General features: G+C 26.8%; 1 protein-coding gene across 1 annotated transcript; it reads right to left on the bottom strand.

The window, feature by feature from the left end:
* Positions 1-1,977: 1,977 nt before the first annotated feature.
* LOC111032379 (kinesin-like protein KIF12) lies at positions 1,978-45,827 on the bottom strand. Its single transcript, XM_022312678.1, has 16 exons — positions 45,787-45,827; positions 40,089-40,181; positions 39,916-39,994; positions 36,717-36,938; positions 32,965-33,108; positions 32,469-32,610; positions 32,092-32,186; positions 29,769-29,913; positions 28,792-28,910; positions 27,285-27,389; positions 21,503-21,620; positions 19,680-19,893; positions 18,197-18,299; positions 8,951-9,033; positions 8,800-8,889; positions 1,978-3,779 (listed from the first exon to the last, which is right to left on the bottom strand). The coding sequence occupies exons 1-16, from the start codon at positions 45,825-45,827 to the stop codon at positions 3,347-3,349; spliced, it is 2,226 nt and encodes a 741-aa protein (XP_022168370.1). The 3' UTR covers positions 1,978-3,346.
* Positions 45,828-72,089: the final 26,262 nt, after the last annotated feature.

Consider the following 72,089-nt stretch of genomic DNA (forward strand, 5'->3'; position numbering starts at 1 on the left):
GGAACTATTATCTAAATTATGTATTTAAGAAGTACTTATTTTTTAGTGGTGTTTGTGTGGTCGTATCTGTTATTTTGAATTATGTTATAATGCATGCTTTCATGGTTATCCATAATATTTGTTTATTTTTTTGCTCATTCGCAAATGCTTAAAATGCAAAGTCTCTATAAAAAATGAAGTTTTATGTTTTAATCCAACTGAATTCTATGCAAATCTGATTTGAGGAATAGAATAATTAGCAATTATAATAAGCACATATATAAGTATTTAAAAAAAATTGCCTCTTTTTAATATATTAGGTACTAATATAGGTATTTAATTGATAGTATACGTTCTTAGTTTCTATTACCTATCTACAAGTGCTTTGCAAGAATACATGACCCAGTTTTACAAACGGTTTATTCTTTAAAATTATTTTTCGAAGGTCCCAAGTTTTGTAAATATACTCGCCAACGACGCGTAGTAACTCATATAATATATGAGTTTAGTTTCTAAGTGCAAGATGCGTTCTTCTTTTTGTTCCCAAATTCTCTGGGAATATTTAATATATTTATCATAATAAAATATATAAATCTTATACTTTTTTCGAAAATTGTATTTTTATATACATATAAGGACAACTGATAAGGCTTGTAAACGACGACAATAAATTTCAAAATTTATTATATTATCAGATTATCTATTGAGTTTTACAGTTATAATGAGCTTAAACTTTAAAATGTTAAAATTGCTATTCGCTAATACTCGTATATATAATATGAGTCGATAGCCGCGTCCACACGAACAATGTTATTTAATAATAGTTTAAACCGTTCAGTAGTTGGTTTAGATTTTTTCCAACGAACTCTAAGGATCTATTATAATATTAGATTAGTTTAGGAAAATTCAGAAAGCTATAATACCGACGAATAACGATGATATTCAACTTCCCCAATGTTTGAAGTTATTATATGTAAAATATACAACGGCACTCCATATACTATTGTCAGATATAGTATGATAACTTTGGAGTAGGTGTGAGTTTTATTATTATTTGACATTTTGGGTTTTACTATTAATTGTTTTATAATTGTTGCCTGTTGGTCGTTTCATTGATTAATTTTATTTCAATTTTGACGTAAAACCAAACCAAATAAGTAATTTTTTTCTGTATTCTTACTACCGTTTAACTTCACATTTGGTTTGAGTACCTATTTACATTTAATGCACACTTTCGACTCTACTTTATAGTTTATATTATGTTATTTTTTGGTTTCGGTGTCTTTCCAGTATTGAGTCCATTTTTCGGTAGTTCATCAAATATTTTTTTTATTCATTTCAATACCTAATAATTAAGGTCATGTATAATAATTATATATGGATAGGGAATTTGGTAAGTTAGGAATTTAGGATATGTTAAATTTTCAACCTACTATCTGCATCACTGATGTAGAGAATAATAATACCGGTATTTCATAATTTATAGGCGTTATGATAATTTTTTTTTAACATATTTCAATTGTAAAATAATTAAAATTACCTTTTAAAATTTTACCCATGGTTATACACCTGATTCCACCACCAGAAGTGACGTTGAAAAAACACTTAACGCTGTAGTACACCAGTTAAAAAATAATATAATAATAAAACAACAACTGTACAAAAAAGTTTTGTTTACAGAAGAACGATTTGTATTATAAATAACATTGTACATAATAATTTGATGAGATATATACTATACTTAGGTATGTAAAGTATATTAATACATACTATTTTATATAGGAATGTAAAGAGAGGAAGATGCGGGTTATTCTAAAATATGAATGCTTTTAGTAGGCACCTATGTAGTATAATAATTAACAGTAAACAATAGAAAACGCGACGTGTTAAAAAATATATACATTTAATATTAAATATAAGGTTTGGTCAGGGCCCAGGGGAGGTGCATAGCTCTCGAGAGCATCTGGATGAAATTACTTATAATTAAAAATCAAGATAATATTACTTTTGATTAAGATTGAAAAAAATTCGGATACAATGTTACATATTAAATAATAGGTAATACAGGTGTCAGGAGTTAGGAATCAGGTAGTTGTATAAGTTGTATTATTATTATTTATTAAAGTATAACATGCGACTTGATAGGGAACTATCATAATACATGCTGTTATTATAGTATACAATAAAGCATGGAATAAGAGCAAAGTAGAAAATTCAAGCGTCCTATTATCCTATACAAGTAAAATTAGTACTACATATTATATTAATATATTGGTTTTAGATTTTTGGATAAATCGATAGAATATTCTATGATAACAATCGGCCAATGTAGCGGCAAATTATACGAAAGTAAATTTAAAAAAAATGTTGGTATACCTATACATTTTTTCCTTTTTGTTATACGTTTTGAACATTATTTTTTGATTATATTTTTATAATCGTATTATTACCATATGGGTTTGACTAATGTTATTGTAAGTACGAAATGTAATAATATAAATTTGACAAACGAGGTAAAAATGCTGGAAATGCACTTGAAGTTTTGACAAACAAAAACCGAGCCAAGGATATACTTGTCATTCTATGCGTAACCCGTATGGCCTACACAGTTCACACTACAAACATACTATCGTAATTTGTCACAAATATTGGAGCATTTCTAACTAATTCTAAAAAGTGATCATATCGGTATAGAATTGTTAGAATGAAATCGTAACTGAGCTCAGTACAAAGTGGACGGTGAACAGATAATAATATACCTACTTAACATTGATACCAATGTACTCGTATAATATGGTAGGTATGAATACGATTTTTAGGGTTGCACAAGCTCACGATTTATTATAACTCGTTAAGTCGAGACAATATAGAAAAACGTACTTAATGTTACAACTTACAAGTAATATTTCTAACATTTTTTTTTACTTTGCGAAGTTAGAAAATTAATCGATAAAAAATACAATTTTACTCTTTATATAATACTTGGTATAACAAAAATAGGTAAAATATACCTACTTAAATAGATGCTATAAGGTCTAACCAATAAAAATAACTTTGATATTTTTTCAAGCTCAAAGCCTAATTTAATATGAGTGCTTACGAGGAATGGATATGGAGAGGGCGGTTGACCTTCGGCAAACTTCACTTCACTCATCAAATAAGAGGAATATAGAGTTGTAGGTACATTTGTGCTTTGGTCTTTGTACTTTAATGCCTTAATACCTGAATATCCTTATACATGGTTTTAAGTTGAGATAAATATTGTTTCGGAAAATTTTTATTACGATCAATTATATTCGATCAATTATTTACGATGGAATGATGGGACCCCCGTTGAAGTCCACGCAATTCCTGCGGCGCCTTTCTCTCAACCGGACGCGGCGGCCGTTTTGATGGCGGCGGCGGCAGCCCGAGTATTACCAGCATTGTACCTGAATCCGTTGTACGTCTGTGGTGTCACCGGACTTCCGAACGGGTCGCGGCCTCTAGGATGGGTGTCCCGCCGCGTCCGCACGCCACTTCCGACGCTGTCCCGCCTCGCTCGCACTTCACTTTCGATGCCGTCGCCGGGACCTGCGATGTCAGGCAGAGAAAATCGGCCGCCGGCGCTCCGTCGGTCAACCGCACTGCCGATGTCGTCACCTCCACCGCTGTCTCTGGCCGCCTGCGGTATGTCAAACGCTTGCCGACTGACGATGGACGCGAGCGTCGAGGCAGCCGAGTTGAGCCCGTCGTCGAATATGTTGTAAGACCCGGCAACCATAGTCGAAGACTGTACGCGGTCAACCGTTGGCGGTGGTCTTTGATAATACGCACAAACAAAAACATTACAAGCTTTATGTTAATGATAAAATAGACTTTACTAACGTTATTTTATCATGCATTAGATATAATATAGCCAATGGTGCTGATGATCGTTCCTCTGATTTTCGTCACTTAAGCTGTAAAGATCGGAATCGCGATTTGAAGTTATATAACTCTATAGATCCCCCTTCACTCAGTATGTTTTGCAAATCATGACAGTAATTTTTTTCTGATTGTGATTGTTATTGTTTTTATTCTTTATTTTGTAAACAATTATATGATGGACATTATACACCATTGGGCAATCGCATTATGGATCGCAATTCACGTATGACTCGTATGAGGATATACTTAAAAACCACTATTGTTTTGTAATGCGAAGTGAGGTTAAATGGCTTATACGGGGCCACTCCTCGACTATCCATTAGGACAGGAAATGGTGCAGAGTAGAGTGGACGAGTTTCAATCAAAATGACTACGGAAATATGAAATACATAATATTACGTTAAAATTAATGCATTTAGCAAAATAAAAATTAATCTAACTCTGACGGCTGACTATCAGCTAAGTAATTAAAAATAATTTAATCCTTATCAGTTATCACTGTCAATCGGTTTAATAGATAGTATAATATTGCTGGCAATATTTTAACGGATCAAAATGATGGAATTGTTTTGTTCGTGTTTATTTGTCACGAAATAATAGTAATAATTTAATCCAGTAAATTATCAATTGTTTTTTCATTTACATTTGTATCCGACTTCACGATAGTGTTTTTATTGTGTTAATTTATATCCCAGCTCGATTTGAACATACCGGTAATTTATAAATTGGGCTTAACTCGTTTTGGCGAACATTCGAACTTTTTACTTTAATTTGTATTTTTGTACAGTCATGTGAAAATATACATTACATACATCGTATGCAACTATACAAATTATACAATATACATTGTGTGTAGAGTACCCTAGTACGTATTTGTTCTACGGATTATAGTTTGGTTTATGTTACTATATCATTGAAAATAAGTGCAGATTTAAATTCTTATAAAAGCGCAAACCTGAAATAAAAAAATTGAATTATTGCTTAGTTTAACCGGTAAATCGGATTATTATAGACATATAGACAGGTGTGTATACGTTTTGAAGCACAGTAGGATGGTCATGTAGGGGTTAAGTCTGGTGTTGAATATAGGACTATTGAAATTAATTATGTCAGGGTTCAGATAAATTCTTGTCGCCAGCTTCAAATGTATGTATAAAAATATTTGTAATTTTGTAACAAAAAAAAAATAAGTTTCGTCTATTACAGTATTACCCAATGGCTTAATACTGATGGCCATATTTATAAATTTGCATTCATTTTTTTAACATTTTAGGGTTACTTTGATTTTCCTAAAAAAATAAAATATCAAATTATATAAAATTGTATTCACAACATGGCCATTCGATACAATATTTAGTAATAATACTTTGAAAAAACCGGGTAAGTGAATGTCGCTCTGCTGTACATTAGGTGTCTAGGAGGACGCTGTAATGGATGGTATTAAATTTGAATTCAATGATATCATATATTTGTATACGAAAACCGATTCTGAGCGGAGACTTTATGTCAGTCTAGGATATTTTATATTGTCTTTACTTATTATAAATATAGTAGCCGGTAGTTCAATTCATATTATTCTTAAATTATCAGTGAAGCTGGAAAAATATTAAATATAATTATGTAAAATTGGGCTGTTATGGAACCGAATTACAACAAAATGATTATTTTGTTGTAATTTCATTATTTGTGTAAATATGCAATCTTATCCAAATTTGAACTTAAAATATCTGTAAAAAAATAACTTTATTCATATATTTTTAGATTCTTTAGTTAGGGAAAAAACTGTTTAAGTGGAACCTTGTTTTAAATGTTGAATCCTTAGCTATAAAAATTGAAAATTTTATACATTTTTAACTACAAAATCATTTTCAATTTGATATATATTATCGAAATTTGAACTTTAAATGCTTATAAAAAAATTTGTGCCTATATATTTTTAATATTTTTTAACTTCTATTGTTACAAGTGATCAAGAGTCTTGTATTAAATTTTCATGCTTTTTGACCCTCCAAATAAAATTTTATTGATATTCATAGAAAAAAAAAAAATTGAAAGTGTCCGTTTACAACTTAAAACGAGTCAAAATATTTTGAAAATTCGATCAAGTATATGAATTGATGAAATTAACATTTGGTGTATATTTCAAATGTCTAGAGTAGTTACAACAAAATAAGAAAATCGATACAAAAGAAATCGAGTGAATATCCAATGTTGTAAACATTTCAACTATAAACGTTCATAAAAATTAAATTTGACTTTCTGGCAGACATTTTTTTGTTTTGATAAAAGTAGAAAAACTTAGAAGGAATTTTGTATTAAATTTTTAAAACTTAGATATGAATAGAAACATTTTTATGAATTTCTAACTAAATATAATTTGCTAATTTTCGTGATTTTACGATTTTCATCAAAATTCTAAGTTTAAACGTTCATAAAAAATTATTGTGGATTTACGCTCAACTTTTTTCTGAATTTTCATTAATAACAACTTACAAGGAACCTTGTTTTACATTTTCAAGTCTTTTGAAAGAACGAAAACTTTTTTATCGACTTGAGTTAAAAAAAACAAATAATAACTGAATATGTAATATGCCTATAAATAGTTTAACACAAATCAAAATATTTTGGAAATTGTATGGTGTACAGAAAATGCTTACACAAATATTCATTGAAAATTTCATGTATCTACGGTTATTTTTGTTAGAGTTACACTAAAAACCAAAATCGATTTTTTCGAACAATGGTTTTACGTAAAAATTCCCATTTTTCCTGTTGCTTTTGAAAACTATTGGGAGTTTTTTAATTTTGATCTCCCGAATGCACCAACTAGATTCACTTTCCTACCAGAAAAGCTGCTATTTAAGAAAATCGAAGCACTTTTACTGCTCGAAACCGTGATGACAGACACAAAAAAAAAATGTAAATAAATAAATAAATATAATCATTGTAAAATCAATACATTCATCGCTCTGCTCAGAATCTAAAATGTATTTTTAATAGTGATGATTATTGATTATAAATTATAATAAAATATGAGTCAAATAAATATAATGAAAATAATGCATATCTTAAAGGGCTTTTGATTGTTGGAATAATTTTAAAGGTTAGGTAATTAAAAAAACTGGTATCCGGCCAAAATAGCGAAACAATTACCGCGAATGTAAAAATCGCGAATTGATAATAGCGTAAATAAAAATAGCGAATTGTAAAAAAGAGCGAAAATACATATTAGCGAAGAAAGAAACATCTGTCTGATAAAAATTTGAATAAAATTTATTTCGATTAAAAATTATAATATCGTTAAATTCTAATAATAAGTATTTATAGTAGTAATAATAATATATAATTTGTAACTAATGCATGAATTCTTTTATTACAGTCCTTGTACTTTTTTTTTCTTTGGTGGTTCTCCAGCATTATACTGCTCTAATTTTAAGTTTCGTTATTATGCATGATCGCTTATTTTAAAATTCGCTGTTTTTATTTACGCTATTATCAATTTGCGATTTTTACATTCGCGGTAAATTGTTTCGCTATTTTGGCCTAGACCCAAAAAAAATTTATTTTGTAAAACAGTATTCGTTATCAGTATGACAATAACATTCATAGATTTACTAAAATAATAAGATTTAATATGTGTTTTTCGTTGTGCGTGTATCAGTTTGTGGTTATTGTATACGTGTAATGCATTGGTAATTATTTAGTATTGGTAAAGCAATTTGTAAACTATGTACTCGATATTACACTATCACGTATTCACGTAGGTACAAAAGGGCCAAAATCAAATTAAAATATTTTTAATTTATAACCATCTGTGTTTGTCGTTCAATTTGGCTGTAGATAAGTATAAATAATTAATGGTCGGTCATTTGAAGTGTTGCTATTTATTTATATACGGTTTTATTGCCAATTTAATATAGTTCTTTTAACCCTATAATTTTAGTCCAATGCCAATTTACTTAAGTACATAATATATTTCGAAAACGCTAGGTCGGTTGTATGTGTATGGAAATGCAGGTAGCTAGTAGACATATAGACTTCCGTACATATTTTATGCACACAAATTATCTGAAAATACTTTTCGTTAAATTGTAACTTACTTTATTGCGTGTTCGATATGAACCTTATTCAAGTAAATCGTAGCTGGTGGATTTCCTATCATTGTTTCTCCTTTAAAAATATGTCAGTACATTATTCTAATATTGCGTTTCGTCCCAATTTATTGAAATATATAATCAACTATTATAATTGTATACACACGGTGTAAGTACTTATGAATATTGTGCCAAAATGAAATGACCTATAAATTGCTTACAACCGACGATGTTACATTAATAGTTACACCAACCGTACATATATATCCTATTTACTTGTCAAACCTCGTTAACAAGCGATGTTAAGTATCGGTTATCAATAAACTATATGGACTTTTGACGCTATAAACATTATTAATGTGTATTAACCTAACCCCCAAACACAATTTTTGCAACAATTGTTCTTTGAGCCTAGTTATAATTTATAAAACTAGCATTTTAAACAATGGCATCACATACGAGTTCTACTATGCTTGCAACCTTAGAAGCCGTTAGTTGGTTTTATTGAAAACTTGTCTACTTTAGTTTTAGAAAGTTTTGCAAGACTAATTAAATGAGACGGGTAAATTTTGAAGTTTTCAATGAAAACTTATTTACTGGAATTCCTGTGGGGATTCCAGTTGATATGTTAATTTTATATGAAACAGTCCAGACAATTATTTAGCTACTTTACTTTGAATAATATGATATAAGACTTTTTTATGTTCGTCATTACGCGTATAAATGTGAAACTATCATACATCATGATCAAGTAGACGAATAAATATTTTCGCTACGATCACATGGATTTTTATGTAATAATTAATTTTTTTTTCACCTTCTAGTTGAAGTTGGTTTTGACGGTGCTTTACAACTATCAGATGATGTTTTTCTTCGGTTCTTGAAAGAGCCCACGAAATTACTTTTACTAAAAAATAATAAACGTAGGTTATGTTATTTTTAAAATAACGAACACTTTAAAATCATACGTATTTCCGATCCCTTTTTTGTCTATTTCTCTTTGATAGGTCATAGGTAAATCTATTATTTCTCTTCCCAATTTATTATTTTCCTGAAACATAATATTTATATTTAATTTAAAATTTAAATTAATAACAATATATGTTTGACAAAATTTGTTCTATATTATGTATGAAATCATAACAATAGCAGTTTTATGAAATTATGTGGGATAATTTACACGTTTATGTACTAGAGGTATATATAATTTCTTTATTCGTATCTGTTTTTTTCTTCTACAGCTCAACGATCCATTAAGGATAAGCTCTATCATTCATGAGTTATTCAATATGAGCTTTGTTAGTGTCATTTATATGAAATATAAATATAAGACTCACATAACTATGTAAGTATTATAAGTTTATTGTCATTCATCAGTTTTTAAAGAAGTACAGTTCTTAACTCTTAAGGAAACGTGACATTTTTACTTAAAAAAAAGAAATTATGTGAATGAAAATTTAATTTTAAAATGTTAAATACTGAAAAACTAGATTGGATACAGAATACAGATGACAGGCCTTGAGCACTCGTTTTGCTACATTTTTCACGGAAGAGGAGTGTATAATAAAGTGGTATATTATTTATTTTAAATTTGAAAACTATACCTAAAGTACACCATTGTATTTGCAAAACGATTCAAAGCAAAGCTTGGTTAAAACGTTTTTGATGAAGTGCTTTCACCACTGTTTTATGGTTGTCGTTAGTTTTTTATAAATTTGTAAAGAATATTGTAAAAGTTAAAAAATATATCTCTTCTAAATACCAACAACACTTGTTTAAAATTAAATACATTGTTAATATAATATTGAAATTAAAATTATTTTTGTTAAATCCACATTTTTTTAGAAATAAGATAAATTATGTATATTTTTTTCTCCAAATTATTACTGTATTTTATGGTCAAGTTTTATTATTTTTTGCAAGATCACCGAATAAAGCAGTTAAATATTACAGTTTGTTTAACATTTTGAAATGTAGAATTCATAGCTTGTGGTTTAATGTTTTAATTAAACCGAATTTTTAGTTTTTTATGACTACCTATATAAATTATTTTTTTAAGATTAATTTAAAATTAATTTTTATCTTTAAGGATAATCATTTTACATTATAATAATATACAAGGTTACTGTTATTACTATACGTTTATAAAGTGTACATTCAAAGTATTTTAATCAACTATTATGTTTTGTATTTTTTTAGTATGTTCTATTGGGGTATAGGCTGTAAAAATATAATTATAGAGCCATATATTATACATAGGTCATATACTCTCAAGTCCCGCTGTATCAAGCTATTTCAGAATAATTTTTCAGTTACCATGATTTAGTTGGATTATTTAATATTTTAGAACTTATAGAAATAACCATTCAGATTGCACCAATATGAAAACAATCTGAGTACAATTATGGTAATAATAATAAAAAACCTGAATATTTTGTATATTAGATTTATAAATAAATAATCTAGATTTTTATATATTTATAGAGATTACCAAAGAGACAGATAAAAAAAAATTGTTTTCCTAGTATACTAAATAATATTATATACCTACCTGTCCTACCTGTTACAGATATTTCAATCTACAATAATAGATATATTTTAGATAGAACATGACCTCTATTGATTTAAATATCTTGCGTTTTTTTTGTTTAATGTTCATTTTTATCTTTTTCTATACATTTTTTTTTTTTTATAGAATTTATCAAGAAAATAACGAATATGGGTGCTCCATAAAATCATTTTTTGTAATATAATAATAAATCATTGCTTTTAAATTAATATAAAAAAGAAAGTTATGTGCAATATACACCAACATTCTGAGCTGAGGTGAATGCCAAAACCTAATATTCTTATTCATTCAGAAATTATTCAAGATTTTGACAGATGTATACGTTGGTTGTTGATGAGTGTTATTTCATTTATTTTTTAATAAACCTAACTTAAAGGGTGGTTTCTGTTAGAAAATTGGATGTTGTTTGTACTTTGGGAGGTGGTGAGGAGAAAGGTCAACAAAAGATGACCAGTACTCTTATAAATTAACTGAAAAACCTAATAACAAATTAGAGCAAATGGGAATTTTTACACAAAAAGAGATTAAGGCATCATTTTAAAAACATCAATTTTGTTTTTTTTGTTGCATAATTCCAAAATTAATAATCAAGTAGGGACCTGAAAATAGACGTAAGTTGATCAAATATGTTGGGGAGAGGGGAGGAAGCTCCACTAAGAATTTTCAATGTGGTAATTTGTTGGGGGCTCCCTACCTTTTTAAGGATTTATGTTAATCACAATCATTTAATAAAAATTGCGCCCATGTATCTTTTTTAATTTTTAAATTGCTATAATAACTAGTTACGAGAAACCTTGTAATACATCTATAAATAGAAATAAACTGAAAAAATTGAAAAATGAAAATGTTTATATAGTTCAAAATGTGACAAAATATTTTGGAAATATTTCCTTACTGGTAGTACTGTACTTGTACGTACTGTGCAGAAAATACTAATACAAGTATTTGAGGGAAATGTTATTCGTTTACAAATTACAACAAAATATCAAAAGTTGATAGAAGAGAAATAGATAGTTTAAGTGTGAATATCCAATGTCTAAAAATTTCAAACGCTCATAAAAAATGAATGTGATTTTCTAGTAAACTTTTTTTTTTTGCTATTGGTAGAAAAACTCATGAGGAATTTTGTATTACATTTTTACATCTTAGATATAAAAGAAACATTTTCATGAATTTTAACACACAATAATACTCAAATTTTTGTGATTTATATGAAGTTCGTCAAAATTGTAACTTGAAATACTCATAAAAACTCTTGTGACGGTATATTTTCCATATTTTTTAAATTGTATATAAACAACTTATGGGTAACCTTGTATTCAATTTTCTATTCTACAATACGCCTATGGACTTGCCATTTTCACCAAATATTTAGGCTCATTTTGTGCTAATCATAGACTCATTAAAGTATTGGCATTTTCGAATGCAATAATTTATCATTGAATTAAAAGACCTACTTACTGACGTGGTACACTCGAAACCTACTCTACTTAAGGTTTGAAGTGGGAAAAAATTCCAAAGGAGACTAGTGTCTCCATATATAATTTCATGTATAATGTCTAATGTACAAAATCCTAATTTGTTAAAGGGGGCTCTAACTGAGTCCTCCTGCGTTTCCCTCACTTTAACTCCTGACTCTGCTATGCAGTAGAGGCACTTCCTCGGGTTTTTAGTACTATCATCATTTACCTAAGTGTTTTAAATTGTCTTAATATTTTTACTGACGATTCAAATAACATTGAAAAAATCTAAACTCAATTTTATATGTATTTTAAATTTATATGATTGATTTTTTAGAAAACTTTTTCTTTATCAGTCACTACCTAAATGGCAAAATCTATTCTTTATTAGTAGGTATACAAAGTATGATTATATTATATTGTCGGGTCCCATTTTGTAATTTCCCATTATTTTAAACTATTATAAAATAATACCTACTGTAGAACATTAATGTATAGATTGTTTTTGTACTTTTTTAATTAAAAAAATTATATTATATTGTATTAAATTAAGGTATTTTTAATTTTATTTATGCAAATGTACATATATGTTTAATGTACAGTAATGGATATCTAAAAAGTAATAAACTTATGTCCTTACTTATTATATTATTTTTGTGTCAATATTGTTTTGTGGCCACACGGATATGTTTTATTTATTTTTTGTTTTTGTTTATTAAAAGGTTATTTGATTGTATCTATTGTTCATAGCTTATTCTTTATATTTACTTGTATAGATATTATCATAACTTTAAATGTCAATGTTTTTTATTTTATTTATGTTTATTGTTCAGATCGAAGGCAGGTCGTATACTGACCATTAAAACCTCAATAATCACCTCCATCTTTGTTTCTTAGGTACTGAAAAGCTGGACCTATTCCTACCTATAAATTAAGGCTGTGACCTATACTTCTATTTAAAAATAACAAACAATTTCCTAACTACAATAGACATCATACAATTTAAAATACCAAACCAATTAAATAAAAAAATAATAAATACTAATTTTAAATCTTACATAAAGTCCAATTTGAATGGTTGTGTAATGTGTATTTTATTAATATATTTTTCACTGTCCCTATACGTGGCCACATAGGTAGGTAATGCATAATTAAAAAATATTTACGAACAATAAACAATGTATACTTTCATACATAAATGATTCTACAATATATTATAATAATAATGATATATTTTATGTAGCTAGTAGATAGCTAGGTAAAAATGGTCTAATGAGTCTTGCATTTAAAAATTTAAAATTTTGTGGACCAAATGCACTAATTTCCATTAACAGATTTTCATTATCAGAATATTTATTATTGAGTTCAATATTTGTTTTATCTATAAAAAGTGAATACATTTTAACTTTAAAATCTGTTTCAGAATTTAACGTTTTATTTTCTAAAATTAATTCAACTCAATTTTGTTTATTATTTTTTGTTAATTTTATGTTTTAGGCTCCAGGATACTTAATGTTTTATTTAATTGCAATCAATTTAGGTTCATTGTAGAACTTAGTTTGATAAGTGATAACTCTGATCATTTATTAAGCCACAAAAATATTTGTTTAAGACAATTAATTAATTAATTAACAAAATTGATTTAACTGTATCAGAATTTATGGGTATTGTAAACTTGTAACTATTTAAGTACCTGCTAAGTAAACTTGAGAAAGTAGGTAAGTCATTGGAAAAAAACAATAAGTATGTAAATTTAGTCTTTACTTTTAAGTAAGCCATATAGCTTCTGATGAATATAATTGTATGTAATAATAAGTTACAACACAATTTCTAAGGTAGCTTTTATCGCTTTATATAATTACATGTATGAATTTGAGAGAACTATTTTTAAAATTTAGCAGACAATACGTTACTAAAAGTTTTAGAGTTAGATAGGTTTAGCCAAATAGATATCTGATGGATATAGCTCACAAAAATTTAAAGATTGGAATTTATATTGATGGTTTACCCACCTATTGTAAAAAGTTTCAAAAGTCAGATATGACCAATTTTAGTTTCTATTTTAAATGTTAAGGAATTGGATATCAGGTAATGTTTTCCTATTGGTATTTCCCATTGTGTTACCAAAAGCTTCAATCAATTGAAGACATTTTGTATCCATTTGTGTGTATATGGAATATTATTTAATGTACTAAAGATTGGTAATTAAAAAGGTTAGGCAAAAAAGGTAAATATTTACAAAATCAAATATCTTTTCTTGGAATAGATTCAAAATTGAAAACCAGTGAATCTTATTGCAAATAATTTGATGATGAGTATCAAAAGGGAATAGGTAGTCCATTAACTGAAATTACCAATTAATATAATTGAAGTATAGTATGCCTTGACTATATGCATAATGTTTGCCTTGGAGTAACAAAAAGATTGATTCATTAAATTTCAAATTGCACTGTTTTTTACTGCATTTATACGATAGGTATATCTGCAGTCTTCTTAGCTAGTATGAGTTGAAATTACATCAAACATATTATATATAGGTTTACAGTTTTTGTTTACCAACACGGTACCGTATTCAAGAGCAACATTTTTTCGCTCTCTCTTGGAATTGATTTTAAGACTTCCATAGATCAAGGCATCAAGCCCTGTGACCCCCTTTGTTATCACGCCCTTGAATATGAATATAGTATTGTTTAGACTTAGACTATGAGTAATAAGCAATAATTATGATATACAGAGTGATCCAACAAATGTGAAATATGCCCACCCCCTTTTTTCTTTAATAATGAAGTTTTTCAAAATCTGATTTTTGGAATCTTTAAATATACTCAAAGACCATATTTTCATATGCTTGAGATTTTTGTGCCACTTAAGGAGTGTCTTGTGGCGATATGAACCTTTGTTTTTCAAATGAGAACCCCACTTTTTTTCTTTAAATTATTTAACGGATAATTTTTATGTGAATTTTTATGTATCGAAATCAAAATTTGAACCACAAATTTGAATCTAAATTTCCTAGTTATTGGACAATTTCGTACTAAGGAAAATAGTTCATAATAGGGATATGCTAATACAGTTCTATACGTGGAATAAGAAAAATAACTAAACAAATCAAGAAGGATTTTACTTGTTATTTACCTAAGTGTTTGACTAAATAAATATAAAATGACGTATTATTTTATATTATGTGTATAGACTATAGATAACAACGTATACTGTGTAAGCATATCATTTTTACCTATTATAAACTATATTATCCTTAGCACAAAATGTGTAATAACTAGAAAATTATTCGTTGGAATTTTGATTTCAATACATCAAAATTCTCAAAAAAATTATTCGCTAAATAATTTACAGTAAAAAAGTAGGGTTCCCATTTGAAAAAAACAAAAGTTTGTATCGCCACAGGACACTCCTTAAGTGGTACAAAAAATCTCAAGAATATGAAAATATGGTCTTTGAGTATATTTAAGGATTCCGAAAATCAGATTTTGTAAAACTTCATTATTAAAGAAAAAAGGGGGAGGGGGTGAGCATACTTGTTGGATCACCCTGTATATAACTATTTATTAATTTTGATCTTTAAATACCACTAATTAGATCACTATCGTGAAGCAATAGGGTAACCGATAGATTGTAACGCCTAGGATTATTGGGCCCTTATAATTAGCAGGTAGATTTCAAATAATAACGTCAGGGTTCGATACATCCATCTATGGGAGTTTATTTTTGTATATATTTTTTCTTTATATTTTATAATTTTATATATTATACATTTATGCTGAAAATAACATCTATGTAACATCAAGTATTGGTAAGATAGTGTTAGTTACCTACTAGGACGTTTTTTATAACATCAGATTGTAGTTGTTACGATGTTATTGGATTGTTTGAAAACACGTTACAATTGAGTTAATGAAACATAAATGTGACGTTATAAAATGTGTACATTAGCGGTACCGTTGATGTTGATGTAACTCAAAAGCAACAACAAAGGCAATGTTACATGTTGATTTGAAACTTCCCTTCAGTGTTTCTGTAACAAAATATTGCACAGTAGATACCTGTAGGTATCTTTTTTTACAATCATTCCAAGTAACATTTATGTATTTAAAACTTAATGAAAGTAATATCTAACAATCGAAAATAGTTGGTGGTGATTAAAAACAGATAAGAATTGCGTACGAAGAATGTTGTCATTTGTGTTAACGCTTTTTAATTAAGGAAAAGAAAATTTGTTTTTAATAGTTATAGTTAAAACAAAATTGCAGTTTTTGGAGTTAATTAAACTTAAGTTGATTCTACGGCGTTTGCATTGAATGTGTATGTAATTGATAATTATGTTTTGAGGACTGAAGTTCACATTTATAATTTATTCACAATATTGGAGTTATTAAAATTAAAAACGTTGTATTCAACCGCGTTGAGTTTATGTTCAGAAATTAAACTGTATGGTTATTGAACTATTAATTTAATTTTTGTTATGTTGGGTAATTTGTTGTTTCCAATTTTACTGCTTTTTCTTTCATTATTGTTAGTATTTTGATTACGCACGTTCCTGCAATACTTATTTAAAAGCCATAATATTTATCTATAATAGTACTCATATAATAATATTATTATAGTAAACAGTTTTTCACCAATGTCGCATGTCTTCGAACGAAGTAAGCGAGGTCGTGCACGGAGACAACCTAACCTAACCTATTTATTGGTTTTTTTGGAAAATGGGCTCCACGTTCGCCCATGAGTTATGTAATATTTGCAAAATATTAACAATACCTACTTGAGTACTAGATTTAGTTAGTTATCCGAAAAATTACTTCAGTCAGCTTAGCTATAGGTAATATAAGGCTATCCGTTGCCTATGGCGAATTTAAATTACGCGAGCATCGCCATAAAGCTAGATATACTATGGCTATTTTGGGATAACCTCAGGGGTTTTGGTGCTGGCATTTTCAGATTTGCCATAAAACTATAGTGACACCCACGAGGCGGACGTACAACTGACTGTGGTTGGTTAAATTATGCTCGGGACAATCCAACTCGATCGTGTGGCCAACCCGCAATGACTGTCAAACGGTCCCTTGTCGACCACTTTTTGTCGCTTCATACCAGAATTATATTACCTATATAGTTTCCATGGATCCATATTTTCGAAACTTTTTGTTTTCCACGGAAAATCGTATTTTTGTTACGATGAGTTATTATATCTCTTTTAAATTTGATGCCGTAATAGGCATGACACCGTACCACATTTTCCTGGTGATGAGTTGAACAAACAGACAACACTAGAGCGGAATACGATAATTAAGAACTATAATTTTATAGAGTTATATACATACTTATATTAGTAAAGTTGTACATAATTTTAATCTGTTCCTAAAATAACAAATTTATACTAGATAAGTTATTTTCTTAGATGTGTTTCTAGTGGATTCAATTCTGTAAGATAACACTATAAACATATTTGTTTATTTATCCGTACCTGTAGTCTTATATTTGTTGGGAAATTAAAAACAGACTAAAGACTATCCATGAAAGTATAAGAACTTGTATCTCCGTAATATTTTTTATAAAATTCAATACAACACATTATTTTTGAAAAGACCTACATTTTCCCCTCGCTGATGCAAGTAAACTTGTATAACATTTTGACATTCGAGGATCAAACGTTTGTAAACGCATATCTCGTATCCCTAGAGATTTGATTGTGGTAATAAAATTTGACTGAAACCTTTGAACATACAATATTCATATGGATATTTTAAAAATATGAATAAATTATAAGTCGCACTACAATGAAATGTTATTCATACAATAAACAAAGTATAAAGTAAGATATGTCTTTATCGGGTTTTCACATGTTATTTTTGATACTGAAATAGCATTACCTAAAAAAAAAACCGTACTTGTAGAAATTCAGTATTTATACACTTAAATTATTCTTATATTTTATTAGTATTACTACATTATTCTCGTAGTTCGTACATATTTTTAGTTATAGTAGGTATATTATTTAGTATTCACGTTATTTTGTCCGATTATTTTAATTTATATTAAAATATGTATTGTGTACATTATATGTAAATACAAAATAATATAAATATTGAAACATGTCGATGGAAATGTGGACGTAACGTAAATAATATTTAAATCAATTGAATATATTACAATTTAATTCAACTTACCATTTGTATAATTTGTGTGTTCGTAGAACTGTTTGTTGAGGAAGTTTCTATTTTGTCAACATATTGGCCACGCGCTGGAATTATTGGAGACCTTATACATGCCCTGAAAATATCTTTGTTCTAACATTTTAATAAGTATGGGATTGTGCTGCATGTCATCGAAGCTGTGAATAGTGATATTTATGCACATTGTAATAGCATTTCCGATTGAAGTTTAGAATAGAAATAAAGCATTACTATGCTTATAGATTTTTATTTTCGTAGTTATTAAGAACTTTTATGAATTGTATTCAAATTTAATTTCAATGCTGATAGTTATTTTTTTTTGTAAATTTCTATAATGATTTTTAGAACAAAAGGGGAGTACCTCAATAAAAGTATCATTTTTGCATTTTTATGCCATAGATGTCGTTGAAACTGCAATTTTTTGTTATATTTGTTTATTTAGTTTAATTTAATCCATATATATGATGTATGGATACTCAGCTCTATCGCAAAGGCTCGTGCTTATTATTATTAATAAGAACAATAATAATAATAATAATAATAACACATTACTTAAAATAAAACATAAATATGTAACATAGAGTGACCATATACGTAACTTTTTTCAGCATTGAGTCCCGTTGTCCTGACACAATGTAACGGTATGCATTTTCGCATTCGCACAAAGAGTATAAATCAATTTTACAAATCAATTTTTTCTAGTTATACTCGAATCTTTAAAATAACTGATTTTAGAACATTGTACGATTACGAGTTATTGTTTTGATGTGTAGTTCTAGTTACATGGGTTGCTGTATAGATTGATTTAGTTGGTTTCATAATGTTATCCATTTAATTCTTTAATTTTGATCTGTATATGTGTTGATAATTAATGTGGTGTATGGTGTTAGTGTGTTACCAAGAGATTAAGGAATAATTAAATAAAATGGTAGCAGTGACGTATTTAAAACTAAAATATTAATTTAGTTTTTAAATTACACAAGGGATAATTTTCTTGGACGTTTCGTTAATTTTTAATATGTGCATGTCATGTATACATATTAATGTAGCTACGAACTACGAAGGGTTTATGGTAGCTTGCGTTTATTATTATTTTAAATTATTTAACACATTATTCGTTCGACTGACAAGCACCAAGTAGATACATCCACGTTATTATTATGTTCATTTCTCTTCTATGGAAATGAAATACAATTTTCATTTTTTATCGAAAACCCGAGTGTGTTTTTTTTTTTAATCATGTTATCAACGGACTAATATAGTTTCGAAGAGTTTAAAATACATAGAGAGAAGTTCAATAAAACTGTGCTGTAGAAACCGAAGACAAAAAAACATAACAGTGTAGACATAACAGTGTAAGAACAAAGAATTAATCAAGCAAGAGACACACGTACAACATTTTATTGCTATGAGACGAAAATAAGAAAGAAAAATAGAGACAAAATCACAAAATCGGTTATTTTTTCAAAGTATTTACGAGTTGACGTCTTCGAGTTTCTTCAGCAGTCGTTCGTTCTCCCTACAAACAATTTCGTGGTCTCTCTGTAATAGGTCCCTGGAGTTGAATAGCTCGGCGTTTTCTCTGCGTAGCGCCTCGTTTTCATTCGCGTAATGTTTGACCAGATCCACAAGCTCCTTGGGGTCCATTTGTATTAACCGGTCCATGTCCATATTGGGCGGCATTTTGACATCTACGACGAATAAAAGTAACGGTTAGGTCAGGTCTGGTCTGCAAGTGTTATTATTATTGTTATTATCGCCATGTATACAATTGCATTAACGTGTAAAAACTAAGTGATAGAAAACGAATATGAAATCATATAATATTCTAAATAGATAGCGTTTTTATAAAAGTGATTGTTCTGACGGAATGGTAAGAAAAATAAAACAAAGGAGGTATCCTTAAATTACGTATCCCTTTATAATCATGAAAATAATATCGAAAATGCCTGTAATAATGTGTTCTGGACGGATACGCTGTCACCAGATATATGTAGCTATTTGGCGTAATATTGTTAATCTCTGATAATATTGTTTGACACGTCGAACGCAGAAGCTGTATGTGACGTCCGTATTTTATTTACAAAAGGAAATAATCTCAGACAAGTAGTACAATTTTGCGTTGTAAACTCCGTAATAAATTCGTTGACTCCAATCGATTTGTCAAAGAAATAATAAATAATTTTTAATTTTATTCAAGTGGAGAGACATTTGAAGATCTACCTAAAGCTGATATACTTGAGAAAAACTAATATTCATTTAAATCTCATAAGTTTTATTTCTGTATGTTAATAAATAGTAATAATAAAATGTCCGTCGACCCTTCCATACACCATTATAATAAATATTGTAAAAAATATATTTCATCACTAAATGGATTGTAAAATTTATAATATTTAAGGCTATCGACGATAATTCCACTTTATATTTACTGTTTAAGACCACCCGTCTCTACATCTTCTAAATAATTTACCATCATAACTAGTAATTGCCTAACAATGATGTATCATCAATTTTGTTGCTTTTGGAACTAATTAACCATAGTCAAATGTATGTAATGATGTATACAAAAAAATGATATATTGTACGCGTAACAATGTTATTATATATTAATATAATATTATACTAACAAGGGTGTATTATGTTTTATTCGATATTTAGATAATTATTATAGTTGTTTAGTATTGTTCTAATTTTCTCTGAATATGAATAATACAGTTTTAAAATTAAGACCAAGAATGTAAATTGAATTGTTTCATCTGTTCAGGAGTCATGGGAAGCTTTAAAATTTAAAGCTGAACTCTGAACGATGTCATAATATATCGTTGCATAACGTGAATTATGAATGATTTCATTGGTTTTTTAAAGTTCGTGTATGATCAACAAGCTCATGTGTAGAAATTGAATAAAATTATATATATTTTTTTTTTTTTGAGGGGGGGGGGGTCTAACAACTTAAAGTACCTAAATGCCATAAAAAATTGTCTCCTGTCGCTTTTGAAGGGGCATTTAAAGAATATGAAAATGTACATATAAGTATATAACATAGTATTACAAATAACATTTTATCTCAACTATATTAAAATTATTTTCCAATAATTTTTAGGGTGACTAGGATGATTATCTTTTTGGTGGAGGCTAATCTCTCATTAATCCCAACAGCAGTACTAGCATGACGTTAAGTATTTGCATAATCGCATTGTTTATTTGTTCGTGATAACTGGTAATCATTAAAATGGTATATTTTTTAATATTTTTATCCCCCCCAAAAAAAACGGTGTCCGTGCACACTCAACTTACTCGAAATACTTGCCGACGACGTCTTGTTAATATCCAAAGCCTTCCGCAAATGATCGTTTTCGTTCTGCAGCGCCTCCACCTCACGCCGCAAACTGACGATTAATGCTTCTCTGGGGTCCTGTAGTACAAACAAGTAGCTGTAATGACACTCATACAGCCATCATCAGAATATATACGTGATAATCATCGTCGTATAAACTGAGAATTAGCTTTTGTTTGGTTTTTATTTTTACTGCTTATTAGTTGTTATGTCACTGACGTGCTCGGAAATAACGCGACACCTAAATTAGGATTTATCAGGCCAATGTTTGCAGGGAAGTTGAGCAGAACAAGTATAATTGTGTATGTGTAGGTAGGATAAGAATGGCGTACCCGGAAAGGAAAATTGAAATATCACATTATATAGGTTTGGTATATAGGTCTAGACGGTCTAGTTTTCTGAACGAATTTAAAACTTTATTGAACCCTTTGACTCCTTTAAAAAAAAAATTCACATCAGATTCCCATAATTGATAACAATATTGACATCTCACCTCATTTTACAAACCTCGTTATAAAATGATGTCATTATCGTTATTTCAGTTATGTAATATGGATAATATATTTATGTATAATGTACAATATTGTACATAGTACATATATGTATATATTATTATTATATGATTATTACTGCCTAAAGGCACTCGTGCAACTGGCTAGCTAGATTAATCTAATTATTTTAATTGTTGAGTTTAGTATTTTTACACTAAAGTTAAGAAAGAACAATTATTTTTTTAAATATTAAGCGATGTCTCGCCATTATAAAAAGTTGATTAAAAGGTATTGCATGGATAAGAAATAAAATGAATACATTATTTAAGTTTAAAAATTAGGTACGGTAATTTCGTAGCATTTTTCATCGATTATGATTTATGAGTTTTTTTTTAAATGTTCATTTCAATTTATTAGCTATTATATCTATAAACTTTGAACTCATCAAAATGGGTTCACGACATCATTTTATGATGTCTATAAAATATTCAAGTGTTGAAATAACCAAAAACGTGAATAAATCAAAATGTCTACAATTTTATATCAAAAGTGAAAATGTTCAAATATATTATTAATGTCCAAAGTGGGGAACTCATATTTTATATAAGAGTACATTGGACTATATTTTTAAAAATATTCTTATAACATCACCTGAAATGTTTTAATTTGATTTTGATGGATAGCATATATTATCGTACACCTAAGATACAATTTTAACTAAATAATTCTGCATTAAAACAAATTTTTTAAATTAAATATTTTAGATCTATTGAAATGTTTGGTTTGGATTCATAGATTTCATAAAATGTGTAAGATATTTTTCAAATACTATCCTACTAATATTTTATCATTTTAAAATTCAAATATTATGCGTGTTACCTGTAGTAATATACATTTTATATTTTATAAAAAAATCTATTTTTTTTAATTTTCAATATATTATGTTCAAGCAAATATTAATGAACATTTAAAATTTTTTCTATTAGTGCATAATATACAATTCAACAATTATATGTTAAATCAATAATGTGCAATGCCAATTGGCGTAGTTAGTTAAATTGAATTATAATATATTTCATATTATTATAGAGATTAATTAAACTAATGTACCCATAATTTATTGTGAACACGTAGGACAAACATTTATAATTATAAAACCTATAGTATATTTGTTTTATTTAGATGGGCACCTACATTATTTTGACCCATTCTGTAGGAAGGACGCTTTTTACTGATGTGCAGGTGTTCGTTAACATTCATTGAACGAAAATAAATACATGACAATAGGGGCGCAATATTAGGAAAACAGCCAGAAATGAAAATGAACATGTTTTATCTGAAGAACTTGTTTATAATATTGTTTTTTTTTTAGTTTCAATAAAAACAGTATTTTTGATGATTAAAAACAAGTATTGAGTTCATATAAAAAATAACTATTGTCGATATGACTATATACTCTATGACCATACAATATGTATTAAAAAGCAATATTTGCATAGGTAAATATTAAAAATTATACCATGCACAATATTAAAATATATGTTATATCATTTATTCCCAATAAACAACCTATGTTAAATTTATAGATAAAAATGTATTTCTATGGAAATTTATATTCGTAAACACCTGGATTAGAGCAACGAAGTGTGTCAATATAAGTAATAGCTAATAACTAATAATTAAAATGCTAATATATGTTTTATAATATAAATATTAATGTTAAATAATAAATTATATTTTGTTTTTGTAAATTGTGCTGATTTGTTACAACACAAATAAGATTGAATAATTTAATGAAATAAACAAAGATAGCTATTTAATTTTGTCTGAATAAGTATCACCTATGTGTTTGTCTAATTTCCAAATTATTTAGTGTGAAAATAATATGTAATAGAAACTTGAAATAGTTAGTGGTATCAGTGTATCACGATTTTCAAGTAAAGTTGAATCATTTATTAAAGAGGATAAAATTACAGTTTATGAAAGTATATAAAAGTTTGTGTAACAAAAATTGGTAAATGGAAAATTAGATATACTAATGAAATTTATTTCTATGAAACGTCAGAATAATGAAAGCTTTAAATGTGTAACAAAATAGTCGAAATATTGATCCACTGCCGTTTGTATGTCATACTTAAACGAAATTAATAGTTATATTCGAAAGTTATAATATAACAACAAGTGGGTATAAAAGTATTTTAACGGAAAGTGTCACAAAAACAATTTATCATGATAGGTGTATTAATAATTTACGATTTGACTTATTATAAAACAAAATGAAAATGTTCAATCAGAATTAATATTTTTACTCGTGACAATCGAATATTATAATTATATTGATAATTTCAAATTAAATTGATTGTGTGAGTTTATTACATAGTATATATAGCACAAACTATGTTGAAGTTTGTAAAAAGGGTATGTACTATATTTGTATACATAATATTATGTTCTATACGTGGTGTTGTAAACGATATTTCACTAAAATTATCTCTTATCAATTATTCATAACTAACAAGTATCACTATTGAGCATTTAATTATATTTTACATGCAATTAATTACCTGCGCCAATTTATGTCTGTTATTAAATGTACTCTGAATGTATGGAAATACGTGTAAGATGAATAAGTGTATAATCCATTTCGTTGTATCAACATTTTATTATTTAAATAATTCGCATTATATTTCATCGTACAATGATAATTTGTTACAGCCTTACAGGTTAAAGTTTAATAAAACAATTTTACCACCGTTCGTATTAAGTTATTTGACGAAACTTGGATGAAAGAAAACGGCAACATTGATTAATTCGGTATCATTTAAGCCTACCTACGTATTTCTGAAGTATAATGGACTTTTTCGGTTTCGACGAACAATATTTATCAATGTCTGTATTAAGTGTTGTAGACATTCAATGGACACTTTATCATATGAAATACTTCTCTATACATATTTTTTCGATAGAAATGTTGTACACATTACAATGATTTGCTCGGCTACTGATAGAAGTTAATTGGAAGAGAGAAAAAAGGTGGCTTTGAATTTAATTAAAATGTCAAATAAGGATAAAATTTAATGAAATCTCCGTATCTTAAACCTGGGTAACTCGTAAACATTTTAATATAGTATATTCTATTATTCACCGATACATCACATTATCTAAATCTATCCACTTCGAATGGAAGGAGAGTGGAGTAACCTATCTTTTTGTGCAAACTTATTGACGGCAGTGTTTGTTCAGTTGTTTAAATTGAATTTTAGAGTCCCAGGCATTAGATTCCGTCAATATCTACTTACCATTTCGTATTCTTGCCGGTTAGGCTAATTCTACGAATTATGAAATTGACGAACGAAGATCCATCATTCTACGCTGACCAGTGATTTTTATACTTTTTATTCTAATTTTTTAGCTTTAAAGTTTCTATTTCTAATAACTATTTGCCTACTGTGTTGCACATAATTCTTTCATTATCTATTACTATATCACTTTGTTAATGTTACTATTTTAAAAACACCGAGCTTGCTACGTATACAAGTAAACATGATTAAATAAATAAATAAAGAATAAAATGAGATCCTTTTGATAAAATCGTATCGCTTGTCAGTTACTCGTAATATGTTTTCGTTTTAAGTTTCAAAGTTGTCGATAATTTTAGTTTAGAATTTTATTACATTTGGGTTATCGAAATTCGATTGTAATTTATTCGATGACGTCGTTAGAAAAAAGAGACATTAAATACCCTTTTTTAAAACTATATTTAACTTCGAATATTAAGATAATATATGAAATGTATTTGTTACGTACTTATACCCGATAATAAATTAAGTAGTTTGTTTTTATTGTGTGGTGAGCAAATGTTATTTATTATACCTATTAGTTTTATGCGATAATATCAAAAAAGTTGTACCATACATTTATTTTGACAGTTAGAATACAATAAAATTGTTTGCATTTTACGATTTTTTTTGAAAAAAATTCTATTCAATAGTAGGTACATGGAAACTTATTTTTTGGCATTTGTTACATTTCGATGTAAAATGGTGTGTTGTGGGTATTGAATATTAATATTATACATCTTATAAGCCAATAGTTACCTAGTTTTTATAATATTCTTGATGGATTAGTGACATGTATTATCATATAAAAAAGGACTACTGCTATAGGTATATTTTGAAAAATGTACCTACAAGAAAAGCGAAGAATTTATTATGTTTCGTTTTGGGTAGAATATAGAAGTTTCAAAATGTTTTGTTTTTTTCTATTACCATGTCTCACGTCAATATGTGTTGTACTTTTAACTAAATTATGTTGTTTTAATCATAGTTGAAAATATTGTTATTTGGTGTCAATATATTATGCGTTTAAACCATACAATTTATTATTTGTGCGGCCATTTTTTTATTATAATATTAAAGTTTAAACTCATTATTGTTTAGTATAAGTTTATACGATTCACTGACAGCCATTTCAAATATTTCGTTTGTTAATGTAACAATAAATATTATTTTTAAAATTTATTTATCATAGGGAGCTTTAGTGGTTTTTTATTTAAATGATATTAAGCTTTTTAAAGTTTAGTATTCTTGTAGATTACCTTTTAAGGTATATCAAAAATATAATTGAAGAATATTTGTTTAATGCTGTGACGTGAATTAAAACAAATAGAGATCTTTATGCATAAGTACATGGTATTTTTAGTCAGACATTTTTTTATTTTCTCTTTATGTGACTTGAAAATGAATTATTGATAAATTTATGTAATATGAATTGTAATTGGACGGATCTGGACACATATTTGCTGACATATTAATTTTATTTGCTATTAATTTGTCCCTCGATTTTCAAAAAATACGCTAATGAGTAATGCTCTATGCCTTTGTTAACTACTCATTTTAAATATAATATTATAGAAGATTACAAAAGAACAAATTATAATTTTAGTAATCAAATATCAACAACAAAAAAAAAAATAATAATAATAATAATAATAATTGTTCATTTAATTTAAGAATGAAAAATTAAAATATGATAAAATCATACATTAATTTTAAAATACTGCTTTTATATCTTCAACTATCCAGATATTAGTTGAATACAATAATTCAATTTGTAAACTAATAATAATTGTCAAAGAAAACGTTAAAGCGTCCGTGAAATATTACTATCGAAATGAAGAATCACGAATACATTAAAATTGAGTGTTTATAGTTTGATATAAATTAACGAAACCATTAAAAATTATATTTACCATAACTATCACTGGTTTGGTTTTGATTTTTTTTGCACGAGCTGCATACCTTAACGTGCTTATTGTTTCACTAGCATTTGATCGTGCCGGTGATATGCATGCTATCTGTTCAGTCAAACATAAATTATAAGAATTTAAATAATTATTCATATGGAGTATAAATGTATAATATCGGTTAATTTTATCATTAGTAAAACGAATAAAATATAATTACATATAATATAATATGTATTCACGTACACTTATACAAACGATTTCCCCCAGCATGCTCAGCTCCATTTTTTCTTTGATATGAATTTATTCAAATTCTGATTTATGGAATTTGTTAAGTATACTCAAGTACCATTTTTTCAAACAGTTTTTCAAGTTTTTTATACCAGTATAGTACTGTGGTCTATTGGTGATTTAATAAACTTAGTTTTTTTCCAATAAAAACCAATGGTTTTTACTGCAAATTGTTAAGCAGTGGATTTTTCTTTAGGAAATTTGAACAAGTAGTTTCTGAATCATTAAAATTTTAATAACTGTTGATACTATGTCCTCAAAAATAGTTTGATGATAATATAAAATAAACGTAATGTTTAATCTGGTACATATATACTTATTATACTTAGTCAATTTGTATACCATTTTAAAATGTTAACAGATTAATAAATAATTAACTACTATAATTTTTTTGATAATCATAGACCATAATCCATATCTTTGAAGCCTATTAACCTTTGTGTACTAAGGATAATCTAAAATACTATTTGTTCAAATTTTGATTTAGATAGATACATCAACATGTTCAGTAAAGTCGTCTGCTGAATAATTTATAGAAAAAATAAAATGCGATGCACATTTGAAAAAATAAGTTGTTTTCGCTACAAGACACTTTTTAAATAGTATAAAAATCTAAGTATTTGAAAATATGTTCTTTAAGTATAATGAAAAATTCTCAATATATAATTTGAATAGATGTATAAATGGAAGAAAAATGGGGATGATTATATGCCTGGAAATAATTCAGTGCGACAATATGTCTTATAGTGGTAAAAACTTTTTCAGATGCTATCCGTCCTTATTTGTTGTGAATCGTCAAGCAGATGGTTTTTATTGAATTGTTGATTTATATGAATTGTGTTGTAAAGATTAGTTTCAGAGTTATTAAACTTAGTATTCTAAAGATATAAGGATAAAAAGGTTAGTAACTCTCCTTAAATCATACGACAAGTAGATATGGTTTTTAAAAATTCAGTATTTGAATAAATGCATAATTAAAGGAAAATACGGTGGCTAACCACCCTATTTGTATAATATGTAAATTCATACATAATATGTATTATTTGTATTATTTTATGTAACGAAGTTTGGATTTGTTATTTATTTTTGAACATTGAAGCAAAAAGAAAATGGATTCAATTGTACGACCGTGTCGAATACAAGTATTTATGTATGAGATTTTTATTTTAAATTCTATCTACAGTTATAATATTGTCATTAAAGTTAATAATAATTTACCTACCATTAACGTGACACCTGTGCCGGCTAAACTATCAGACAGGAGTTTGGTAAGTTTACTGTCTCGGTACGGTATGTGGCCTTTCCGCTTCTTAGGATCACTCAGAGATGCTATGCAGTATCCTGAGTGAGAAAAAAAAGAAAGCTCATTAACACGAACGAAGTCTACTTTTCATTTTTCTTGACCATAATATATTCCCCCGCCCTTACTGTGGCGGGGGCCAACTTTTCCGTTTGACACGTTGTGTTGCACTGATAGGTATATACTACCTACACATGATTGTAAGTAAGTATAGGTAAGGGTGTTATCGATCGAAAGGGTAATGTTTTCTATTTTTATTTTTGCGGAATGATGACCCCAAGAAAATATCTTTATTATTTATTCAACGGCTACCAAAAGGTTGACCTCGACTGCTTAGCCAACAATTCTGTCGTGACATATCGATTAAAAAGTTGAAGACCCTGATTATTACCAAAAATAATTTTATTTAATAATTTTGAGCGAAAACAATGCCAGAATGGTGGTGAAAATAGTGTAGTATTATAGCAATTAGAAAGTCACACAACATAACACTTTGACCGTATTTTAACTATGTGTTAATAGCGATTATCAGATGGACACATTTTTTCTACGTTGAACCACTTTATTCTAATATGTACTGCAACCAACAGAAGGCGAATTAATATTATAATATAATAAATACTTTTTAATTAGTAGTTAAAGTAGTTAACCTACCTGTCTAGTTTATTGTTGATCAGCCTCACCATTATATATTGCAATACATTATGTAATTAGTTTTTGGAGTCATTACAGAGACAATTTGGATTCCGAATTGGCCTAGATATAGTTATGACTAGTTTGTGCATAAATTGTACACAGCACTTTACCCATAAACTAATTGCATAATATATTGATCATTAATGGCGGGGTGCATCAACCATAAGCTACATACAAATATATATATATAAATTATGTACTACCTAGAACCATTAAGCTTTTGTTGATATTATTTGCTTCTTCTAAAGTTTTTCCTTCACTCATGGTTTTCTTAGTCATTTCACTGCCAGCCAAATCAACAAAATTAATTTTGCCTTGTTTTGTGATAAAAACGCCGTCTTCAGATATCTAAAAGTAATCAGTAAAAATATTAAATATAATGAATACATATAATACTGCATATTATGCTTACTGTAAATTAAAACAAATTTATATTAATTTCAATAATAAGTCGTTTTAAACCATAGGAAATTTTTTTTTTTATTGTGTATTGCTGGACAAAATTGAGTAATGTAAACATATAGTACTTAATACTTATATTATTCGTAATTTTTCAATTTTTCAAATTTAAAATGATACAATTAATAATGTAATAACGTCGTGTAATAAAATCGTAAAATTAATACCAGACTAAGAATCCTAATGTATTTTGTAGTTAAATTAAAAATAAACAACAACTAAGTAAGACAATATATATAAATATAAAATGTAGGTACTTATTTATATGTATCATTTTTTACCATGAAAAATACCATTGTAATCCAGTTTTTTATATAAGTATACATTTTTTAATACGAAATAAAAAATAACAGGCAGATAGTTCAATGCAGTAAATTATATATATTAGATTTGACTAAAAATTAGATTTCTAACGATGTAGTTATAATCAGTGCTCTTAGTTATGTTCACATAAATTAATTTTACTAATCCATCTAGTCACTTTCGACTAAAATAATTTATTTTAGCGTATGTGAAGATTATGTGATAAATAATGCAATATTTACAAAATTCCAGGTAATTATTATGTAGTATATATATGGTAATAATGGTACTATGGGCTTACTGAATGTGTTTATTTATTGAAACCACAGCTATTTTGGTAGAAATAATGTATTAACCCACACAGCAAAATTATATTTTGAAAATGTTGCGAGAAAAATGTAAATATTGCTAAAAATTTTAAGATTATAACATACTGTCACATTATGTTTTGGTAGCGAATACCACCTTTTCATAATATGCAAAGGTAATGTTGTCAACACATTTTTAGTAAAACTTTTCAATAGCTACAATTTTCAACATATTTTATGAAATCGTCTGTGACAGTGTTTGATTATCAATGTTGCAAATATATTGTTGTAATTTTTTGCCAAAATAATGTAGAGTGTATATTTTGAACACATTTTAAGACATTCTTTGTGACATTGTTTGATTGCAAAAATATTATACCGTAAGTGTTTCAAACATGTTTTAAGAACTCTAGCTCACAATATTTTATTGTGAACGTTTTCAAAATATATTTGGGAAAACATAGTTATACAATTAGTAAAAAAAAAACTTCTTATATTTTGATATAATTTATAAATATATTTTATATTTATCGATAAATCTTATTGCCACTGTCTATATTGTTTTTGAAAATAATTTTTTCATCGGATATTAGTGATTGGGCCATCCAATTTTTTAGTGGCTAACTTCTACTGTACTTACAACTCAAGTATATAAACTATACATACGAGTATAATAATGATAATATTAATAATAATACTATTGGTTCAATTTTTTTAGTTTTAATAGGAAAATGATATCGCACGTTTGAGAAGAATAAAAAGTACCTATTAGTTACGTTCATTAGATTTTGAAAATATTTTATTAATAAATATAAAATATACTTTTTTTCAAAGATCCCTTTAAATTACAACGCATATCCTTAAGGCAAATTATGTTATGTGTTGCAATTGCATTGATGCTTTAAAAGTTAATTTCTTAAATAAATAAAATATTAATATAGCTGAGGGAGGAGTAGATATGGGATCTAAGTCATTCAATGATTAAACTCAATCCCTATTAGGATATAAACAATAAACGTTAATGAATTTGGCCTATGATTTTTAATCACTGGAAGAGTTACTATAACTGTGTAATGTCTTTTTAGCTATTTTATTCTCTGATACATCAGATTTTTTTTGTAGTTATTTATAGACTACACAATTTTTTCATTATATGGTTTTAAATTTTCGTATGAATAATGTCATATGAGCATAAAATTAATATTTGTATACATTTAAATTAAAATGTTGACTTTATTTTAATACAAGCAAATAAACAATTATTAGCCCAATGTCAATGTATTATTTGTACTTGTAAATAATTATTAAAATTAATAATCCAAATGTAGAAAATAAACTCTGAAAGTACTTAAAATTAATTAATAAAAACCAAGGGATAATGAATCGGCAATTATATTCTAAAAATGTGTTAAAATAATTTAAAAGCAAATAGCTATAAATGTATACTTATACTCACTTGTTGTTCAGATGTTATATACACTGTCAACATCGTGTGACTCCTACTGGAGCATTCGTTCATATTATGGCTTCCTACTGTTCTGTTTTTCATGCCTAAAGTAAATAAAAACATTTTCTGCAGTTTAAAAATTCAATAATAACTTTTCCAATTTCATTTAAAATATAAAAAATTTCAAAATACCATACAACGTATAAAAAAATAAAAAAATATATATGTACTTATATTTTTTAATTTAATAATATAATAGGCCGCATAAGTTAACTTTTGAATTTCGTAGTAACGTCTTATATAATTATGTACTTAATTGATTGGTATTATTATTGCATTTGAAAAACAAGGACAATTTTTTCATACATTTATGATACACTACACACCTTCTTCCAGCACAGCTTGTAGGTCATCTAATTCTTCACAGTCCACCATAAACAAATTATCAACATAAAAGTTACGGGCTTTCCTGGACCATCTCACTTCTAATGGCTTTCTGACAGTTCCTGGATTCAATAAATCTATCACCTTTATAATTTATTTTCAACATTAGATTAAATTAAAACACTTGTCCGTTCAGTGAGTGGTATTAATATAATATTTTGTCTGGGTCATTAAACTTATTTTTATTGTATACAAATTGTATAAAATGTTTTTTTTTAAGTTCAATGACTGGACATGTCCAAGACGAATATAATATATCAATACATAATAGGTATATCGAAGTTGAGTTGAATGTTTCATTCAAACCCAACACAAATGATTGCAAAAATGTTTGAGTTCAACGAACTCCTATCGATTTGCATATACAAATGTGTTGAAGTGTTAAATTATCCAACAAAATAATTGAGTAGGTATATATTATATGATTTGGTAAATTACTTTTTCATTGTAAATTTCTAGAAATGAAGCTTTGAGTACAAAATGAAGATCTTGTCGTTGTTGTACCAATCGAAATAGGTACATAAATGATCGAAATACTAGACCATGATCCGCGGAAAAAGGTTCAATGCGCTTGTTGAAAAACTAAAAATAATCAAATTAATTTTAGTTAGCAAATTGTATTATTACAAAATGTAGATTATTATTTCAAAAACAGAACTTGATAAGTACTGTATAGTGTATATATATTTTAATTATATGTTTATATGGTCCTATACTTGGAATTTGTATGTCATGGATAGTTGGGGTATTTCAGCAAAAGTAATTCATAATATTGTAAATTATATTTTAGTTTAATGAAATAGTTTATAGTAATTATGATCAACAAAGAATATCAAATTTGAAATATGTATGATAAAAAAGCTGGATATACCTGCTCTTTCATACTCATACATTATTGTATTATAATTACATTCTTTTATTATTTAGTGCTTTTAAACTCAAATCATTTATTTAGTGAACATATCCATTATCAAGTATCAGTTATTAATATTGTAAAATAAAAATAAAAATGTACCTATTATCAATTAATAATAGCACCAAAGTTAACCATTGAAATAAATAAAAAATTGCTATAGTTTTTAAAATTTAGATAATTTGTAAAATTAATATACATGAGTAATATGAATAAATTTGTATTTTTAAATTTACTATATAGTTATAATAATTGAGAAGTGGGTAACGAGAAAAAACATAACATTGAATACAATTAAAAATAAGTACGAGAGTAATATTTTATTCGGAATTAAAATCATTTTAAAACCTAAAATATTGCTGATGGGAATGGAGCCAAATTAAACTAATACAATTCTCAATGAGTATAATTTTGAATGTGAATATGATTGCGGATGATTTACGGTGGTTTATGTTTGTCATATTAAAATAATATATATCACTTGGACACAAGTCTGTAATTTATCACTGTAAGTTGTTTGGGTTTACAGAATATCCACACAACGGACAACTTTTAAGCGTTTACATTTTTGTATGGCAGATGGACACGTCGCACGTCGTATTCAAAACAAAACATAATTTTCGGTAACTACTAGCTACAGTGCTATTGAACTGATGGATTACTTTTTCTAGGAATACATTTATATCAGATTTTAGAAAATATTGTGTTATACTTTTGATGAAATTTAGTACGCCTACCTATGCATTTTATAATGCAAGAGAATTTTCGTAACATTACCTAATATAAACATAATTCAATGTCGGTTAAATACATTAGATATAAATATTGAGGGTGATTCGCCAAACAAGTTCAACCAGCTTCTTTTTGTAATAATACAGATATTTAAAACCTGATTTTTAGAATTTTAAATAAATTCAAATAGGTACTCAGATTTGTATACCATTTAATAAGTGTCCTGCAGTGAAGAAAAATCCTGTACGTATTTTACCGGTAACCACCCCTTTTTTACTTTAAACTATTCAGTAGACAACTTTTTTGAAAATGTCCTTATATCTAAATTAAATTCGAACGAGTAGTTTCCGATTTATTAAACATTCGAATTTAAATTCCACAAACAAAACGTATACAAAAATATGGCTGTATAAGTGATATATATATATTTATGTATAGGTGGTATAAGTGGTTTTTAAATTTGCATTATTGAAGAAAAAAGGGATTGAGCATGCTTGGTGAATGACCCTGTAGGCCTTAATAATATTAAATGATTTAAATATTCTATATTTTAAATGTTTTATAGTTTTTTTAGGAGTTGTATACACTTATAAATAAAATATATATGAAAATTGCACTGTATTATAGCTATAAATAAAATTAAAACTGAAAAACTCGGTCTGATCTATAGTAAGTTTTAAGTGTATCTCATAATAAAGTAGGTAACCTGTTTTAGGTGTATTGCACTTGAAAGCCATGATAAATTATTGTGTTCATTAAAATAATTTTGAGGAATGTTTTGTGAAACTAAATTAATGTAGTTAGTTTTGTATTTATTGTGTTTAAGTCTAAAATTAGGTACATCATAAAAGAAGAAACAGTGGAAAATCACATAACTTAGTATGTAAAAATCGACATCTAAAATGTCTATAAATAACTCTAGATTAAAAAATAATACTGAACATTTTTACACCGTCAATACTAAATTACTCAATACTATTTGTTGGGAATTTCAGAATTTCGGAATTTTAGTTTTTTTTATTTTTAGTAATATGAAAGAATAACAAGATAATACAGGACTCGAAAAAGTCGTGTTTTTACTGTTTTTCTATGATTTTTCGATATTTTCATAACGAAATTTTTAAAAGTGTTAAAAATTGAAAAATTACCTCTCAAAAGAACAATTTAGGTAAAACGTATTATCTACTAGGGATGGATACATTAAACTGACCTAATCAGTATATTTGATTGACTTGATACATTATTTTTATATGAAAAAACTTCACTGTAAAACAATCATTTCCGCCCACTGCTCAATATCTAACATGAACATAATATGAATAATTTTCCCATTGTGTTTTATCAGTAAATAAATATTGGTTAATAATTATTTTGTCTATTGTTGCTTTTATTCTTTGCATTTTAAATGAATAAATATGTCGATGAGCAAGACATATAACAGTGTAAACTTTAAACGGAGTAGCTTGAAAAAAAAATACAATATACACCTTAAGCCACATAATATTAACATAATATATAATTAATTTGTTTCCTATGTAATTTTGTGTGTGGGGCAGAAGATATTATAAACATGGACACACACACACACACACACACACACACACACACACACACACACACACACATCGCCACTACTATCATCACTACATGCGGTCACGCGTGTGTATGATAGGTATGGGTTGCCTACGGGCTGTGGGTCATGTAGTTTCGTAAGATATTCACTTAATGTATTATCAGAGATAATATGCAGAATATTGAAATCAAAGTGCGCGTTTGGGTATTAAATAGCGGACACGGACACGATGAGGTGTTGTGGGCAGGTAGCAATTTCCCGTGATGGTAGAGAGGAAATTGAACAGACCGCTGTGGTGAAAAACGACAACGACGACGACGACGACGACCTTGCCAAGTGAATACCAACATGCCCAAACACCGTCAGAGTACCGAGGGATGTATTAAAATTATATTATCATATACAATATACATATATTATCATACATAATATACGCATATATTTAAACATACAAAGAGATGACCCGAGTTTTTCTTTTTCGGAGGAGGACGACGTGAAACGTTTCGCTATAAATAAAATAGGTACCGAATACATCCATCACCTGATCAGCATTTTTCGTTCAACACTTGGAAAGCAAACAAACAAGCTGTCTTCTCCACTCCTATATAGTCGATCCACCTTTTTATTAATTGATTTTTATTGATTTTTAGCAACTTAATATAAACCATGTTACCAAAAATACCCTCAGAGAAATTACTGCATTTTTAGATCCCAAGCTAGTCATCAATCCTTATTACAAGTTATTGAGATTAAAAACTATATTATTTTTCATTAACTTATATTTTTATTATATTTTATTATAATAACATACAACGACTTTTAATTAATCAGTTTAGTATTATTTTTTCAAACCAAAAGATTATAACATAATTATAGATCATATTAACGAAATATGATATCCATAAGATTATAAATTCTATGAAATGTATACATAAATTTGTGTTTTTGATAATAATAATATTGCAAACTCACCATTCCTGGTGGCCCCGTAAGTGTGTGAGTCTTACCACTTCCGGTTTGTCCGTAACAAAAGCAAGTGGTGTTGAAACCTTCAGCGGCCATCTCGATGAGCTTCTTGATGCCTGAATATTGAAATATGTCTTCTTGCGTGGCCGCCGGTTCAAATACGACATTAAAAGAGAACAGTTTAGATTTGGGCCCATTTGATCCACCGATTGTTTGAAATCCTTCCACCTAAAATATCACACATTAACATGAATATTATGACATATTTAAAATAAAAATATTAATAAATCATAATGTTTAAACAACAGTAAATAATTAATTGGATAACACGATTAGTGTTTAGATACATTACACAGCTTGCATATCGCATTATACCAATCGTTTAAAAATATTTAGTACAACTTTATTAGACTTAAGTTTTTAATAAATATTTTTAGATTAAAAGTGAACGAAGGTGCAAGATTTTTCAATTCCACAAAAACACTATTTAATTGTTAGTTGTGTTCCGTTTGTTTGTGCATATTGAAATTTATTCTAACTTATTTGTATGTGGCTTATTTAAAGAATTTCATGACAATATCTATAATAATATGTTGAACAATTATTATTTTGTAATCTGACACATTTTTTAAAATAATATTGATTACATATTCTTTTTGTAAGTATAATGGTTTTTGTATTTTATGGCATTGATGTTTTTGGAAAAACAGCATGAAAATAGTTCTTATTATTATGACATGAACATATGACAAAAGTCAATATTTATCACTCTTAAAATAAAAAAAGCTTGAATATTGAATATAATATTATTATTAGTATTTCATGTTAGTTTCAATTGTGTATGTGTACATAAGATATTTTAATATGAACTATCTTTGTAGTTAGGTGAAAATATGCATATTGTTTAAGTATAGAATGGATGTTTTTGACAAACATTTCTCTTTATTTAAAATAAAATTTTATTTTATTTTATGGAAACTTTTAGCAATAATAACATATATTTATCATAATTGCATAGGTGACAATTTGTATTCCCTCCATAATTTATTTCCATAGTTTCAACTTTCAGTTCTAAAACAAAAGTATTTAATTTTAAAATTAATTGTCGAAGAGAACATTTTTCTGAAAATGAAGTATACAAAGATTTGAGAAATCGAGAATAAAGAGTCAGCCCACTTAGATTTTTAAAAACATCTTAATGACTATCATGAAACTAAAACTAAATAATAATAATAATTATGGTTTTTGCAATACAATAAGTTATAAGCGACAGTATAAATGCTTATTTGCGAACTGTAAATTGCAATGTTTGTAATAACTAACTCATACATATATAATCCTTAATTTTATAACGTAATATTTAAATAAACCATAACATGATTTAAGAATACCTTAAAAATAGTAATATTCGTTACAGTTATGTAATGTCTATTACGTCATAATGTGTTTATGTATCTTAAGTAATAAATATTTATTTATTTAAATGTTGTATTTTATTACTTTACAACGATTATCAAGGATTGTTAAAGAAAAAAGTATTAATAATAAACTTGATAATTTAATATCTTTTTAGTACCCTACCTAAGTAAAAATTACTATTACAAAATGCAACAGTTTAGTATTATAGTTTATTCTATAATTTATTGATACATCTGTAGTATTTAAAAAAAAATTCTGGATTAAAATACAAAATGTTGTTAAGTGTTAATTTTTTTCACTTAAAAGTGAAGTAGACAAAAAACTTTAGTATTTTCATCCACTAATTAAGAACATGGGACACATTTTTAATGTCCTTGACTTACAAATCATTAATATTCTAATAATAAATCATAGTTAACTCGTTAAATACAAAACTAAAAAAACAAGTTATAAAAAGTTCTAACTCAGAAAAAATCACTATTTTTCCTAATTATAACATGATTTTTTTTTTATTGGTCTTTATTTCGCTTCGAAGATTTGGCAATTAGTGTTTCCTATATTTACATTATTGTAATTGCATATTAAAATTATTAAAATGTTAGAAATAATGTTAATAAACATTTTATCAAAAACAAAAGTTTTAAATTTGAAATTAGAGAAAAAAGAAGAATCATATAATACATCAAATATGAATATTGAATAATACACATGATAAGTACAAATAGTTTTTATTCATTTGACAACAATGATTATACATATAGTTTATTTATTATAATATACTTGTCATTGTAAGTGTTATAAGTTAATATTTCTATGGAAAGTCAAATTAATATAATTAAAAATATTTTACTACTTGAAAAACTATTAGTAAATTAAACTTAAAAAGAATTAGTATGACAGCCTTATGCAATAACTGAAAATGACGATTATTATGTTTGAATAAACAAATATTATTTATGCAAATTATCAATCAATTGATTCATTTTAAATAATATACAAAATTGAAATATGACTTAGGCTTTTACTATGCAATCGAGTGTAAAAATAATGTAAAAAAACAAATACATTTGTTTCAAATAAAGCTGTAGATAACTAAAAAATTACTATAAATAGTTGGTATTATTATTAAATTACATTTTATGTAATTAAAAAAATATAATATAACATTTTAATTATACAAATAATCAGTTGTATTGTAAATATGTAACTATACTGTACTCCAAGGTTAAATATGTTCCATTGCTTGTATTTCTTATTACATAAGCACAAGGCCGAAATATTCATATTCATAAAAATTGTGGATAAGTAGAAAGTTTATTGTTTAATAAAATATTTTACAATTTTAACAATATATTATATTTTTATTGCGATAAATATATGGATGAAAATAGATAAATATAATATTAATTATATTGACATTGTCATTTACCTTAAATTGTTTTCTTTATCTATATTTGTCAATAAAATAAAAATTATTATAAAAATCACAAAAATTATAATGCCATAATATTTATATCCAATTTATACATTCATTAAATTTGATATTATTACGAACAAACTACTCACGGGCGCTGTTAAATTGCATACTCAACACGCCGTGTGACTTTTGCATTCAATAATATAAAATATAATTATTATCAAGAGCGTATAGTAATCTCAATATTAATGATATGATGTTACATAGATAAAATTTAATTTAATTTTTCTACAGATACTGTATGTTTATTCTCATTCATTCAATACTTTTAAGTATGTCTGTTAAAAATATATAAGTTTTATAACTCACCAAAATTCGTCCATTTCCCGGAAATGTTACAATTGATGGTTCACTTGCTCTATTTTCTTTGGTGCTTAATGGTCGAGATCTGATATACAGAAATTATTGAATATTGATAAAATTATTGATGTGAACAATTTTTTCATTAATGGATAAAAAAAAATTAACTTTATTTGACTCACCTTACTATGACGTATATACCATTTTCTTGATCAGAGATATCGTTGTACGATCTGTTTAACGACCCAGTTGATTCGTTTAAGGATGAAAGAGAACTAAAATAAAAAACAATGTTCATTCAATGATACATTTTCAAGGTTTAAAATTGAACACGATAGTTTTACAAGCATCAAGGTAAGTATATTTGTTCATGTTGTATTATTCTTAAGTCATTCGAGTTATTATATGATGACAATGTAATTGATAGTTAAAATAACTTTCACAAATATATTTAAAGATCCTCGAAATTAATTGAATGCTATTGGTTTACCTTAACACACTTCTGTACATAGTATCTCATTCTATACCATCAAACATGTGATAAATTATTGTTTGTTGTACATATTGATTTTTTACTAAATGAACATTGGAGACCAATATTTCAACACGTTTTATTACCTAATAAAGTAGGTACTTTTGCATTGCATTTAAAATAATACTTATGTAGAAAAATAAAGCTACAATCTGAGTTATTGTAATCATATTTACATGAAACCCAGAACTTAATAAACTTTACCTGGCTTTTTTATTTGTATTCTTTAAAAGCAAAATAATTTTGTATTCAGGCTATTTAAAAAAAAAAGTTGCATGCTTTAACTCAATCTAACTATATAACTTTCAAATCAGAACAATTAAAATGTTTGAAAAGTATTTACTATTCTATTAATCTTTTCTTTTCTTTGTATTTTGAGTTTTAAAAATATTTGTAGGTATAATATATGAGTTAAAATTCTTTTGTCTTAATGGTTTTCAGAGTTCTGTGCTTATAAAAAAATGCATTGAAGATTTCACACCCTTTTGTGATCATTTATTGAAGAGTTAAAATTTTCAATTACGAATCGTATGGTTGTAACTAAATTTAATTTAAATTAGATGTATTATAACGAATTTTTCTTGGCTTATATAATGTACCTAAAATAATTAAAAATTTTTTTAAAGATATTTATTAATTATTATGCTTGGTTCTTGGTTATTCAATTTTTTGTGTGCATTAGGTTACATTAATTAATTTATTGGATAAGCTAATTAGCCAAACAATTAATTATTTATTTACTATTATAAAATACAGAATAAAATAAAATGTGGGAAATATTTTTAATGTGCTTGGTTATTTAGGTAATCGTACTTAGTATCCATACCTATATACCGAGTAAAAAATATTTTCACAAATAAAGCTGTCATGTTTGTTAATAAAAAACTTCAGAAGTTTTTTACGATTGTAATTTAAAACTATATAAATATCAAATAGGTACAAGTATTCACAAAGTTTCATAATATTTTGAATTATTCTTCATAATATGTTGAGTATTTGATCATTAGGTGCATAATCGTAATTAGCTTTCATTGCACATTAAGCAAAACAACATTTTGTCTCTTCGCCATTATCACTAGGTACATTTCGTATAAAATTGTGCTCCTAATCGCAAAAGGTACAGTTCATCATAGATTTGCTGGATGTATACTAAGGCATAACTAACCTATATTTAAATTATAATATTATTTTTCTGAATCGTTTGTAGGCAACGTTGGGTTAGGTATCGTTCATATTGTATGATAAGTTTATCGACGTTCTTTTTACGCTGAAAGTATAAGTATTTTAGATGGGTTTTTTGCGTTGTCGACGTTCACCTATGTGGCCAACCTCTAGCTATGGCACAATTTTCAGTTACTATTTGAAATTCAGATGAAATAACCCCTTGGGGGACTGCATACACACATGTAGGTTTAGGTTTAATGGTATATTGTTATTTCTTATGGTTATTTTGTTAAATTTTATTTTATTGATCTAAAGCCTGCCAACCATGACCATTAGCTGTTTGTAGAGGGAAACGATTGATTTGACACACATATTTGTATGTGTGGCAGAGATATGTTGCTTAAAACCCGAGTAGTCACCGATTCGAACGACTAGTACGTAAGCTCAGAGCGTGGCCGCAGATTGAGCAAACGACCTTGCCTCGCCAAGCCACACTTATGGTGATTTTAGTTGCTTATAAATGCAATATTAAAAGTCTAATGTAATAATAAATTTAGTGTAGTTATATATCGTTCTAACTTACCTACTTATTATAACCCAAACAATTATTTGAATGTTGCAAAAATACAAAACAATATTTAATCAATTAATTAGTATCAATTATTTTAATTAAGCAACCAAGATAATAAAATAATGTATTACTGAACAAAACGGATTGTTAGACAATAATTGTGCATTGTACATTTATAACTTTCAAAAACAAATACAAATAATTTTTTTCCTCGGTTAAAAGAAGCATGTAGAAACTTTTTGATTAAATTTGTGGTAGGTAAACCTAAAAATGTTTTGAATAAAAATCGTTTTACCTACCTACAAATGTCAAATGTAATGAAAAATTCAAAATTGCATATATAAACTATTTTTAATATCTAAAGTACCTACTTAGTATTTTCATAGTATCATTTTTAGTACATAGATTTGTATCATTAATTTATGATTTGAGTTTAGTAAATACTTTATCATATTTTATTGTGTTGTTTTTTCTTTTTCATAATTATATTGAATTATTAATCTTATAATAGTTTTAATTTTATCCACTAAAACTACTATACAATATTTTAAATATGTGAATTATTGTCATACCTCCAACTTTCTAAATAAAAGCCATATACCTAAATATTAAATTATATCTACAAATTTATGATTATTTTGATACTTAAACTTGCCACAAATTAAAATATATAACACATCTATTGTTTTAAGATTTCTATTGTATTATCCCATTAAACACATAAATGACTATAATATAATAATTATTAGAAATAGATGTACAGATATTTAAATATCTTTATTTTTTCAATTTCAGAGATCATTTTAGATTCTAAGCGATGATATTAGTTTTACAATTATGTTTTTTTCGCTCGTCATTGCTTTTTTGAGCAGTAAAAATATTCAATTTTCAATTTTGAGGTTTATTTTTGGTAAGAAATTTGATTTTAAAGGTATTTTAAGAGTACCTAAATGGTTAATGGTTAAATGGTATTTTAATACTTTAAAAAATAATATGTTAAACTAAAAACGATTTATTTAATAACGGAATATTTACACAATACCATCTTCAAAAAAAAATTCATTTCGTTTTTTGGCTGTAAATCAAAAATAAATAACTGTAGAGTAGATACTCGAATTGTTTACCAAATATTTAGGTATAATATAAAAATTTATTTTAATTCTTTGTGCTTTTTAAAAACATTTGAAATTGTCGACTTATTTTAGTTTTTTCATTTGATTTATGATGATAAGATTTTTCTTTGCAAAAAACATAAAGGTTTAATACATATTTAGTTTTCTAAAGATAGAGAATGGTCCCAATGTTAAACTGTTTGAAGTTCGAATGTTGACGTAAGACATGATGGTTTAATCCTTCTTATGGTACGTACTAATTAAGAATTGACTTTCATGTAATAACAATAGCAGAATATAGAAATTATTATATGTTGTATGCGATCAGAAATTTTTGTGGAACATTTTGAAAATTGTATTAACATACCTACTGTATAAAAAATAATTTACAAATTGTACCTAATACAAATAAATTATATAATACTCTTAAAATAGTGATTGAGATGTCGTTACCACTCAGAATTGTTTTCACTATGAATTATGATTTATCATTGAATTCAAATTTAACACATCCATTACAGTGACCTACTTAATTATTTATGAGGTCTACTTGAAATTAACTGCGAAGCAGACCATCATCTCAGGTTTTAAAAAAAATATTTTTTCGATTTATGTTGATATATTCAGTTAAATATACCTCTGTATTTTAAAATTAATCGTTTCATGGATTTGTTATAATTAAAATATACAGACATTTAAGATAAATAGACATAAATATAATATATTTTAATATTTTAACGATTTTTGAATATAGGTTATGATAATGGTTGTTATGTGAGAAATGTTTTAGTTTCTGAATCTAATAATATTATATTAATAATAATAATTTGAAATTGGATACATTTTAGGATTTTAGGATTTTTTGTATTCAATTTTTAAAACGGTTTTTAATGTTAAAAGTCATCAACGTTGTAGTTTAAAAGATTATTTATAAAAATATAGTCTGTTATTAGCTTAGTGTCAGAAATATACTGCGAATATTATCATTGTAGTCGTAATTATTTTTAATGAGATTATCAAATTATTTTATAATTAAAAAGTCTACCTTTCAATTTATTTAATAATAATGAGAATTTTTTGTATCTATTCTTAAATTACTGTATTATTGAACATAATGATGATCAACATCGCTTATAAGAAAATATGATGACATATTAATTCCAAAAATCAAATATAATGCCTTTTATACACTCAACTGTCGCTAACTTCACCATAACAATAACATGATGTGAAATGAGATTAGTTCGATTTATTTTTCAAAATGTGCTTGTAATACTAATTCACTAGAATGTAGGTATTTATTATTAATAATGCATTTTATAGAACTTATAATTTATATGTATTATTATTTATAATTTGCATAATCGTTATAAAAATAAGGTTGACCCCATATAATAGAATACTAAAAAAATTGGAAAGGCTAAATTCCTATTCAAAATATGTCAATTAAGGTTGTATGTGAACTAAGTTATGCTGGTGATGACGTTTAATTTGCATAATATGTTATACCATATTATAGTGTATATCACATTAGATTATTTTGGTTATAATTTGGTTTTGTAGATAGGTTTTTTAAAAGTTATATAAAATTAACCAGAGAGAGTTAAACGTGGTTGCTTAATAATTCGGGAAAAAGTCTGCTGCAGAAAAACATTCTGGATATTGGGTTTATTAAAATTTGATAGATCACATTTATTAAAATCTACTTATAGAAAAAATATTATTGGCAATTTGCAATTTTGAAAATTATTATAACAACACAAAATTATGAATGAGAAGTAGTATTAATTAGAAAGTCAGTACCTTAATCCAGTTTATGGTGTAAAGCAAATATTTTAGTTTTTTGTAAAATTTAACATACTAACATGTGATAATAGGTCTTTTTTACCGCTGTATACAATTTATCATCATAATGTATTATACGTATTAAAAAAGTACATTAAGACATTTGCTGTACCTACATCATAAACTTGCAGGGTTACTGACTTTCCAATTAATTTTTTTTGATTACAATTATTATATTATGAAGAATGAGTAGGATTTTCTTTCTATTAATTTATGGTATGCATGATAATTAAAATACTTTTAAGAATACTTTTAATTTTAATAATATAGCTATAAGATTATTTTATTAGGTTGGAAGTTAGTTAATATGCATTGAAATATGTTTACATAAAGTTAATTAAAATTTAAAAATAGATTTTTTTAAATTTATACATTTTGATTGATCAATCTTTATGGGACCTAATATATATATTATATAGGTTAGTAAAAATACCTAACCTATATATTATATTAACTGTGCTATAATACCTTGTAGGATAAACATTATTTAATAGTTTGAAATTAAATTAAAATATTTAAATAACGAAGTATACTTAGCGATATTAAAGTTTTATGAGCCTTTTTTATCTGTACATCCTGCGTTCATTACACCTCCGCATAGATGATAGAACTTATATGTTTTATAATAACTATATTAAAATTAGACATAAACTTACTTGTCGCTATATTTTGAATTTTCTTTCATTTTTCCTGCCATTAATCCATAGTTAAATTCTCAACAATATGCTGTGGCTGTGATTAAACGTTCCTATTTAATATCATAAAAACAAAACAAAAAAAATAATAAGTATAAAAGTTCACGTAAAGTGTACACGGGAAAAAAATGTGCGCGCGTTGTGACGATGGGCACTAGGTAACTGAGTTGAAAAAAAACACAACATTTGCTTTAGCAGTCTATATCACGTATACGTGTTTGCATATACATAATATATCGGCCTGGAAGTGGTGGTATTTGGCATGTGTGTGTGTGTGTGTGTGTAAGTAGAAAGGGTGAAATCGAACATCCATCTATTAACGCGTAGTGGGGTGTACGTTGATATTTCCATGAAGCCTTGGGCCGAGGACAGCTAATGCACATATTTGTTACTACTAATTGCACTTTGCACGTACCTACCTAATATTGTATCCGATCAACAATTTTGATTGCACGTAAGCAAATAACGTACCATACTTGAAATTAAATTAATGTAGTTAATTTTTCAAATAATTGTACCTATAAAAAAATATTTACTTAATGATGAGTCAGTTCTTCGAATACTATTAAGTATTTAAGTGATTCATAGTTTTAGATTTTAACACTAATTAGTATACTCATATGGTGATGTCGTTTGTCAATCGATGTTATTCCATGATATTTTAAAAATATAGAGACTGTTATACCCACTTCAAGTAATAAAATAAGTTGGAAAAATAAACTCAACTCATGGATTATATTATTTCATGTGAGATTTATATTTAAGTTTATATACCAACAATTACGCATGAATTAGAGCATGAATATGTAATTACCTTTATAGTTAGTGCTTTTTTCGTGATTCATCAATGTAGCATTTGAGTACCTTTAAATCAATTTACAAGATTAGATTGTATCTGATAAGAATATTCAATTATTTATAACTAGCGATTATTTTTATCTACAGAATATTTAATTGAGTTCTGCAACTAGGTTTGCATTTTATTTTAAACAATCAGTGAGGCAAACAATAAATTTTAATGAAATTATGAACTCAATGAGCATAATATGAAGCATAGAATTCTAAAAACAATTATTAATTTTTTTTTCAAGATTTTAACATAAATATTTAATATAGGTACCCTTTATTGTATAAAAAAGTAACAGGCAAGATACGAGTAATTATTTTAAGTAAAAAAATTGCTTACATATTATACCATTTTGATCGTTAGCATTCGTAAATTAATTTGTTCTTACATAACTAACTAAATCCATCATATACATAGCCACCATAAATATCTTTAATGAATAGCTGCATCAAATGCAGAGTAAGGTCTCACGGTTTGACTGGGTTATGAAAATCGACATTTTATATCCTTTGTTTCAATTCTATAAATGCTGTGTTATACACATTTTTATAAGCGACGTAGCATCAAGCGTAGGAATTCAAGTATTGATGAACTTTTTTAGAACGCAAAACTTTTGAAGAGCGGAACGACATCAATTATTTCAAAATATAGTCTTTTATAATTACATTTCATCGTTTTTCAGAAACTTGATAAGCTTTTGCCTATTATAACGATCAGATTGAGTATAGAGGGATGCATTAAATTGATGATTGTATTTTCAACCGACATAGTTTAAATTGATGATCAACTACTAATCAGAGCCGGTAAAACAGGCGATTTTTACACCGGAATATCCCCCCAGCCTTTAAAAATAAATTAAAACATATTTACCCCTGGGGGTAAAAACATTTTAGGGTATTAGAAACCTATGACACGGGTCTTAAAATGGTCCCGTTGGCTCAAACCTAAGACCGGGTTGACCTAATATATATATTATCATTTTAGATATTATAGCTATAAATATCTCGAGAAAATAGTATAGCACCCACCTACGTCAAAATATCATGGATTTGATAAAATAATGGATCATTAAGTGTATATTTATTTATATATTAATATAATTGTATAGTTATCTGTAGAATATAATATACACTCGACCCTTGTCATTATTGTTTGCCGGTCGATCCGTCCGGATTCGTTTGCTATTGTCCACCGTTGTTCGTCCCCATGTAGGCGTCGGTAAGGACAGGTTTGCAGCGCGTATTTTGTATTTTCGTGTACCTTGCTGACGTTAGATTTGGATTTCTCCAAATTACTTAATCATTTTAGATTCTTCTTCACACTCTAAAAGTTAAAAAAACTGAAGCATTTTACTGCTTAAAAATGTGATGACAAACTCAAATAAAATAATTAAAAAAAAACCATACTTCATTGTAAGCAATTCAAACAAGATGAGAGCTGTCCTAGGAAGTCTGCCAGATGTGAAACATTGAAATTATTTTATACAGAAAATATATACGAACGTTGAAAGGATAGTTTATTAAAGGAAATAAACATAATGGTATAATCGAAAAAAAAATATTCAGATATTTTAAGAAAATATTCTTTATTTTGAAGACACATTAGATGTTTCGACCGTGGCGACGCGTCTCCACGCCAACATCCGGTCTCCGGTCGCTGCATTAAATGTTTCATTTCAAAAATGATATATGTATTGCTTCCCTAAGAATCAAAAAAATTTGACTTAAAATTTTTGTTATTCTTTAACCTGATGAAAAAATCAAAAAATGATCGCAATATAATAGTTTGTCAAATCAATAGTTCTAAAATATGTATTTTTTCAGGAAAAAGAATAAGTTGTAACTGATAAAAATATGAATGGAGAAAAAAAATATCACCTTTGTGAAACTAATATTATATTCCTTGCCATGTTCGAAATTCAAAAGTATAAAAAATTTCTATTGTGTAGAATTTTACTGGAGATAAAGTTGTAACAAGAACAAGTTCATTGAAACTACATTTTCTATAATAATATATTTTACCTTTTGTTTTGCAAATATCATAGGGCCAAAAATCACTGCTGCGCACTTTATGAAATGAAATCAATAGTTCTTGAACTAAATATTATCTTTTTCATATTATATAATAATGTTCAGCTTGTGGTTATAAAAAAATAAGATCCAATGTTGGATTACAAGGAACTGATTTTATTTTTAATGTTTAAAAATAATTACATCAACTTTATGAATTCTGGAATCATAATACGTCAAAACTCAAAATATATGATTGGTTTTTTTTTTTTGGATTAAGGCTTCAACTACTAAAAGATCATTAACCTGGTACTGTGTGGGGGGGGGGTATGGTTGTTCAGAACACGTTTGTATGCGTGGCAACGATGTGTTGCTAAATACCCGGATGGTCACCCATCCGAGTGCTAGCAACGACCCAGAGCGTTGCCCTAGATGGAGCGTACGGCCATGCCTCACCAAGCCACATAATTACTTTTACTTTTAAACTATTTACCGAATTTCCTATTTGTTAACCACCCAAGAAACAAATATAAAAAAAATATATCAGTAATCCTCAATGTAAAAAGCAAGGAGTGCAATAGATAGAGAAAAAAAAATAAATGTCGAAACTTTCACCCTGTATACTGAATTAGATGTTGTTACATTGTTTTTAATAATTAAGCAACTGTACAGAAATAACAGATTCATTTAAAGCCGGGAAGTCCGGATATCCGTTGGAACAAAAATAACTTTTGATATAATTTTCAAGGTACAAAATTGTTTTAAAACATTACATATTGAATACTTAAAGAATTTTTTTGTTTAGTCAAAAATTACATTAGCAGAATTAAAAAAAGAACAATTTAAATTAATAGAACCAACGTTATATTTGGTGTTATAAATTTATAATATTATATAACATTTTATTTTATTAATGAATGGGTTACTGTCATAATGAATTTAAGTATTAATGACTAAAAATTATTTGTATTATTGTGTCGAACACAAATACAATTTTTAAGGATTGATAGATCATTTTAGATTTGGAGCGGAGCAATTAATGTTTTGATTTTATATTGTGTGTTTTTTATTTTATTTTGTGTCCGTCATCACGTTTTGGGATAGTAAAAGTGCTTCGATTTTCTTCAACAACATCCTTTCTGGTAAGGAAATTGAATCTAGTTAGTAAATGGGAGGGGGGGGGTTAAAGAGGTGTCAAAAGTAAAATATTCCCAATCGTTTTCAAAAGCGGCAGGAAAAATGAACAAAAAATTAAGGAAAAACTGGAAAATAGATTTTGGTTTTTGATGTATCTCTAAAAAAATGTCGTAGATTCAAGAAGTTTTCATTGAATATTTATATCCACGTTTTCTATACACCATACAATTTTCAAAATATTTTGACTCATGTTAAACCATTTATAAGCATAAGACATTTTCCATTATTATTGTTTTTTTTTAAAACAAATGTCGATAAAAAATTTTTGCTCTGTCAATAAACTTGAAAATGTAATACAAAGTTTTTCGTAAGTTGTTGTTACTGAGAATTAAAAAAAAGTTCAGCGTAAATCCTTAATAATATTTTACCAGCGTTTAAATTTAGAATTTTGAAATAATACCTAAAAATCACGAAAATTATTTTGTGTTGGAAATTCATAAAAAAATTTCTTTTTATATCTAAGATTTTAAAACTTAAAATAATTTTCCTTATAAGATTGTCTACAGTTATCAAAAAATAAAAATTCTACCGAAAACTCAAATTAAATTTTTATGTGTGTTGAAATTTTTACAACATTGGATATTTACTCCATTTTTCATATAGCAATTTTCTTATTTCATTGTAATTCAAAAACGAATAACTGCAGCTTCTTGATATTTATACTATATATTTATATATCAATTTATATAGTTTTTTTGAGCCGTTTACAGACTTTTTCAATTTTCAAATTTTTTTAGTTTTTTTTCTAATAATTGCCAATACGTTTTATTTGTTTGGTCAAAAAGCTTGAAAATGTAATACAAGGCTCCTGGTATATATTTACAATATCGATTACAAAATATTAAAAATGCGTAAGCAGGGTTTTTTATAAAAATTTTAAATTCAAATTTTTGACAAAATTCATACTACCTATTCAAAATTTACAAATAATTTTATAGCTAAGGGTTGAATATTTAAAACAACCCCTCCTGCATGTAAGTTATCCTGTAACCAACAAATCTAAAAATATATAAACACAGTTTTTTTTATGTTCAAATGTGGGCGAAATTCCATATTAAATAACCAAGAACAATGATTTATGTTACTTCGTTGTAAATTAAAAATATTATTCGTGGTTACTTGAAACTTTTAAAGTATATTATAACATTTTGTACACACAATGACTTTTCTAACGTATTTTTTGGACAAAAATGAATTTAATCTACTGTAGTACTAATGTTTACTAGTAAAATAAATTACTTTAATCACAATAATTTCATTAAATATACTAAGTAATATTGTATGCTGACAGTTCGTCTTCGCTCATAATCGTTTTTAGTATACAAGGTTTTTTTATCACTGAATTCAAATTTAACACCATCCATTACAGTGATCCGCTTGTAATCTACTGTGCAGAGAGTGACATCCATTTACCCGTTTTTTGAACTTGTAGACAGCATATTAATATAATTTATGAAAATATCGTTGTTTGCCAATTTTCAAATACCTAATAAATGGGGAACAGGTTTGTCTATAATATTATGTAATAAAAAATAATTAATAAACTTCATCATTACATGTAATTATTAAGTTATGTAATATATTTACATGTTAGTGGTATACATCATGGTGTTTCTTTGTATAGGCACATTGCCATACTATTGTGTTGTTTGTATAATCATGATTTTGCAAGTTCAATTAATCCTAAAAAATATCCAAAGAGCGCTCGGTGACTAAAATAATCGATGATTGTTTATCCTAAAAACAGCTGTTATTACAGCTATAATACAAGTCTAATGGTAAACAAAATACAAAAATATGTAGATTCTCGAATATTAATTATTAATTAAACGCCATAAATGAAGTACACCAGATGGTTAAAGATTAAGCAAGTGTTGTAAAATCAATACTTTATGATACGAAGAATACGTTAATGGACGTGTAAGCACTAATCAAACATGCATAATGTAAAATATACTGTGAAAATAATAAATTTGGAAGAATCGATAACTGTACTCTATAATACACGGTGGTTATTTTAACAGAAAACACAATCATTATTTAGAAAGGTATAAATATTTGTGAAAATATTTTCTACACAAACAAGATAATTTATGTTCGTAACAAAACAAAATTTGAAAAAAAATTTTATTTTCTATTATTAACACATTGCATAACATGAGGCAGATCATTTTTCTGAATTTTGAGAGAGTAGTTAATGAATCATAAGTAGTTCAGATGAGTGGAGCTAAGAACGTGTGGCACGGGTGTAGCCCGGCAAATATTAGTCCACTGTTCGCTAGAAACAATATTTATACACGTCTTATAAGTTATAATTAATTAAATACTGATTCAAAATTCAATTTTATACATTGAAATTCTCAGAAAAATATTTGCTTCAAAATATAAAATGAATAAAAATATCGACTCGTGAAAGTGAAATAAGTACAGAAAGTTAAATAAAACAAAATTATAGGTAGTTATTAATTTTCCGTAGAGTACCTAGGTGTCGAGTGGGTCACAGTAAATTTGAACACAATGATAAATAATTGCTTTCGAAGTATGATTCTGAGTAATGATATCAGCCTATATTATAACTAGGCAAGTAAATTTTTATGAAATTATTGCTATTAAAATAGCTATTAATGCTATTAATTGTTCTATTAAGTAATACAATAGTATTTTAGTATCAAATTTTCGCTGTCTTGACTATTTTCGTTAAAATTCTTTGTAGGTTTTTAAAAAGAATATTGTAAATAATGTATTTTCTAAATTTTTGAAATAGCATATGGACATCTACTGAGGAACCTTTCATTACATTTTAAACTTTTTAAATGAGCACAATTTTTTTATCGTTGGTTATAAAGAATAAAAAACCAACAATTTAAAATGTCTATCCCCTTAAAAAGAGTCCAACTATTTTGAAAACTTTATCGTGTATAGCAAAGGATTATATGAGCATTTGGTGAATTATTCAAGTATCCACTAGTTACGACACTAAAAAAAATCGATATTATCGAAAACTTCCATTTTTTAAAATTTATTTTGTTTGACCGACGCTTTTGAAAAGTACTGGGAACATTTCATTTTGACATCATAAAAGTACCGTCTAGATCTAGTATGATATCAGGAACCACACTCAAAATTGAAAATGTAAGTATTATTTCGATTACTTAGGTATCATGTATACAATATACATGCACACAAAAAAAAACAACACATCATTGTAAAATCAGTATATTCATAGCTTCGTTCAAAATGCAAAATTTTAGCTGTCATTCAAAAAAATTAAAAATTAAAAACTAAAACAATATAACCATAAAAATAGTAAAAAATAAATTTTATGTTAATCATTTTATTTCTAGTTATTTCAAATTGAGTTAAAAAATATTTCAATAAACGTTTATATTTTTTGAGAAATGAGTATTTACCTCCTTGTAGACACGATATATTTTATTTCAACAAAACGAGAACGAATTGCAATATAAATATAACTACTCATTTCGACTGGGAGATTTAAATGATACGTGATGCTTTTATCTAGTAAAAAAAAAAAAAACATGCATAATGTAGAGTAAAATTCGAGTGTAATGCACATCAAATTTATGTTGCCATAAAAACTGTAAAACCATAATTCTCCATCACAGAGAATTTTTGTATCCAACTCTATCTAGGCCCGCATGTAGAGTACGCGACTAAAGTTCCTTCGTCCATAACTCATATTTCATTAAATTAACGTATTTTCGGGTCACGTATTTTCTTCAGTCGTTGAAATACATATTTCCCTTTACATAATATGGAAGTTTCAATATTAATTATCTAGAAATTATGTTATAAGCTTCGTACAAGTATTGTCTCGGTAATTCGGAACACACAGAGCATTTGTCTTAATGTTTGTGATGACAGTATTACATTTACAATGCTATTTTACAGGAGTCTAATTATTAATTGTACTGTACTATATCACATATGTGACGAAGCATCTAAATAAAGGAAGGAGGGATTTAAATTTTATACTTTACCACTATTTTCAAAGCAAATTTAAACCAATAGCGGAGTATGATAAATTAAAATAATTACAACTTATTTGGTTTTTAGTCCAGTATATAGGCAATCGACCTTTTTATAATACAATTCACGAATTCCCGTTATGTTTAAAAAAAGCACCATACATCAAATTCAATTGGATGAGTTATGTTTTTAACAATTTTAACATCAGTACAAATAGCAATTAAGTTTTTCGTGTTTGTCGGTGGTCACAATTTCCTTTTTATTTGTTTCGTTAACAATAATTCGCACCTAAAATATAACATTATTGATTTTTAAAATTATTTAACTATTTATTTTTATTTAGTTTAAGACAAAACTATCTATGTAGGTACCTACATTGTACAACAAATCAAGATATCAGGATGGTGAATTGCATAATTGCGCAGTAGACGAGTATAGACAGTGAACTGAGAAGTTACAAGGTGTAGAGAATTTTCGCGATTTTTCAACAAAGGACTTGAACTGTCATTAGTTTGCTCTGTCGTCTTCTAGTGGATGCAGTTGGTGTCCGTGTCAGCGATGTGAGATGGAGCTAAATCCTTAACTGTAAAAATTACTATTTTGTAAGTTACCGGACGTAGACGGTTTGCTTGGAAGAAGTTTCACGCTATGGCTACTGAGGCTTATAATCTTCGGGGTTAGTTTTTGGTTTGTGCCTTTATTATCGATAACGCGTTGTGAGTCCAAGTGTTTAGTAGTTGGCCGAAAACGGCTTTTCTAGAGTATATTATGGCCGGATGTCGATGGTTTGATAAGTTTATCGTTGAAATAATTCCCCCCCCCTCCCCCGGGTAGTTTTTTGTCGTTTATGTGATCAGTTTTTTTTTTTATCTAACTCAATATCTTCAAGAGTAACAGTGGTCTTGACGAGTTTAGGGTTGAAAAGAAAGTGTGTACCTATTGGTCAATCACAACTCTATAAATACAAGGCGTCTGGATATGTTTCAATATAATAAATGTGACCAAAATAACATGACGGAAAAATACAGTTTTTGTGTCATACTGCGTACAGGGCAGTACAATATCGTCATTCTTGATTGATTTTAAAATATATTACATAAAAAATTTATAGCCTATATAAAAAAAACCCCTATAAATATTTTTAAAAATAATTGATTTATCGTTTGTCTATTTAAATTATTAAAACGTTATTACAATATTCTATACACTAGTATTATATGGAATTGGATACATTTATTTAATTCAAATTGTCGATGTATAACGTCCCCTATATCATTGCGATCAGATTTTTACAACTTACTTATAGGTCAATACTAAGTAATACTAAGGTATTAAGTATAAGTTATATTAATCGTTAGATTTATTTATAAAAATATAAATGAGTTTGGTTACCTTCAATATTGTATTACCTATATTATGTGTATATTTTTAAGTAAGTTGATGTTCCTTTTAAATTTGAAAATGATCATTTTTCAAATATAATAGAACTGGTAGTATTGTAAATATTTTGAGATTGGTTGCATACTGATACTTGTCAACCTCATTTTCTAAATATGTAGCTGGATATATTTGAGAAATCGTTAAAGGAATTACTTTTATTATTATAGAAAACGAACAAAATAATTCCATGTTTTTGAGTATTATAATGATATTATAGCAGGATTTTTAGATGAATATTATCATGAATTAATGTGTTTATTATGCATTGTTGTAAATTTCTAAACCTGCTTTACCACGATAAGATAATTTTTACGCATAGTAAACATACATTGACATTTTACTCAGAGGTTCATAAATATTCAAACTAGTTGTATTTTTAGAGTTGTATTAATAATTTTAAATTAACATAATACCTACCTATATTGAAATCAATCATTTATGGTTAGTTACGTTGAGTATCCATGTTTACATTTGTATTTTGTTAAATTGAAAATGTCATAATTATATAATAAATTGCATGCATGGATTCAAGGTTAGTCCTGCATAACATTTTTACATAAATTGAACTAAATTTATGTTGAGCCTAGTAGTTTATATATGTTTATATACAAGTATATGCATTTAAATTGGAAAATAGATCTTTAATAGTGAACTTTATTTTCAAATAATTAACACTCGATAATCGTAAGTTGTACGTTTTCAGTTTCATATTTTATTGAAAAAATTGTAAGCGCCAATTTTAGTTTAAAATCAGCACAGCGTTGAGGAAGCAGTAAACGAAAAACTAGAAAAGTTGAAAATTAGGCAAATTCAGCTATTTATAGATGTGAATGTACTATGTAATATATCACGAAATATTAAATTTACACTGCAGTAATTAGTAATTACCATCAATCACATGATTATTCTTAATTATTACTTATTTGTTATACCTACTATTTTATAATATTAACTGTGTAAGAAAACCAAACGTATTTCAGGAATGTCGCCTGCAGTTGTAGAAAACTGATATGGTGTGATTCTATTATTGTTTGACAAATATTTCTTTCTTCGCAAATAAATATAAATTTTGTTTTTTTGAAAAATATAGTTTTTTTTTATTAGTTTAGTTGTGGCATTGATTTCTTATTAGAATTTATAATAAATGGTAGTATCTAGAAATAATTTTATTTGTCACATAAAACATGAATGATTGAGAGTATGTATTATTTATTTAAATCGGATGTGTACAGGATACGGGTATATTTTAATTTGTTTAGAGTATAACCACATTTAAAATGGCATAATTACATTACACAGATCAGTAAATGTTTATTAAATATTTTTTGCACAGCAATAATATTGATAGGGTTTTAATTAAAAAAATTAAAAAATAATAACCATTACATTGATTAAAAAGTAAAGTAGTTAATTAAAACATTACATTTTAGAAACTATCAATTGAATAAGTGATCAAAAACGTTTCCTAAAATATGTTTATGACAATTATGTGAGAAATTAGTATAACTTGATACAAATTAATTTGGTTAATTATTCACGGAGTGCATAAGCTATTCATAAAATCCGTTTAATATTGTCTTCAAACGATTTAAACATAGATAACTTTAAACTATCAATAAATGTCAAGGTATAACCATTCAATTTAATTCCACTTTAAATAACTTGTGTTATAAATCATTATAATTGTATTGATGAATTTCAACCTAAGCAAATGCAATACGTCAGATAGGTAACTCTAACTTCTCGCACAAGAACGTGAACAGATAAACAATAAGAAAAAACTAAAATCATAACTTTCATAAATATCTTATTCAAAGTTTAGGAAAATACTCTACGAGCAGCTAACAAGATGCCTAGCTTATTATAAATTATTTAAGTTCCATTTATAGGTACACAAAGATATTGGGTGTTAGTAATATTACGCGAAATGTGGGTGACAGTGTGAAGGGTAAAGATTGTTATCAAATACTTACAGTTATTTATATTATGTATTTAATTACACAGTCCACAGTTTACAGGGATGATGTAATGATTCTTTGCATAAAAAAATCAATTTTTTGACATCTGCATTACTCAAAAATTAAAGCAATAAAAACATTATTATGGTAAGCTCCGTTTACACATTTGATAAAAGTCTGTCAAAAATATGAAAATTATAAGTAAGCACTAAAAATATTGTAATCATGACGTGTCGCATACTAACATCCAACAAAATAAATTACAATTTATAACACTTAAACAATTTCTATTTCAATAATAGAACTACTTTATTGTACTTTAACTACTTCATTTTGTTAAAGTTTCTCGATAAATGTAATAAAAGCTTTTTTCTTTTTCAAATACGGAGCTTATAAAAAATGAGATTTTAACGATCTCGAAATATATATGATGAAACACGTGACTCTGAAACGGCTAATAAGGTAACAAACATAACATGTACATATTCATAGAATGGAATAAGCTCCATTAGTAAAGAGTTATCAATTAAAACTATCATTACGACTCGATTCCCACCGACAGTTGTTTGTACAAAAACAATATTGTTAAACAACAGTCAGGCTTTGTAATTGCTAACTTGCCTTTGTACGGCAGTTATACCGATTTCAATCAGAACTTTTATCAAGTGGTGCGGAAATTTTCTTAATTGGTATGAAAGTAATGTATTTAGTTTACACGAACCAAATGTGGATTGTGAAGAGGTTTTAAAATTTATTTGTACAGAGATTAGAGTTATAGATTAAAAAAATCTTTATTTCGATGTCGATAAAAGTTAATATTCCTTCTAAATGTATACTGCTGTATTATTCACATTTTAATATATCTATATCTTAGAGTTATTCGAAACAAATAACTCGGAGCCCGCATATGCCTTCAAAATTACAGAAATATTATCAGCTTCTTAAAATTCTCTATTTCTTCATAAGTCGACAAACTATAGCTCGCTTAAATGAAAATGTACCTTCTCCACTCTCAAACAAACACATTTTTATTTTATTACTCTATGTAATTCTTGTGTGAAATGATAATAGCAATATATTTATAAATGCAATTCAAGTGTTTCTTGGTCGTATGGAACGTAGCACTTCACATTGACTTTAAGCTACCTTCGAAAAATTAATGAAGGTACTTTCAATCAACTTATTGGACCAAATAAAACACTAAAGCTGCTCAAAATAAAAAAGCATTTTGTCAGTTCAAATGTGGACAATGTTCTCATATTTTGATAATAAGAAACAAAATGTAATTATAATTATAATTTTGCATGAAAAATGTAACATTAAACAATAAAGAGCTTAATTCAAGTATAAAACAATTACATTTTGTTTCATATTAAATTTTAAAATGTCTATTTAAAAAATAGAATTTTTTGATTTTACAATTTGGGGAGTGTCACTTTTTTGTTTCGTTTGTTTGTTGTATTTCAAAAAGAAGTAACTACCATACTCATACTCTACTTGTTCAGATTTCAAAATTTTTTTGATTGGTGTTTGAAATTCAAAGTTTGAAAAATTTTGATATTTACAAACGAAAAATAATGAATTTTCCTCTAACAATTTTAGTTATTTGGTTATAATTAAAAAATATTAGTCGTAGAGTCATGAAACTTTTTTCATTACGTTTTTACGTATATTAGTATTTTTTTACGCAGAATACAATTTTTAATTTGTTTCGGTAATTTGAAGCATTTTATACTATGAATCTATACCATTGGCATTTCTAAGGGTCGAATGACGGTTATCGAGTAAAAATAATATAACATTCCTATATGCAACAAATTTGTCGAAAATTAGTTCAATCTACCTTATTATTTATAGAAAAATAAATTAGGTAGTAGGTACTTAATGTAAGTACATTTTCAAATACCTCGGATGACTCACCGTCTCCACTCAGAACTATTTTACCAACTACTCAATAAGTTATCATATAATTTAAATTAAACACCTCACCTCTATACAGTGATTTAATAACGAGGTAAATTTGAGTGAGTTCCCTAGTTTTTTTTTTAATTATCACTTTATTTTGCTTCGACAACATTCATTCAATTAATTAATTGATTTAAATCTTTGTTTTTTTTTTAATGCCAAATTTAAAATACAAAATTTTAATTTGAGTTATTTTAGATCCATATAGTTATAATTTAGAAGTAAGGGTGAACAACTTTTTTAATGTTTTCCGTAAATTTAAATTTTGGCCATTGTAAGACTAATACAAATTATTCGTAAAATATGTGCAATCAAAACGATGTTTTAATAATTGTGTTAATTTTTATTACATTTTTTTTTTAAAAAATAATTTATGCTTTTTGAGATTTCTAATCAATTTGAACTAATATAGTAATACATAATTTTTTACTGTTAATTATAAACGTTCAACTATTTAATTAAAAGAACGTAAAAAAAGTTTTTGTTTAATGAAGAAAATTAAAATTGTTCTACGTGGATTGTTCATTTCACGAACAAAGATTCGGGTGACTGCAGTAGGTTTTGTAGGTTTTTATTTGATTTGATTTTTATTACCTTTCAGTAGATAGTTACCATTTTTTACCATTATACTATATAGGTTTCAATGTGTGTCACATTTAAATTTTAGTTCGTACCATTTTCGGTACAAACATTTTATACCTCTATAGATTACGTAGGTGGAACCCTATTTTCAATATTATATTGATCCTTATTTCAACCTTTTTTGACTTTATTACTTGTCAACTGTATATTTGTTTCCATTAAGTACGGTTTCTTAATTATTCTTCATTTTTTGTGGTCTTTGACATAGGTTTATTAAGTTTTTGCAATTTTCTCAATGTCTTTTGTTTTGGCCGGGTATCTAATTTATTTCTATAGGCTTAAGGTTTATATTATTTAGATATTTGTTTGTTGTTTGCAACAGTTTTGGTCTTTGCGTTTACCTAGTAAATTTGTTAATCATCTTACCTACGGTTCACACAGATATTTTTAATGATATTTTATTCATTTGTTCAGATATACGCCTCTTGTACTTTTCTAATCATACCAACAGAATATATTTATGTTTAAAATGGTTAATTAACGAATCAAATTTTTTTTCATATCGGTGTTTTCTTAGACGATTTTCAGGAACAGATTTCTTATGAGTCTAGAAATGATTTATAAATATTTTTTTAATGTATAAGATATTTACTAAACATTGTGTTATTTGAGAGTGTGTTTTTTCTGTGTATTATAATATAATGTTGTTCACACATCACACATTAAATTAACTTTTTGAGGTTTATGAAATGTTGTTTACAGTATTATACTATAATTAACATAAATACTGGAATATACCTCTATATTATTTTACGTAATATTTAATGTATTAAATGTAATATAATATAAACATTTGTACATATTTAATACACATTATAATGATAATGAATATAATATATTAATTTCTTCTTTCAAATAATTGTTTCCCCAAAAACGTAAAAATATCGTGTTTTCCAAAGTACGTATATGATAATTTTCCCTTAGCAGTTCATACCAATTAGTGGAAAATGTTTTGGTGTCCTGCGGTTAAATTGTTCTGTCAAGTTTCCAACTAAGTTAAACAACTTACAAGTACATTATAGTTTGACATCCATTTTTGTTATGTCATTTTCCTGTCATGTACAACTATTTTAAATGTCAGTCAAAATCATCTTGAACATAGATAATAAAAAGTTTAATTAGTTGGAAAAAGTAATATTTTGTTGCTGATCCTATCGTATAAAATGTCAAATGCTAAATAATTCTCCTAATCTCCTAATATATACAATTTTAGGACACATTGTGTGCACGTATATTTTTGCAGATGTCATATCAAAATGAAATTTGTCTTGTTAGTTATAGTTATAACTTAGGTATATGCAATTAAATATATTAAAAAGACGTTCTAACCGCATTGTATCTCTTCCTTACAGATGCATTGCGTAACACTCTTAGTGTGGGTTAATTGCTATATAGCCAAAATTATAGAAAATTTAGGTATGATCGAATGTGTATAGGAGAATAAAAACTGTGCTCAAGAGAAAAGTTTTTTTTTCAAATATTAATTTTAAAATACTTGTATGAATTTGAAATTTAAAAAAACTTATATATAATTCGATATTCTTTGACTTTGCTCTAATAATATTATCTATAAATAAATTGTAATAAGAATCTGGTAACGGCGGTGACATACATATGCTTTTTAAAACAGAGACAGCACTTGTGGAATACGAAGTTTTCTTAACCATTTTTCGTTAATTATTATTTTGTTGTTAATATTAGTTGCGTTATTATTACGATCATGCATTATTTAGTGTTTATAAAAATATATAAAAACCATTTGTCATTTTGTAGAGACAAAATATTTATGTTTCAATGTATTTTGATATTAATTTTAAGAAGTTGGTAAGTACACGAGTCTAAGAGATTTCAAATATTGAGCAAATGTTCAGTAGCATAGTGGTGTGTCCTAACCAATGGTGTTAGGTAAGAAATTACTGAAAATATTCTTTATTTATAGCACAATATTTATTGATAGCATATTAAATATTCGTAAAAACTTACCCTATCCTGTATAAACATCAGACGGGCTTGTATTGATTTATTTGCGAAAACAATTAAGCATCTTTTAACGATTATTTGTAAATACATTACGGTTCCGGTTCTTTTAAGCTAATAACTAATAAGCCTACCTAATAACTATAATCATATTATTTGATAGTGAATTGTTTGTTTTAAAAAAGGATTTGAGGGATTTGTATTTAAATATTATTTTAAAGTAGTTATGTATATAATATACATATTCTATCAAGTTTGTTATTTTTATTTTGAACATTGAACAGTCTTTTTAATCAAAAAGTCAAAACTATTCCAACCTGTGAAATATTTTAATTGTGAAAGTATTTGTAATCATATTAAATAATAAAATATCTTTTAAGGACCGATAAATATTTAATTTTAATTTTTTTATTTTGTATATATCAACGCCTGATGGCAATTTCATAAATTTTAATTATTACACATTAGTTGTTATTTCTTTAAGTAACAATAATATATTAATAAATTAAAAATTATTACATACAAATAACATATATATATATATTATATATACATATATTGTACAATTTATTGACAGAAAATAAGTAATGTACACAAAAACTAAAATAAACAATTATTGTGGTCCGAAACTAATATTTTCATGTACGATATTATGGTAAACACTAAGACTTAAAGTCTAAAATATTGGATTCTTAATGAATGAGAAACATTATTCTCTGCATGCGATCATTATAAGTAATTTGTTGAACGAGTACTTTCTTGAAATGTATGCATGGTTCGTGACTCAATACTGGGTACATAAAATATGATTTTATTTAGAATACGATTAGCATCTATTTTGCCATTGACAAGATTGTTAATGAATTGTATGTCTAATACTTCCTTTTTGGTATCGAGGATAGCTAAATTCAATACAGGTAGCAATTCGGTGTGCAGTCATATGATGGGTAGTTAATTTCTAAGACATAACCAGTAAAAGAAAAAAACCATTTTTGGACACTTTCAATTCGTTCTATGTATTTTCGAGTATAAAGAAACCACACTACCGACCCATATTCCAGTATCGATCTTACTAATGAGGTATATAATGCTAGATTCAGTGAGATTGGTCAAAATCTGATGCATTACGACGAATGAAACTCAAAGTACGTAAGCTTTGCAAGTAATGTATTCGATGTGATTATTGAAGGATAACGACGGCACTAGTCTAAATGATAAATCATCTATACTTGATTTACTCGACTCAAGGTTTGGTTATAGTCCTATAGATTAGATAATCATGAATAGTATAATAATTAAGCGGTCTGAAGAACGTCATAGTCTTGTATTTATTTAAGTTTAAGGAAAGTCCAATTGTTTCTTTCCAGTTATTGACAACACATTGTTAAAAGCAATTCATTTAACATTTTTACTAAAATAAAATAATTTATAAATATATACTATATAATACGTATATGTTGTATTATGTATACACTTTCACCTTACCACAAGTGATGCTTATTTGAGTCATAATTAATCAAAAAGTAATTTTTATTTTAATTAACTGTATAGTTATAAATTTTGATTTGATCTAATAAAATGCAAATTAAAAATCATATAATTTGATATAATTCTGTATAAGGTGATACCATAAAAAACTATAAGTGAAAAGTTAAAATACACGATTTGTAAATTTATTGAAATATTGAATGGCTGTACTTGGTATAATTAAATTTATTACTAAAACAGTAAAACGTAAGTTTAATTTTAAAGAGTAAGCTGTATTTAAAAATATTTAACGATGTAAAAAATATTTATACTATATTTGTGTTCAGAAAACTATAAATTCAACTTTCTTGTCAAGTATTTATTGTCAACTAATTTTCCTACCCTCCCCCCCCCCCATAAATATTATATCAAGTTTTTTGTAGTTTGAATATTTTTAATTTTTTGTACAGTATTTTATTTTTGTCCGAATTTAATCTGGGGGTAAATTTGTCTAGAAATTTAATTTTTCACGATATAATCAAAAACTAATATTATATAATACAACTATATACATATATACTTTTCAATTGAATTTTTGTACATTGAACGTATTTCTGTTTTGTTCTAGTATTAATCAATAATAGAAAAGTGTTTATGTTTTGCTTAAATTATATTTTTAATATTTATTTGAATCGTGTGTACTTCTTGGATTTCAAATATAGTTTAGTAGATTTATATTTTTTACATACATATTTGCGTACATTTCCATAAAAATGAACATGTCTTAAAATTTAAAATTTAATTTGGTTTAGTAGATGGGTGCATTTTAAAACTATTTTTTTGTACTATACAAAAAGTTGAGTCATATTTAAAAATATGAACGAGTTATATTAATATTTTACTAAAAAGTTTTTTCGTGTTGTTGTATGTGTGTATATAATCTTGGTTTTAGATTTTTATTATTTTCTGATCTAATTTCGACGAAAAAATATTCTGTAATGAAAAAGCGTTACGTGGATGATCTAATAGTTAATACAACTGGAGAAGTGGAGAGAGTCGATGCAATTTGTTCGTGGTACTCATCAATCAGTCGTGATTGATGATAAATGGTTCCTATTTATTCACGAAGGAAGAATGGACTATTGTGGTCGCTTTTGAACCGGATATATTAGTACATGTGAGGTACCTACTTCCTACAGAAATACAGGATTAGTAAAATAGGAAATTACACAAGAAATATATAGACAATAGGAATAATGTTCATATATTTTTGAACGTTTAAACATTAAACTTTTGAAATTATATGTGTTTTATGGTGATTTTATTTATACTTCTGGTTTGCAAAGAAAACTAAAATCAATTTAAAAATTAAAATATATATATGAATATTGTATAAATGAAACCACACGTGTTGTCCTGTCTTAAAAATGTACTATACATAGCCAATGTAATATGAATAATATGTTAGTTGTTAAGCAGTTGCAATTGCTTACAGCAAAATTTAGCCCTATAGGCTAACAGCGATGAGCGATGAATTATATAGGATGACCTGTTATCAAATTTAAAGGTATGGACATTATCTGATTTTTCTTGTGGGTTTTCTTACGATATTTTAATTTTTAAGTGAGTTATGAGGATTTTTAATTGTAATAATAAATACATACATCATAACTTGCTTGAAAATTAAAATTTCTTTAAAAAAACCCCAAAAGAAAATACAAACAATAATGTTGTTGATATGTATAATGTATGTAACGTAAATATGTTATCTATTACTTAACATATATGGATAGTATTTATAGTTAATATAATTAACATAAAGTATTAAAATGTAGATATCGGTATCTTCACTCTTTGCCATAGCCGTCTTTATCTAAATAAACAGTCTATGTATACCGATATGATGTTGTACTTTTATTTATTTGGTCCTCGTTAAGTAAGTTTAAACATAGAAGTTATATAAGTTTGATAATACTGTTACGTTAAAGGTTACCTACAGCACAACATTGGAACTGCTGAACACAATAAATTGTGGTGTGCTGTAATTTGTTAGACGGAGACGACATAATATGAGGGTGTATCGTTCTCTTAAGATGAAAAATAAAAATAAATTAAATAATAATTTAATAATAATAAAAAATAATTAAATATAATTAAAATTTAAAAAGTATATAAGCAATGGAATAGCTATACGCCTATATGTCTGCCTCTTGCTAAAAGCCTGTTATTTTTTTTAAGTGAATAAAATAGTATGACAAGTATTTAATTGTAGTTATAATAATAATAATACATTTAAAATGTGTTATTATATTTTACCTACTACTCCAATTTTTTTTTGCATATTTTAGGAAAAGTTTGCTGTAAAATACAAGATTGTAAGCTATATAATATTTGTTGAATTAAAAATGATGTTCAACAAATATTACAAATAAATACATTGTATCAACACAATATAATTATAATTATAATGATATTATTATATTTTAAATATATCAAATTAGTAATGATACCAACCGTTGACTTAAAGTTTTTTTTTTTAAATCTAAACTTAGTGATTAAATTTAGTTTCAGCAATCATACATTTAATACAGTATAGATACACTTAAAGTTATTTTATAATAATTTTGTGGTGACGCGTTTGGCTCCGATAACAAACGCCTTCTGAGTGTCAGCACCGGCTGGTGTCATTAGATCCCGGATGGGTGATCACCGGGGTTTTTAGTGACAAATATTTGCTACACATACACGTGTTGCGAACTAACCGTACCCTCCCCCGCAGTAAAAACCAACTAATAACCATGCAGTTGATGCCGTAAAAATAATAACAAAAAAAATACATAATAATTCTAAAAATAATTGTATACACTTGAATAGGTTTTTTTTAAATTTTTATACCTATATATTGAAATTGTACTCTAAAGCAATTTACTTATGTTGTGCAGTAATCTAGACACATCACTTTGAAAAAAGTACGGCCCGACGACACGTGCAGCTGCCCGTTTTCTGAAGATTACGCACCGAATGGCATGTCTAGGCAGGATGAATAGCCAGATGCCAAATTTTCAATATTGTATTGTTTACAAATGGCAAAAGCTGTTCTGAATAGGGTTTATACTATGCATATTTTTTTGTTCAAGTCAAAAGTGATGTTTCCGAGAATTAATTCATTTTTCATCGAAATCGTGGAAAATGAACACTTTTTCCCGGAACCATAATTTTTGACACGAACAAAAAATAAAATAGTCAAAAACTCATAACGTACTATTACAATTATGGAAAAACAAGAATATTGACGCAAAACCAAACCAGTTTTCTCCATTCTGTGAAGCGTGTATTTAAATTGCTCTAACATGGATACTAGAACATTTCAACATCCGACGAAACAGCAGACAAAGCATCCAGGCAAACAGCAAAAACAAACCAGGTAAAAGTACAAATAAAAACATACACTAATATCAAAAAACAAATACAATATATATATATATATATATATGTATATGTATACATCAGAATGGGATACAACTGGGAAAAAACAAAATTAAAAAGTTATCGAAATTAAAAGAACAATCTTTAAATGGCCTACAAATCCAAACAGAAAATACGAAACAGTCTTAAACAAATTAAGAATAGGCCACACAAGACTTTCTCACTGCTTCTTAATGGCTAAAGAACACCCACCAGTATGCACCACATGCGGAACGCATTTAACAGTTAAACACATAATAACAGAATGTTTAAAATACGAAAACCTTAGAAATTACCTGAGCAATTATTTGAAATTGACCCGGCGAAGAACCACACACCCGAGTTTTCAATTTTTTGAAAATGTAAGAATTATATAATTTAATTTAATTTAGCAAAATATCAAAAATTATTGTAACGTTATTGTTTAAAAAAAAAAAAAAATGTAATCAAATAATAGTACGATAGTAACCATTTGTTCATTAAAAAAAAAAAAGAAGTATTTTGAATGTATTATTTTCATATCCATCATAAGACAGTCACAATATTAACCTACTCTCAGAATTATTTATTCAATAGATTTGATTAGTTTAGAATATATGTCAGTAAAATAAAATGAATGCATTTCTTGACTTACAAATATAAAATATAACTATTGTAAGTCATATTCATCCATTTACTATGCATACTTAAAATATATATTATATGTGTTATTATTGAATAAAAAAAATATGCATTTATAGCGTTCAACAAGTAATGAATAACAAGGTAAGTAACAAGTAGATAGTAATACAGAATCGCTCTGTATTTGTGAAACTCGTTATTTTTTATTATAAGCATCGCCTAATAAAAACGAAGGTTTCATAATTGATTTCAAAGCATAATATTATAAATTACATTTTTGAATTTTTATACTTATTGGTGTACGTATTACAACGTGGTTTTTATGTAATGAATACATTTTGAAAATGATTAAGTGTACAACAATGTTTATTAAGATTAATTACAAGATTCTACTTTAATGTATACTTCATCAAATATTTTATTGAAGTTTTTTCTATAAATTTTAAGCTACCTAGGTATATTCTTTGTAATCAACATAATAGCTACAGTACGTGTCACAAAATCGTGTTGGTAACTATAGAGCGTTGAGTGGCGATTTTTCTATAAGCCAGCGTGGGCCTCAATATCTGTTACCTCACTGCAGCTGCGTCATCCCTGTCACTGAATACAATTTAATTCAATCATGACTGTAACCGTGGTATAGAATACCATTCCATGCATAACTACATATTTGTTTGATAAAAATTACAAGTTCTAGCTTCAAATTTTAAATTTGAAATGAAACAGTTTACCGGCCGCAGACGAGAAATTGCAATACGGAGTGCTGAAGTCACCCACATGAATTAGTACTTTATCTAAGTTATTATATAAATAGCTGGATACTGAAATTACTTTAAATTGTATATTAATGTAATTGGGTACGCCTTGTGTTAGTTTATTTATTAATTGCAGGAAATAATTTTTGTTGCCACCTAGATATTACTTAATTGAATAGTTCTAATATAATATTAGCTTTAAGAAATGTATGAATCATTGAATACCTATTTTTAGTATAAGCTTTAAGTTGTAAACCCGTTTTTTATTAGTCTTTTAATTTAAGTACATATTTATAAATTACAGAAATTGTATTATCAGAACTTAATCATCATAATGTAATGTTTTAATGAATAGTAAATAAATAATGATGTTTAAAATTTAAATAATATTCAATTTTATTAATTGCATTTCTTATTTCATGCTTGTTAAGTATTAACATTACATTTTATATTTGAAGTGCGTTTAAAAAAAGTATTTAAAACATATTTTTTTATTTAAAAAAATACTAAACACTAAAAAAGCACCAGTTTACTTTTATATTGAATTCTATTGGGATTTGTAAGTTAACTTTGTCTCCACTCAATTGAAAAAACGACTTAATACAAGAACATTTATTTACAAAAAAAAAACCAAGTAGCTATGTAAAATTATTTGAAATATTTTTTGAAAGTATTTATATTTAAGTACTCATAACAAAGTATATTCAAGTACTTTTTTATTCGAGTATTTAAATATTTATTTAAAATACTTATACTAAAAATGTTTATCGAGTAAGTATGATTTATAATATGAATATAGTATAGATATTTGGTTATGATATTGCTTGAACAAATTCAGGAACTGTATAGTTGAATTTTTTCTGTTATACTTTATGAAATATGTGATTATAATTTTGAACTCTGAAATAATTCAAGTAGAGTGACAAGAATATTTTATAAAAAACATAACTTTCATTGTAACTTTTGTCAGTTGTGTTTTTAGTTATTGTATACTGTTTACAACGGCACTTTTCTATCTTTGTAAAGCGTGGATTAAATAATATTACTTATTATTTATTAATTAATATACTCGAAGAAAATCATATTGTTTTATAGATACGTATAACGTATATGGATAAACTAAAGTACTTGTAAGTCGCAGGTACATAATTTATTATGCCTCATTTTAAAATGACGGATCGAATGTAATATTCACTCTCATTACTAATACCTATGTATTTTACAGTGAATCGAGCAACAATGGGTTGCTGGTCCGCAATTAATGTATATGTATATACCAAACATGTTTTATTAATACGCAATCAATCTTAGACATCAATAACCTTACTAAATATCTATACGAAATATCATCCCCTTCATCGGCCATTATTAGTATAAGTGCATTGACCCATTTGTACAAATTAAAAAAAATCACAAACCTCTATTCTTATCAATTTAGTCTAGCCGACCAGATTCTCGACAAAAATAATATAACGAGCCATTTTCCTCATAATCGAACTCACGAAGAGAACAAAAATGATAATGCTTGAACCATTAGTAGATAACACTTTATTGTTTGAGAATATTACCAAGTCGATAATTATACAAATTTGAATTATGGACATTATTTTTTATGTGTATGATTCTGGATCATAAATCATATATCTAATGTAATTTATTAGATTAAAAAATTAATAATATATGATATCAGGGGTGGATTTAGGCATCTAAAAATGGGGGGGGGGACTACACAACAAACTACATGTTTTAGTATAATTATAAATAATACACTTCTAATGCATATCGATATAATTATAAGCAAAACACTTATAGTCAATTTTCAATTTCAATGACTAAAATATTAGATCTCAGTCCGTGATCAATTTAAATAGCCAAAAAAAATATAAGACTAATATAATATCTAAGGTATATCCAAAAATCTTTATTTTATCTGTGATTATTCATCTATACGCCTTCTATTTTCATGAAATGACGAAACGAATTATATATAATACCCATATAGAAAAATTAAATATTTTATTCCAAAAATACATTATTAATATATTATTCCTATTTAGCTTTAATGATGAAAATAACGTTCTTTTATAAAACGCACCATTTCCATGCTACTTACACCTTCCTTTACTTTAGAGTTTTTTTAGAGTTGTATAAAATGGAATAATAACATTTGGAATGCTCATTATTGTAATTAAATCTATTGAAATCGTACATACATATTATATTAAGTAGGTACCTAATACCTATTAGTAATTTATTTTTCTATTAGTAGTACTGTACCTATAATATGTTGAACTAAATTTTACCAAAATCACCGTAATTCGTCTTATAAGTTATACAACATTATTAATTAGCAATTTTAATTTTAATTTTTAAAATTTTAGAAATAATTTCAATACATCAAAAACGTCAATATGAACCTGAAATGTCCTACATACGTACATAATTGTGGTGTATTTAAATTTCTATGAACAAAACTTATGAAGATTATGTGTTATATTTTTAAGCTTTTCAATCGAGCTTGCAATCTTTTAGGTGACATTGAGTTACACCATACAAAATGCTGGCCCATTACTCCACTTATCTAAACTTTAAATACTTAGGTATAAGTGTATTACTAATTAGTTAATTACTAGTTCGAATTCAAAATTCGATTTTTATGTATTCACTGACAAATGTTACACTTAAGAATATGATGTTCAAAATCTATGTTCTCTTTGAAAAAATTTAAAAACTTAAAAAGTAATAACGATAAAAATTGTAAAAAACATATATTTTTTTCAAAAATGATATACCATTATATTTAAAATTATTAAGTAAAAATAATGTTTTCAAAAAAGTTAAACAAATTTTAAATAATGAGTGGAGCCACTTACATGGACCAAAATGAATAAAATTACTTGACGCGTTGAGAAACTCGTAAAAGAAAGGTGCATATCAGTCACATTTCTCATATTGACTTTTGGTCATTGAATGACCTATATTTTTCTCTAGTAAGTTGTAAAAATAGCTACAATTTCATACGCCTCTCTGACGTTCGTTTATAATTTATTGCGTATGTGTTAAAGTATATTTATACTAAATGCCTATAGTGTATAATATGAATTTGTAGTGTCTTTATTTACATTTATACCTACTTAGTGTACTTACACAACTGTGTAGGTTTGTGGAATCTAAGTAAAACTTGGCAAAATAGTCGTTTGACACACAAATATTGTTCTGTATTATCGTCGCATTCAATTATTTAAATAGTTACTAGATTTACATTGTATATATAATTATATTATTGCGGCCGGCAAGGGTACGGACGGTACGGTATTATTTAATGAGGTGGAAATTCAGTGGGGTTAAAGACAAAAAGCCTCCGAATAATATGCGACGTTTTAATCTTTAGATCCACATACAGTGGCGCCGGAGAAGGGGGGGCAGAGGGGGCAATTGACCCCTCGGATAAAATCCAAGGGGGGCAAAAGTATAATTTTGCCCCCCCTACCACATTAAAATTAAAGGGTAAAATATAATCGTAATTTACGCTTAATTTATACGTTTACGTATTCAAAATAAGTCATTTTCATGAGTGTGCGTTATAATAATTAATATTATTATTATTATTATCGATTTATTATTATAACATAATACAATATATAAACATAATATTATTGAGTAATTTTTATAGACGTTTTCGGTCGGAGTGCTTTATCAAATATTTATAATTGGAAGTTCCACCAGTCCCGGATAGTGTTCTCACAACATAGTTACAATATTGTTTATTATTAGTTATTACAATATCATTAGGCTATTTTTGGGTTTTTACAGTTTATATCGTTTACGATAAGATTCCGATTGGCGATTAGTGATTACTGATTACGACTATTAAATGAGTACGCTGTCGTGATCGTTGACTGTCGGCTGTCGCTACAGAAATACAGAATAC

This window comes from Myzus persicae, unplaced genomic scaffold, assembly GCF_001856785.1.
Source record: "Myzus persicae strain clone G006 unplaced genomic scaffold, MPER_G0061.0, whole genome shotgun sequence".
Taxonomy (NCBI): Eukaryota; Metazoa; Arthropoda; class Insecta; order Hemiptera; family Aphididae; genus Myzus; species Myzus persicae.

Bases quoted from the DNA above. Each gene is read 5' to 3' on its own strand.
- LOC111032379 (XM_022312678.1), bottom strand. From the start codon at position 45,827: ATGGCAGGAAAAATGAAAGAAAATTCAAAATATAGCGACAA. The intron at 27,390-28,791 runs GTAGGTAAATTA...TTGACTGAACAG, and splicing joins GCACAGGTGTCACGTTAATG to ATAGCATGCATATCACCGGC. The intron at 9,034-18,196 runs GTAAGTTGAATT...ATTATGTTTCAG, and splicing joins ACACACAAATTATACAAATG to GAAAATAATAAATTGGGAAG.